Source organism: Quercus suber, unplaced genomic scaffold (genome assembly GCF_002906115.3).
Source record: "Quercus suber isolate HL8 unplaced genomic scaffold, Cork oak 2.0 scaffold_7, whole genome shotgun sequence".
Taxonomy (NCBI): domain Eukaryota; kingdom Viridiplantae; phylum Streptophyta; class Magnoliopsida; order Fagales; family Fagaceae; genus Quercus; species Quercus suber.
In genome coordinates, this window is record NW_027069473.1 from 1,749,359 (window position 1) to 1,819,969 (window position 70,611).

General features: G+C 37.0%; 6 protein-coding genes, 1 long non-coding RNA gene and 1 other non-coding gene across 13 annotated transcripts; 5 read left to right on the plus strand and 3 right to left on the minus strand.

Annotated features, from left to right (window-relative positions):
• The first annotated feature begins 10,536 nt into the window (after positions 1–10,536).
• On the plus strand, positions 10,537–13,305 carry LOC111984653 (uncharacterized). Its single transcript, XR_010629647.1, has 6 exons — positions 10,537–10,622; positions 10,741–10,876; positions 11,443–11,896; positions 12,032–12,181; positions 12,340–12,502; positions 12,896–13,305. It is a non-coding gene; the product is annotated as an uncharacterized LOC111984653 (long non-coding RNA).
• Positions 13,306–13,456: 151 nt separating this feature from the next.
• LOC111984676 (uncharacterized) lies at positions 13,457–14,709 on the plus strand. Its single transcript, XR_010629648.1, has 3 exons — positions 13,457–13,859; positions 13,942–14,020; positions 14,480–14,709. It is a non-coding gene; the product is annotated as an uncharacterized LOC111984676 (transcript).
• A 2,473-nt stretch (positions 14,710–17,182) lies between these two features.
• Positions 17,183–20,097, minus strand: LOC111984675 (uncharacterized). Its single transcript, XM_065774950.1, has 3 exons — positions 20,046–20,097; positions 18,647–19,409; positions 17,183–18,575 (listed from the first exon to the last, which is right to left on the minus strand). Exons 1-3 carry the CDS (start codon positions 20,095–20,097, stop codon positions 17,183–17,185), a joined length of 2,208 nt encoding a protein of 735 aa, XP_065631022.1.
• A 1,640-nt stretch (positions 20,098–21,737) lies between these two features.
• LOC136068174 (uncharacterized) lies at positions 21,738–24,155 on the plus strand. Its single transcript, XM_065774964.1, has 5 exons — positions 21,738–21,938; positions 22,371–23,216; positions 23,301–23,501; positions 23,580–23,678; positions 23,757–24,155. Exons 1-5 carry the CDS (start codon positions 21,738–21,740, stop codon positions 24,153–24,155), a joined length of 1,746 nt encoding a protein of 581 aa, XP_065631036.1.
• Positions 24,156–25,593: 1,438 nt separating this feature from the next.
• On the minus strand, positions 25,594–27,511 carry LOC136068176 (uncharacterized). The gene is made up of 3 exons (XM_065774969.1): positions 26,984–27,511; positions 26,159–26,805; positions 25,594–25,987 (listed from the first exon to the last, which is right to left on the minus strand). The coding sequence occupies exons 1-3, from the start codon at positions 27,509–27,511 to the stop codon at positions 25,594–25,596; spliced, it is 1,569 nt and encodes a 522-aa protein (XP_065631041.1).
• Positions 27,512–28,855: 1,344 nt separating this feature from the next.
• On the minus strand, positions 28,856–29,713 carry LOC136068177 (uncharacterized). The gene has a single exon (XM_065774975.1). The coding sequence runs from the start codon at positions 29,711–29,713 to the stop codon at positions 28,856–28,858; it is 858 nt and encodes a 285-aa protein (XP_065631047.1).
• A 4,428-nt stretch (positions 29,714–34,141) lies between these two features.
• LOC112026126 (uncharacterized) lies at positions 34,142–38,115 on the plus strand. The gene is made up of 4 exons (XM_065774305.1): positions 34,142–34,369; positions 34,996–36,652; positions 36,740–37,081; positions 37,176–38,115. The coding sequence occupies exons 2-4, from the start codon at positions 34,997–34,999 to the stop codon at positions 37,881–37,883; spliced, it is 2,706 nt and encodes a 901-aa protein (XP_065630377.1). The 5' UTR covers positions 34,142–34,369; position 34,996; the 3' UTR covers positions 37,884–38,115.
• Positions 38,116–40,257: 2,142 nt separating this feature from the next.
• LOC112031792 (nuclear pore complex protein NUP88) lies at positions 40,258–53,905 on the plus strand. 6 transcript variants are annotated; one of them, XM_065774321.1, is made up of 15 exons: positions 40,258–40,784; positions 42,173–42,324; positions 42,810–42,932; positions 44,294–44,438; positions 46,333–46,394; positions 46,895–47,111; positions 47,590–48,507; positions 49,902–50,180; positions 51,512–51,597; positions 51,689–52,214; positions 52,300–52,379; positions 52,466–52,563; positions 52,645–52,968; positions 53,519–53,710; positions 53,799–53,905. In XM_065774321.1, exons 1-10 carry the CDS (start codon positions 40,479–40,481, stop codon positions 52,017–52,019), a joined length of 2,619 nt encoding a protein of 872 aa, XP_065630393.1. In that variant the 5' UTR covers positions 40,258–40,478; the 3' UTR covers positions 52,020–52,214; positions 52,300–52,379; positions 52,466–52,563; positions 52,645–52,968; positions 53,519–53,710; positions 53,799–53,905. The 6 variants fall into 6 exon arrangements, with proteins under 6 accessions (XP_065630393.1, XP_023920263.1, XP_023920277.1 ...); XM_065774332.1 differs by lacking the exon at positions 53,799–53,905 and adding an exon at positions 41,892–42,048 and having other exon boundaries at positions 40,671–40,784; positions 44,314–44,438; positions 53,519–53,792; XM_024064495.2 differs by lacking the exon at positions 53,799–53,905 and having other exon boundaries at positions 53,519–53,792.
• Positions 53,906–70,611: the final 16,706 nt, after the last annotated feature.

Below are 70,611 nucleotides of genomic sequence, written 5' to 3' on the forward strand. Positions count from 1 at the left end.
AAATTTAGTCTTTTATGATATGGCCTCCCCATTGTTGGTGAATTTTGGCCTTTAATGGTATATCATCTCAAGATTTAGGATATGCAAGGTGGGCTGTAGATGCTCTTACATGTGTTTTGCTTGTGTGATGAAGCACATTAAAAAAAAAAAAAAATTATCTAGTGTGCTTGAGATTAGAAATTAAGGAAACTTGAAATTCAAAAAAAAAAAGTCTCAATAAATTTATATAATTAATATGACTTTATTTTCCAATAGGATAATGGAAAATTCAACTTAATTGAGTATTTTGTATTTTTTTTTTCAGAAACAAATACAAATATTTTAGAAATTAATATTTTTTTATGGAAATTTAGAAATTAATATTGATGATTGATTTAGTGTTACATAATATTATGTCTTACTTTTTATTTTTATTTCCAAGCTCAAAAAAAAAATTTAGTTCCTCAAACCAAAACCCCCCAATAAAAAGGATTTTTTTAGAAAATAACTACAAAATTCAAACTATTTTATTAGTTAACTAAGGTTTGAAACATATTGCATTTTTAACAAATCGACTTTAGAGGAGTCGACTTCTATCTTATAAAATCGAGAACATTGAACTCAACTTTCCTTTTTGACCGCAAGTGAGCTGGCTGAAAGGGTGGCCACGTGGACCATAAATCGACTCCAGCGGAGTCGTCTTATAGGCGAAGAAAACGACTCCAGTGGAGTCGTTTTCTTCGCTTATAAGACGACTCCGCTGGAGTTGTTTTCATAAGACAGGTTCCCATTTCATTTCCACGCGTCCCTCATCGCGCGCTACAAGAAAAACTGAAAGTTCAAAACATTTAAAACACTCAGTCTCTCAACACTCAGTCTCTCACACTCTCACTCTCGGTCTCTCTCTCACACTCACTCTCAGTCTCTCTCACACTCTCACTCTCGGTCTCTCTCTCACACTCACTCTCGGTCTCTCTCTCACTCTCTCTCACACTCTCACTCTCGGTCTCTCTCTCAGTCATCTCGCTCCGTCGCCGTCGGTGTCCCTCTCGCTCCGTCGCCGTCACTGCCTCTCGCTCTGTCGCCGTCACTGCCCCTCGCTTCCGTCGCTCCGTCTCCACCTCCGATTACCTCACAAAAGTAAGGACTCTCTTGTTTGTGCATTTTCTTTTCCTCTATTGTAAAAACTGAGATCAGTTTTTTTTTTTTTTTTTTTTTTTATAGGAACAAAGGCAAGGTGCATTTTATTTTCATGCTTATTTTTTATGATTTTCCGTTTTGTTCTTCATATATTGCTGATTCACCTTAATTGAGTTGATTTGTATTTATGATATACTATCAAGGTCGTGCTTGCTGTCAATATGCATGTATACTCAACTATGAAAAAACCAAGTTGTTTGTGTTGATTATCAACTTTTAGCACCTTTATTTATTAAGTGGTTGAAAATGGGACTGTGAATTTCATGTTTCTTTCTTGATAATGTTCTGTTTAACTTCATGTTTTCACAATTGTATTACAAATGTTCCTCATGATCTCCTTGGATTTATTAATACGTTTTTCTTAATCTGTCAATTGTGATCATAGTATGCTAAATCTTGTTAAGCTTCTCCTTGCCTAGTTGTAGTTGTTTATGTTAAACTCCTTTTGTGGCTACATCATTATTATGTTAGTATTTCTAGATGATATGCAATTTCGTTTCAACATGTACCGAAATGATTAAGCACTTGATTTTGTTTGGCATGCTTGCATTGTAATGAAGATGGTTGTCAACGCTGTTGCAAGTTTGTGTTTGATTTGGGGACATGGATATGCTGCCTAGTTGTGTTAAATTTCACCTTCCTCAGTCAACTAGAGAGCAGCTGTACTTGTACTTATATATTGGGTCTATAGGTATCAATCGAATACATCTAATATATCAGGAAGTTAAAAGGAGAGAAAGAGGGAAGGGGGGGGGTGGTTGGGTTAGAGAAAATCGCATGTTGCATATTACCATCTAATCCCTAAGTTAAATGTTTTTGACCATTTGACTAGAATGAAGTGTTTTTAAATGTTGCAATCCTAAATGTTGTTGGTGATGCAAACATTACTAGATAGGGTCATATCCTTGGAGGCCTTGTTTTAAGAGGAAAACTGCATAAAAGGTCTAGAGGGAAGGATTTCATTAAATTATGTGTTGGTTTTCTGTTAATATCAACAAACATGTGATTGAAAAACTATAATGATAGCAAAATTGCTCAATTTTGACCTTATTATACCAGCAATTTCATCACGTTATTAGCACTTTTGTTTCCCATTTCCTTTAAATTTTTCACATTTTGAGGTTGGCAATCCGTCAATACTGTATTAAATATTATTTTGATTAGGCAAAGAGAATGAAATATCTCAATACTAGTTAATACTTAAAATTCAAATATTTTATATGCCCAAATATTAGCGTAAGCATATTAATCCAATTTTATAACCATTTTTTTTCTAAATTATTTTTCTGGTACTGGCAGTAGGACCCAAAATCCCATGTTAGTCGCTATAGGTTAGTGCAGAATGGTATTTTATCGGTACATTTTAGAAAAGTATTGGTACAGTTCTTGGCCATTATGACCCATAGGGGATTTTTGTAGAAAATAACTATAAAACTCAAACTATTTTATTAGTTAACCAAGGTTTGAAACTAATTTGGTATCTAACAATTCGAGTCTTCTAAAGTCGATTTCACTGTAGCAAATCGAGTTTATGCCACTTGATTTCTGTTTTTAAATTTACTGTTCACCATCTTCTTCCTTCGTTTTTTTTTTTTTTTTTTTTTTTTTTCCTCCATTTCAGGTCCTGTTCACCATCTTCTTTTCTGGGTTTCTGCATTGGGGTTTTTTGGGGCTGCGTTGCTGTGTTTCTGTGTTGGTTTCTGGGCTAACATCATTACAAAGGACTTGAATGTGGCTAACACTGTCTCAAGATCACTCCGTGCCGGCACCATTTGGATCAATTGCTATTTTGCTTTCGGCCATGACAGCCCTTTTGGTGGGTATAAGATGAGTGGGTTAGGAAGAGATTCTGGACTTGAAGCCCTTCACAAGTATCTTCAAGTCAAGTCGGTTGTCACTCCCCTTTATAATCCTCCTTGGCTTTGAATTTAATATCCCTTCAGGCCTGGCAAAAGGAGAATTCACCATTTAGTATATAATAATGTGTGCAATAAAGTTCGTAGTTTCAACGCTATTGTTCTACCGTGTGTGACATACACCACAAATCTGTGTTCCAAAATATAATTTAGGATATCAATGAAGTTATAGATTCGTTTGTGAAAACTGGGGATTGTCTCACCTTATTACAGAGCGGAAAAGTGACATATCCACACCCAAAGCGTGGGGCCCAAGCAAGGTACAATGAAAGGAAATCATAGACTAGGAAAGCTATAGACATAATTTTAAAGAAAATGCTAGGATAGAAAGGATCTCACAAAGGGGCTAAGCCCCTGATCCACTAATCAATGCCTTTTTGCGCATTTAGAAGTTGCAGGCGTGCTCCGTCCATCACATGCAACAAACAAAGAAAGAAATCAGTAGACAAGCATAGGAGCAATAAACAAAGAAAGAAAGCACAAAACATGCAAATAAGGCAAACAAGCTAAGGAATGAAGCATGCTAACAATCAAACACTCAAAGGGGGCAAGCACACTAACAAACACACAAAGGGAGTAAAAACATCCACATTGGTGGAGCCATAAATTTAGCTATTTACTACCATAAAAAGTTACTTTATCTATTTTACTTTCTCACTTTACAAAGCACCCTACATCAATGGCTTTATTTGTTGGTGTGGGTGTGTGTTCCAAACACTTTTATTCTTATTTATTTTCTAGCTGAAAATTTATGAGTAAAATAACCATTAGGCAATTATGAGAAAAATAGCCGTTACATAATAATTGATAATATAGCTGTTGGGCTTTTAAGGGTTATTAGTAACCAATAACTATAGACTATTATCTTCATAAATAGCCTATATAATACTCATCATAACTTTTTTTTTTCTAAAGGGTCTTTATACTACTCTATGTTTTAGATATACACAATTCTACTATCTTTCTCTCCCACATATTTTTTTACAAGAATTTTTTTTTTTTTTTTTTTTTAAGGAAAGGCAATAGAAGGTTGTTCTTAAGCCTTTTATGAGTGAAAGTGCGTACATCACAAAGGTCGATGCTGTAGTCTAATCCTGGGGGTTGTTTGGCCAAGAGAACCAATCGCACCAAGTTTTACTTTGGGTGGCATAAATCAACCGTTAAGGACAACGCTTTCGCAGTGTGATTCTATAGCATTGTGAGATTGTTCTAAACTCTTTTTTATTTTATGTTCTTGCTAATTATTTGGGATATTGTTTGTTGTATCAAACTTGTTTATTCACTATTATTTTTCCAACATTATTTTAGCTTTCAACACAATAAAATAATATAGACAACACAATAAAATAATATATTTACTACAATAAACAACCATCACAATCACTATTGCAGTGGATTTGGCCTTCTATTTTTGTTCCAATTTGAACACACTAAAACACAATTTGCAAAAAAATAAATTAAAATAAAATAAAAATCACAAAATTCCAATTTGCAAAACCCATAAAAACAACCCAACATACCAAATCTAAAAACTGAAGAGAGCTGAAAGTCATTAATTGAAAATAGTGTGCATGGGAGAAAGAGGCAAAAAAAGAAGAAGAAGAAGAAGGAGAAGAAGAAGAAAAAGAAAGCAGTGTGCAAGGGAGAAAAAGTGTGTGGAAGTGTAATAAAATAAAATTTTTTGCTTTAGTTTTTTTGCTACAATGCATAGCTATAGATGGTTATGCACTATAGCAAGAAGCTAAAAAATTTTAGCTATGACACCACCATTACAACATGCTTTTTAGTATTGGTGGTGCTAAAAATAGCAATATGACTTTTTAGTACCACCAATACTAATGCTCTAAACATGCTAACAAATAAACAAAGAGAACATTTGAATAAACACAAAAGCAAAGGAAGCATGCTATCAATCAAAAAAACAAAGAGAATATGTGNATAGATTAACTCTTTTAATATAATTTTTGTATGTATGGGACAAGAGAGTCGAGCATAAAACATTTTGAAGAATTTACTTCTGAGATTATTATATTAACCACCACTTAGAAAATTGAAACAAAAGCTCTCAATCTAGCTGGCAACAATAAAACCAGCATTGAAAACCTTCCAAGTTCTAAGTTCTAACACTGACCAGTGATAATTAAGCATTCAAAACTCCATTAAGGCTGGCTATATGTGGTCAATTATTTTATTTTTGTTTTTTTTTTAGAGGAGAACAAAAATTATCATACAATTGTTTGTATGATATAAAATTGTAAGATAATAATTTCAAATGGGTCTTTTTATAATTAAATATTACATGAATAATATTTTGTTATTAATTATCAATTTAGTAAATGTTTGATAGCTCTGCACTGTGCACTAGCATTCTATCAAATATATCAAGTGCATTGCATCCTTCTATTTTGCTCCCGTTGTTGTTGTTGTTGTTTTTTTTTTTTTTTTTTTTTGGGGATGATATTTTAATTTCCCTTCATAACAACTTTATTTTTGTTTTTTGGGATCAATAGCTACAATTACATATACAAAGGTTATGGCATATTACATCTCATCACCATGGTTCTATCATGTGCAGGATCCGGGGGCACTGAAATGCCGTGGTCGTAATGACGAGCTCCGAAAATGACGCCCCATAGTGGTGAATGATCGCGTCATCGACATTGTCAAGAGAGTAGGATTAATTGGGCTGTATAGGACCCCATGTAGAGAGATTGATAATAATTTGATAACGGCCTTGGTTGAGCGATGGCGGCTTGAAACCCACACCTTCCACCTGCCATGTGGCGAGACAACAATCACATTGCAAGATGTGGAAGTTATTTTCGGGATTCCAATCGATGGTGAGGCAATTGTTGGAAGAACTGACTTGACATGGGAAGATGAATGTCAGAGTATGCTTGGAATTCCTCCTAATGGAAATGTGTTTAAAGGACAAAGGATCCTAATTAAGAAGCTACTAGAAAAAATTGACCACGGGTTGCCTAATGATGCAGCAGAGGTGGTTGTGCATCAATATGCACGGTGTTATATTCTAGCACTGCTGGCAGACACAATTTTCGCCGAAAAGTCTGGCGATAGGGTGCATATGATGTGGTTGCAGATGTTGAGGGACCTTCGCAATCCATGTCAGTACAGTTGGGGGAGCGCTTGTCTTGCATGGTTGTACAGAGAGTTATGCAGGGCAACCAACAGTGGTGCCAGTCAGAATGGTGGGCCCTTGCTACTGGTTCAGTATTGGGCATGGTTCAATCTCCCTTTTTTGTGCCCAAGGAAGGAGGACCTCCCACCAGATGATGCATATGGCCCACCATTTGCACCTTCTCCACTATCCATTAAGTAAGTCTCTTCCTTAATCGATTCTGAAAATTGGAAATAGATCCATAATTTTAAACGACATGACACATTGTTAGACATAGAAAATATAATTTTAACCTTGATATTCCTCAAATCTTGAAAATTAATAGGATTTTTATTAATTTTTATATATCGTTTTACAACCACTGAGGTCATATGTTATTATTGATATATAATACAAGTGTTATTAATTGCTAGCTCCACCACTAATCATATGTTTAGATAATCATTGTTTGGTATAAACTTAGTGGTATGTAATGTTAAATTTACGATTGCCCATCATTTATTGTTGTTGATTACTTCAAATTCTCAATTCCAAGTAACACCCTCTCTTTCTTAATTGTAGGACTGTGTGGGTCATGACCACGAAAAATAGCCCCCAAGAAATCTGTTTGGTTCGGTACCGTCAGCTATTAGATTGTATGCGTCCCAACCAGGTACCCAAATTGTGTTCTTTCTATTGTTTATGACTATTGTATTTACTGCTTGTAAAATAGCTCATAGTCGAAAATAATAGAACATTGCATAATGTGCTGCCCTTTTATTTGGCTATTTCAGGTGGTGTGGGAACCATATCAAGATGACTTAGCCCACCTGCCTCCGTTCTGTGTCGCAGGAAGGGATGTATGGACGGCGAGGGTGCCGCTTGTATGCTTTTGGCTTGTAGAAAAACATACACCGGATCGTGTTCTTCATCAGTTTGGGATGGTACAAGAAATCCCCCTATATGTTGATACTGACGACGTCCTTCATGACATAAACCTGAAGGGGAAGATAGAGGTGATTTGGGGAGACAAACATAATGGCCATATCCAAGTATGGAATAGTCGAGCACGATCTCTATGTCATGGAGCACGACTACAGGGTGCTATGTCGCCTGCTCATCCATACTTCGATTGGTATGATAGGGTGACTTGGAGGTTTGTCGACCACACTTCCGCTTCACTTCTTATTACGGTAATCGCTTCGACCTTTCTTTTCAATTTTTGTTGTGTATCACCATTTTTTTGTTAGATGTACTAATTGTATTTTTGTACTTGCAGGTTGCCAGTCACAAGCAGATGTTGACGCAGTATACAGTAGGCAGTCCCATGTACAAGCATATCTCAGCTTTACTTAAATATGTGGAACGTCTTCATCGTATAACTGCCAAACTTCCTTTGGAAAAGACCGATGGGGCAAATCCAGATGCGGCAGAAGATACTGGACAACCAAGCACAAGCTCAAATCATGCCAGCCATAGCCATGGTCACCGTGGTGCATCCCATCAGGTTGTCAGTAGGCCGGATCCCCCTCCACCCCCGCATGCATCTCCTGCGCCAGAATTCCCTCCACCCCCACATGCATCTCCTGCCCCAGAATTCCCTCCACCTCCACATGCATCACCTTCCCCAGAGATCCCTCCATGTACTGCTCATGCAGGTCCTGACCTAGAGATCCCTCTACCCACTGCTCATGCATCTTCTCACCCCGAGATCCCTTCACACACCTCACATACATTTTTTGACCCCACTCATCTTTCATTTACTCCGCCATCCTTTGATCTCGGCTATGATTTTAGTCAGACCCCTCCTGTCATGCACACTCAATCCCCCTCGTACAGCATTGGTCATATAGACCATGTACCACCCCATAGTCACTCCATGTCATTCATGCCCACTCCTGGACTGCGTATAGATCCCATGACTACGGGCGTCACTCACATTTCATCTGCTACACCATCCTCCCCCGCAGTTGTAGGATCTTCAGTTGTTGGGAGTCAAACAAAACAGCCAGATGTGCATGTTGAGAATGAGCAGGTAGTTGGGTTACAGTCACCCCCACAAGGTCGACCTAAACGCACAACAAAAGCACCTCCTTGTGGGATAGGTGGTCACAAAGCAGGACACAAGGCTGGCCCCACGGTATGACAAGTCATTTAATGTAATGATTATTGAGTAACTGTAGTTATCTATATTTTGGTATTAGAATTCATGTAATCCATTATTTGGTTGTAACTCTATCTTTGTAGCAACGCGAGGAGCCTCACCAAGGAGATGCAGTACCCCCTTCCCCACATACCAGGCACTACACGAGACAACATAAGCGTAAAATGCATTAGGATCAGCACCCCATCTGAATGTGTATGTGAATTTTGTTATTAATTTATATTACATGGAAATAATTATCCTAAAATCCTAGATTTAAATTTCTATTCACAAGTTACCTTTGCTAGTGTTATGTTAATGCAAATTCTTTATGTTATCTTGTAGGTACTAGTAATGACACGCCGGATATTTTTGGATGTCTTATGAAAGGCATTCTTGAGTCCAGAAGCAGTATGCTTAATGATAATTGATGAATGTCATTGTGCTATTGGTAACCATCCATATACAAAAATATATTTGGTGAATATCTATTACTTTCCATTTTCGTTGTTGTGCACCATCTTAATCTGATTTTTCATTCTTATTTTTTATGAACATTTTAAGAATGTATTCCCTATTTGTTCACAAGTAACAATAGAGAGTGAAAAGGATTTCTTGAAAATGCGTAATTGGATTTCTTGTTTGTGATTTTCATCTCTTATTAGTTATTTATAATTTATGGCATCTCCTTATACAGTGACCTGACCCTTAACTACCTTAGCGGCACAATCCCTCAACAATGGGGCTCCTTCACAAGGCTTCTCAACATGTACTATCTATCTCTCTCTGTCCCTGTGTGTGTGTGTGTGTGTGTGTGTGTGTGTGTGTGTGTGTTTTTTGTGTGACTTTCATATTGTTATTCATGGCTTCTCCTGTATTGCAGTTCTCTTCTTGGAAACCGGTTGACCGGCTTGATCCTGTTCGAATCAGGGATGCTAATGGGCGAAGGCCTGGTGATCCTCTTTACGATAGGAAGACACTTTATATACCACCAGATGCTTTGAAGAAAATGTCAGCATCTCAAAAACAATATTGGAGTGTCAAAAGTCAATATATGGATATTGCACTTTTCTTTAAAGTAATTAGAGATCAATAGTTATGTGTGTGTGTGTATGTGTGATAACAATTTTGCAAATATTGATGCTAAACTTGCAAGTTGCATGCTTTAGGAGGACGCTACAAGACAGCTCGAGATTCTATAGAAAGAAATTCAAGACTCAATGGATGAGCTTGACAAAATACATCCTTTTTATGAGAATCAAGTCATAAAGGAAAATGAGATAACAAAGGGGTATGTCTATGGCAGTTAGTTGTTACTGCAATGATTTCTATATACATGCTCTTCATAATGTATGCCAACTTTCTAATTTTTCAAAATTTTTTCTTAATTGAGAATTTTATCTGTTATTTCATTTCAATAGATGTATATATGTATCTATGGTACATATGTATATATTAAGGCAACGTTCCTTCTGTTTGCAAAAGTTGGTTTGTTTGGCTTGGCTAATACCTTATAGCTGAAATAAATCTGTTTAGTTGCACTTTTTTGTTTAAACCAACTGCAATTTTTTTAGATAGGGCTTGGTTAATGCATTTTAGTAGGCAAACAGTGGCCTTAGATTAGTTGTGCTTAAAAGTCAGTAAAAAATTTGACTTTGCCATTTCATCCCTTTTATTTTATGTGATTCTTCTTTCGGTTCCTATGCTGTACTTCCTTTTTATTCCTCTGAACTCTGGTGTGGAAGTAATGTATATACTGATGTATCTATGCTTGTATATTTTATCAAATGTGCTCGTTTAGCTAAAATGATTGAACTTATTTTGTGCTTTGGAGAAATTTCCTGTTGGTTGCTAAATCTTTTCCTAATCACTGTTTCTCATGTACGTAGAATAATGGAGCGTGAAAAGCAGCTTAGCATTCTTTATAAGAAACAAGGTCGTGCTACCCAGTTTTCGAGTAAAGCTAATCGTTGGCTGCAATTGTCTCCTTACGGGTTTCTGGCCGTATGGATGACCTTACAAAGCACATGGTTCATCACCACCTCTGCCAAGGTGTATAACTTTTTCTGTTGTACTACAACTTGAGGGTGATTATCAATTGTTTCAATGTGATTTTGTTCATTTTCCGCACTAACATTGTGTCAAACTCTTTATGTAAAATTGATCTCATATCCTACAGTAAAAAGCAAAAAGTATCTGGGGCCTTTGCAGATCAAAGCATTGAACAACTAAATGATGTCAGTGCTGTCAGTGGAGTTAATCTTAGGTATGTGATTCTCCCATTTTTAGTTCTGCCTATTGCAAAGTATAAGCTAATTAAGTTAAACAATTCACACTTAAAGTAGACAAGCTCAAAACTCTCCTGTCATTCTGCTCTTAAATAGGAAGAGGAAGAACAGCTATTTTCTGGGCCCAAGGAGGACAGTCGAGCTTTAGAAGCATCTCAAAGAGTTGTGCAAGAAGAAGAAGAAAGGCTGATTTTGCAGAAAGCTCCTCTCCAAAAAAAGCTGGCTGAGATCAGTTAATACATTAGTTGATACCTCTTTATAAAAGTGTTCTAATTGTACTTCTATTCACTTTGTGCTTAACTGTATGTCAACAAAAATAATAGAGCCTTGATATATGGTGCATGCTTGTGTTTGTTGGAATTTCGTTTATACTCACTGTGTCCTTTTTCTCACTTCCAGGATGATACTACATTTGAGAAGCAAAGTGCACTATTTGCTTTGGCAATTTCTGACATTGTACTGATAAACATGCAAGTAGTTTTTATTTTTTGGGATCATGATTATTATTACTGATTATATATATGTATATATTATGTTTAAGTCTTTAGAAAGAACTGTGCTTTTTGGAAAATAGAGGCTGTTCAATTAATGAGCCTCTGGTTTGGTGTTTCTTTGATTTGGATGAAAATATGAAGTTAACAGTGTTTTGTACACGTATACTTGCAACATTTATGCTAATTGATTAATGTATGCAAGTAACGAATAATCATTTTAGATTTGCATCTATGTGTTGTAATGCTTAATAGCATTAAATATTTGTTCTTTTATAGAGGCATTATGCGGGTTCTGAACGTGCAGGTTGAGGCTCCAAAGAAGAAGGTAAAGAAAACCAACCTCCCTGTAGCAGAGTTGGTGTATGGAGGAATGTTCCCAGCAGATGTGCAAAAGGCAGTGGAGAAGGAATTTGAAATGGCTTTGCAAGATAGAGTAATGGAAGAAACAAAAGACAGGAAGAATGTTGTTGAGGCCTATGTCTATGACATGAGAAACAAGGCAGTATTCTTCGTGACAAATATCTGGCTTTTAGTTTTGGACTTCTAAACTAATACTTATTGTGGTATTTAAAAGAAATCTAATACTTCTTGTTTGTTTCTCTGTTTCTCAGCTTAGTGATAAATATCAGGAATTTGTCACTAATTCGGAGAGGGAAGGGTTTAATACTAACTTCCAGGAGGTAGGAGATTGGTTGTACGAAGATGGTGAGGATGAAACCAAAGGCGTTTACATTGCCAAGCTGGAGGAGCTCAAAAAGGTAAGCGTGGTTTGATTTTCTAAATGGCTACTTTCCTTGCCCCCCACCCCCTTCTTTTTCCTTTCCCGGCCTTGTCATACAGCCACACATAGAAAGACAGTGATTACTGATTTTGATGTTTGTGTTACATTGCAGCAAGGTGATCCCATTGAGGAGCGTTACAAAGAGAGTGTTAACAGGGGAGCTGTAATTGATCAGCTTGTTCATTGCGTTAATAGCTACAGAGAAGCAGCAGTTTCAAATGATCCTAGATTTGATCACATTGACATCTCTGAAAAAGAGAAGGTAATATCCGAATTGATCTCGAATTCAAGAATTTCTTGCATTCCAAAACCTTTAATTCAAGAATTCATGCTGGTTTAACTTTCATTTTTTTTTTTAATTTTAATTTTAATCTTTGACAATTGAATTTATATTTGTCATGATCTTGTTTGATGTTCAAGGTTTGGTTAGGAAGAGCTTCTAAGGGCAACAGCTACGCACCCACCACCACCACCACCAGTGTATTACAGGCTATACAAAGATTACTTACAAAACCCAAAGTCAGCACTTGAGCCTCACCCTCCTATTGAAGGGACTTAGTTGTGTTTTGGAAGCAACTACACTGTGAGAATTCCCTTTTATTTATTTTTTTATTATTGTTTCTTGATTATGAACTTAAGTTGCTTCTCATTTCACATTGATTATGTGTTTGCTTCTTTGAAGTTGAATAGTTTGATTTTCATGACCTATGATTGAAAGTGTGAAATGTTAAGTTGTTAAAGAGTTGAAATTTTCATGACTTATTAGAAAGCTGAAGAGTTGTACTTTAGGGGATTGGATATATATATATTGTTTTTGGTTTTCCAGTCTATGTTAGTTGCTATTTCCTCTTTGTTTTGGCCAAGATTATGTGAACCCTTCCATTTAATTTTTTTCTTAACACTTCAGACATAATTCCATATTTACTAATGAATATGCATTTGGATATCTTACGCAATTGTTTGCATTTATTCCCAGCCAAATCTGTACACACTGGTTGTTGTCCTGAAAGATGCATCTGGCCGTGTAGTGGACTGCCAATCATCTCCCTTGTGGGCATAAGACAAGTATATAAAGCCCCTAAACAGTTACTTGTTAATGGGCATCCCATTCTAATAAGAGGTGTTAACAAGCATGAACATCACCCACGTCTGGGGAATCTACTTCAGATTTGTGTGTATGTATTTGTATATGACTTGTAATCCCATTATTTTTTTAGTTACAACACTTAATCTAGTTATGTAATCTAAAGTTACAAGTAGACTGAACAGAATAAATATTATGTTGTATTAATTGCAATATAACTTCTAAAGAAGGCCCACTATGAAGTTATACTTCTAGGAGACGTGTGTTAGGAGAATGGCCATACAACATCATATTATTTAAGTTCTTCAGTTTTTATGACAAGTCATTGTCAATGAACCAAGCATTAAGCATCAGGTTTGTTTTCATAACACCTTGTTTGGTTGCACTCCCCTTCTTTTCTTTTTGATTTATGTTCTAGTGAAATTCTTGTAATAGAAGTTTAATTAATAACATGCTTATATTTAAAGATTCCATTCTATATTGTTTAGGCAAAATGTATCTGCAAATGGAGCTGGCCCTAATCCTGAAGGTTCCTTTCACTATGGTCAAATTAATGTGACTTGGACCTATGTGATAAAGAATGTGCCACCAGAAATAATTAATGGGACGCTTCGAACCACACTTAACGGGATCTCATTTGTCAATCCTGACACACCAATCAGGCTTGCTGACAAGTATAATGTGATGGAAGCTTATAAGCTTGATTTTCCTGATCAGCCTCTTAACAGAACACCCCGGGTGGACAGATCTGTTATTAATGCTACATATAAGGGATTCATAGAAGCCATAAAGTATTTCAGAACGACACCATGGTGCAGAGTTTGCATGTAGATGGCTATTCATTTTTTATGGTTGGGTAAGAATCTTTCCTTTGTTTATACAATATCTCATTTGCCTTAAGGTATAAGCATTGTAAGAAATTGATTGATTGAGTGCAGGATGGGTACTGATGAGTGGACAGTAGACAGTAGAAGTAGATTATACAAGTGGGATGCAATTTCTCGCTCCACTACACAGGTTCGTTTTTCATGTAATACAAGGGAATCATGGAGCTAATGTGAATAAATTTCTTCAACGGCTAGATTCATAATTTTTATAATTTCTATAAGAAATTAAGGTTCTTAGAAGTGAAAAATGCTAGTCTACAAAGTTTGTCTTTTTGTGACATGTTGGAGCAGGTAGAACAATCTACAACTAATACTTGTAATTATATCTAAAAATTATGTGTCTTCCCTCGATCCCCTCAACAACAAGAGGGAGTGTGAACACTGTTATTTTTTCACATGCACTGATGCTTTGGCAAACACTAAACAATTAAGCATGCTCTTTTTATTATTGTCAAGCACTTTCATCTATTATTTATTTATTTGTATCTCAGATTGATTTAGTTTTTATCTTTTTGTATTACTTCCCTGACCACTGTAAAGCTATTGGCATAATGGTTTATCTTTTCAACCCAATACTAATTTGTTGCAGGGAGTAATTTAAATCAGATGGCTGATAGCTGGGATGGGAGTTCTGAAAATGGCAGCCAGTCAGATGAGAGCTTTCATTTTGAAAGAGTGCACCTTGAGCCTATATATGATGCATTTGTCTGCCCATTGACAAAGCAAGTTATGCATTATGTATTTTTTTTTTTTTTGGTTAAAAGGATCTGTGAAAGGGTTTCTTATTTTTTATTTTCCCTTTCCGAAAGGGGTGTGTTTTATGTGTTTGTCAAAATGCTTGTTGTTCTTGTAATTTCATTTTTAGTAGCTTATTTTGCTCCTTTTTTTTTTTTTTTTTTTTTTTATTGTAAACAAAAAAATTGATCTCCATGTAAAGAAATCACACATTCAAATCGTAGTTACTTTGTAGTAAAAATAATATCTCATCGAAGTTACTGTGTAGTAAAATAATATCCCCTTTGGTCTATTGATCTTTCATTACGGAAAATATTCTTGATAAATTGGTTTTCTTATTATTATAAATGTTTAGTAACATTTTTTTTTTTATTAGTTCTAATCACACGGGATATTCAGTAAATGTAGGCACTTTGGACCATCTCTAGACTTTACGGAAATTTGAAAAAGAACTTGACTAATATTGCTACTGGGTGAAATTTGGTTTAATATATACCTGCTTGATCTTAATCATCATACTGTGATGCCAACTTGTTTTTATAATTATTTCTGATAAGTTATTGCAAGTTTATCCATTACCAAATGGCAAAATTTATCCATCAAATTCTAATCTCATTAACAAAAAATTGTCTAATTGTCTAATGTAACAATAATTTTTTTTAATCTCAAATTATATATATATATATATACACACATACACATACATATACATTTTTTTTTCATCCTAAAACAATTTCTAATAACTTAACAACTAAACTTATTATGAAATTATTGTAAAACATTGTAAAGGTAACATTTATTATATAAAATATTAACTCAACAAAAATTTTTTTAAAAAAAAAATTCTTTTTCTTGTCATTTATTTTTCTCTTAATTCACCTGTCAACTGTCACTCTCATGTCTCATCTCATCCCACTTTAAAAATATAATGCTTCATTGTCCAAACCTTAAAAAAATCTCCCCTCCATAATAATATAATATACTTCTTCTCTCCTTTTTCATTCTTCTTCTTCAGTTATTACTATTTAAGCGTAAGTTGAAAAAGAGTAAGTTGCATGAAATGCACCTATTACTATTTAAGCGTGGTTGGTTACGTAGGAAAAGCTCTTGTTTATGTTGCCTTAGAAAGTAGCCTTAGAAAGAATCGTTGTTTTATTTCTAAAATTGTGTTGCTTGAACAAGTCCTCTAATAACATATTGGCTAAAGTATTTGGGAGTATTCAAATCAGCTGCTACACACACACACACACACACACACACACACACACACACACACATATATATATATATAGATCTGCTTGTTGATGGTTCATTCTATACCAGTACGTAAATTTGCATTGCTTATTTCTCTTGTCTTCTTTGGTGTAGGTTCAATAGTTCAAGCCTTTTGAATCTGGTTCTTAATATAAGATCAAAGGGTATCGGGTGTTGCTATAATAAACACATTTTTTAACATATGATCCTGCAATCCTAAATCTTTTTAGCTCAGGAAAAATACATCCACCCAAAGGAAAGACTTTCGATTTCTAACAGCATGAATAAAGTAACACCTGCTCGCTGAAATCTCCCTCCATAGCTGATTGTATCACTATATTCACCAAAGCCCCTTCTACCAGTGGCAAAAACATTGCCCACAATCAAATCATTGAGACAAAATGACAAATTCAATTCCTCAACATAATTTTAAGTCTCTTTCACACAAAATAGGAAAAACAAGTTCATTAAATTATCCAATGATAATTCATTGGATATAGAATACTTCGATTACAAGTTCATTCAATGATAAACAAAATAATAATTGTCCGCATACAACATAGTAGTAATAATTGTCCGCATACAACCTAGTAGTAAGTTCAAATACACAATAAAGAGAACCCCAATTTACATCTACAATGCCATTCCAAAATCGAGTATTTGCATGCCTGAAAAAATTTCAAATATTGTCGTTAGATACCAAAAGCCAAAACATACACACTAATCTATGCAACTTGGCTAATTGATACAATCATGGCATTTTATATAAAAGCATCCCTAGACTACCTGTTATGTTTTGTCTTAATTTTTAATAGTCAGTGAGTTTCTTGCTCTGTTGATACCTGTTTCCTGATTTTTGTGGTATAAATATGCTCAGCAATCAATGTACTACATTACAATGCCTTCTACTCTGAACAATATAAATTTATGGCACTTTTGGCAATTCCTCCAGTTCTATACAACAAATTTGGCATGGATCATGGAAGATACTTCATTGTTGTTTGAAAGTACAATGAAGAACTGGATTTTTGCAGGTATTTTTATTTTGGGTTCTTTCTTTTGGTGGTGGGTGGAATAGGTTGAAGTGGATTAGATATGAAAGAAATTTGTCGAAATTCTACTAGTGCATTTTTTATACACAATTCTGCATTCCAATGGCTAAGCTAAATGCAATTAATATAAACTAGATTATAGACAAAAGCAATGGTGTACACAATAGTTGTTCTAACTAATAGTTGCACTAATCTATGCAACTTGGCTAATTGATACAATCATGGCATTTTATATAAAAAGCATTACTTACCTAGTTTGGATCGTTACTGCTTGTCGAAGACCCATGGGAAAGCGGACATCTTCTACGGTTATGCCCAAGTTGATGACACAGTCCACAACTCTGCTTCTGTTGAATCTCCCTCAAGTCAGAATCTGGCCTCCGGCTTCCTCGTTCTTGCCGAACCCCATCCATCTCATTCCGTATCCTAGATGCCACAGGTCGACCTTTGCCCCGCAACAAGTTTGGGTTAGGCACCCACTTTGGACTGTTCACATCCCTCCACAATGTCTCTAACATTGGCACCACAAATGCATGTGAGTAGGTGCGAATGGCGTTTGGCAGACTATAACAGGGGTCAATATATGTAGTCACATCTTGCCCCAAGTGCTGAATAGCTTTAATTGCATGTGAACAAGGGATCTTTCGATTTTGCCACTTTCCACAATGACATGTTTTGGCTATTAGGTTTACTTCATGACTATGGTGTCCCCCTCTAGAGTTATAGATATTGTATGCAGTAATTACTTGATATATATCATTCTGATTATTAAACGCTGCTATTTGGTGTGAAATAGATTTTTGCAGGTTTTTTCCATAGATTTCTAAGGCATATGTACTCCATACCTTGTCATTTGAGAGATCATGAGTAATTTGTTTGTGTCGATCATGGAAATACGCAACAAGTTTGCTGTGTGTGAATTCAACCATTGCAGCAATGGGTAGGCCATGGGCACCTTTGAGTACTCCATTAAAGCACTCCGAGACATTGGTTGTCATAGCCCCATAACGGTATCCACCATCATATAGCTGGGTCCACATTTGTAAATCCTCTTTCATTAGATATGTGTATGGCATGATGGATGAGTCGGGTTCACTTTCCTGCTGCTCGGTTCTCTGTTTCTTCCTAAGGGCCTCGAGCTCGGCTTCCTTGATAGGTTGCATGTACAACTCAAATTTAGTTTCCTGAGTAGCATACCCCGCTTTCAAGGCCAATGACTTTAAAGTGGCGTCCTGAAAATGCGTGTTGAAGTTGCTAGCAACATGTCGAAGGCAATATCTGTGAACTACTCGTACTCGTCCATCATCATCTCTAAGCCAATTTGCAATTGCGTTTTGAATACCCATATGTCGGTCAGAAATTACACAGATGTCCTTATTTGCTATCACATCCCCCAGTGCAGTCCGGAGGCATTCTAAAAACCACCTCCAACTAGGTCCTGACTCTTTGTCCACAACGGTAAAGGCGAGAGGCAAAACCTTGTTGTTGGCATCAGTGGATATTACAATCAATAACACCCCTCGATATTTACCATACAAATGGGTCCCATCTATACTGATCACTGGCTTACAATATCTAAATCCTTCGATGCATGGAGCAAAAGCCCAAAATATATAGCGCAATATTGTATCACCAAACTCGTCCCTGGTATGGTGTGACACCAGAACCGGGTGCTAGGTTCTTGATCCAAGTATGCCAACAATAAATTTCTCAACCTTTGGTAAGACTCTTCCCAATCCCTAAATATTTTTGCAATAGCTCGTTGTTTCGCATCCCATATCTTATAGTAAGAGAGCTTATACCCATAATACTTCCCTTTAATGAAATCTCTGAGGTGATAAATTGTTGCCATGTGTTTTTCTTGCAACAATGGAACAAATTCTGCTGCAAAAAAATTACAGTTCATCATTCTACCATCAAGGGCCGTGGCAAGGGGTATACAACTGTGAGGACCCCTATAAGATGTGACCATCCATAGACCATGTTCACGCTTCTCGACTGCCCCAACGTACCATATGCATGACTCATCGATGCAGTTCACAGACAGTCTACTTTTGGTCGACCTACTAGTGATAATGTTTCTGTTATGCTTTGCGGCGTAAATTGTTAATGCACGTTTCACCGCCTCTTTATTCGCAAAAATCAACCCTTTCACAAAATTCATGTCCGCATTCCAAGAAGAACCAAATGCATGCTGAACAACTTCAAGATCAACCATATTTTCCCAAGTATTTTCATAAAATGATGAGGCAGGAGGTTCATAAACAAGGGTCGTATTTGTAACATGTTGAACTCTGACATTAGCGTCCGCATCATCTTCATCACATTCAGGCATATCATCAACATCAGGAATTAGAGAAATTTCATGATCATCAAGACCCCTGTCAAAGTCGCCATTATCAATCCTCTCTTCGTACTTATCTCTATCATCAGGATCTTCCCCAAAACAGTCTTCATCTTCATCTTCAACTACTAGAACTGTAGAGGATTCACCTCAATGTGTACAAAATTGATCTTCGTAGCTATTTCCAAGTTCGCTCTCAATTGTTGCTAGTGTCTCTTGAAAAGGGGGTGTATAGCCTCCCAATGTGGTGCATCGATTATCTAGGACTGCAAATTGTAGACATGTAGTTGTTTGTACAATTTCTTCCTCTACGCCGACTTCCGCACGCGACTCCAAAGTGACGTACAACTCAAAATCTATTGTTTGCTCCTATTTCTGCATCTTACTAAACATGAATTTCACATGTTTGTCCTCTGTTATCTCTATATATCTATAATTAATGCATTGATTGAGGACTTCATATGGAGAACGGAAAGTAATATGTATGTCATGCAAAGCAGTGTTCACTTGCAACTCTTCCATAATTTTTACTTTCAGCTCATTCAAGATCTTTAGCTTATGGCGTATTATCATATAGTAGCACTGCATACCCGGACCTTGAAATGAGGATCCGTCATAAGGGTTGGTATTGGTAAGGGGTCCACCGTAGTATATATTTATAAGGATCATTGTCAACCTATAGATCATCAAGTGCAATTGTGTTATAAATTTATAACGCTCAATCAACATCAATCACAAAACTTTGTGTATGAAATGCCAACAATACTAACCGCAACCAAATTTGCATATACTCACCTTTAGTAATCTTACAAACATAGTCATTACCAAATTCATATTCTTTAAATATTCCAAATCATTCTAGGGGCATGACTTTCAAAACCCATTCAAATAAGTTATGATGAACAAAAATATTATATACCAACTAGTTATCCATTGAAATCTCTGTTACAAATACTATCTTAGGTATCAACTTATAATCCATTTCATATCCATGATAAAGATCTAAAAGTACTAAATATTCCTAACAATTGATCACAATATTTAGTACTAAATATTCCCAATAATAATCACAATAGTAATTGTGGGGACTCAACTTGGATTGGACCCTGAGTATGCATGGGTTTTCAGCCCAACAAGCCCAAACAATAAATTTTTAGAGCATGGGTACAAGAACTAGTACTGTTCGACAGGAAAGGTTATATTCGCTGAGTAATAAGGGATATGTCAGGCTGATTGTATGAGAAAAATTCTCCTCGGCTAGGTTTTAGTGAGCCTCTCTTATGCATGGAATATCTGTTCTTCCTTTCTCCCTCCTTTTTCCTCCTCATTTCCCGTGTCGACTTAATGCCATCCGTTTCCATGTTATATACTACGTTCTTTCCTCCATTTCCATTGTACACGTGTAGTTCTTATTTTGGAAACTCCTTTCTGTCTCATCCAGCACCTACCGGAACCTTTGCTCAGTAGCCATAAAGCTGCTTAGTTACTGTTCAGGTATCACCTCCACATTAATGCGGCCAAAGGGTTAGTTGGAAAGCATTTAATGGAGAGGTGATAGCCTTGGAAGATATTTGCTACCTTCCCCGACTCCTCCTTAGGTTTATATTCAATTTTCAGTTCAGATACAACTTTGCGAAGTTTCCTGAATAAAATGAAAGTTACGTTTACCTCGGACTTTAGTGTCCTCGGACGTGCGTCATGCCACTATACACGATATCCATCCCTTTCTCCTATATTATCCCTTCAATAATTTTTTTACACTATCCTCGGATAACTAAGCGTCCTCGGATTGGGCCGTTGGGCCCTAAGCCCACTTCTGAGGATTCCTATATCTTTTTAAATAACAGACCCCACAATAGCCCCTCAAAATCTCACTTTTTGTCACCTCGGGAAAAAGGGAGATTTTGATGTCCTACCCTCATTTATTTCGTAGACTTCCCTTGCTTTCAGAATGTCCTTTTGCTTGTCCAAGGCATGCTCCTGACGTTTCGGCGTCAAGAGCACGCCATTATTAAATGATGACCGCTTTGTTGTCCCACACGTTCAACGACCTGATGCAAATCTAACGGTGGGGGATCCTTTGCATTTATGGGCGGGATTTTTCCCGCTCCCAATTTCTGTGCCCTTATAAAGTGTCTTTCAAATCAAATCTCTCTTCAGTTACAAATTACACCGTCTCAGCACATATTCATTGAATCTGTCTCTCTCTCATTACTCCACGCTCTCATAAATACTAGGAGCCCGTCCGAGGAGCTTACTTTCCAAACCTGTAAGTTTCCTTAACCCTCCCTAGTTTTCCATCTTCTGCGTCAGTTTTTCTTTACTACTGTTAGAAAATGGGTAAATTTAAGTATCTAGTTGATTCTGAGGAGCAAATAGAATCATTTAGGGCTAAGTATAAGATTCCCCTAACAGTGGGTATGAGATACGCTTCCCCACAAACTTGGTTACACGATAGAAAAATGGGGGAAGTAGTCATCCCTATGATAGCTTTTATCGAGGGAGGGATGACTATCCCAATGGGTAGTCTGACTAGAAGTTACCTCAGGTTCTTCAGATTATCTCCCACACAGTGCACCTCGAATATGTTCAGGGTGCTTGGGAGTATAGAGGCTCTAAATGCCTTGTACAATTTAGGTCTGACCCATCACGATGTGAACTGGGTATATAACCTCAATCACTTGAAGGATCAGGGATATTACCTTAAGTTTAGGTTCCCTGCAGTAAGATTGATCCAGTGCCTCCCTACCTCAAACAAGGGTTTAAAAGACGATTTCCTTATTTTCTCTGGGGAGTGGCATGATGGTTTGCCCTGTCTGACAAAAGAGGGACAACCAGATAGGGTTCTTAGGATATATGCCCCTTATAAGTCAGATTAAATTTTTAATTGAAGCTATTTTTATTTCTGACGAAAATTTCCTCCCATGTTTTAATGACTTTGCAGACAAGTGCGCCACTAGACGTAATTTCAGGTTGATCAATAGGGAGAGCTTAGACAAATCCTACGATCCGAGGTGTATGTGAATCCCTCCGACGACCAATTAAGAGCAGCACATTTAATACTCAAGTACGACCCCATTTCAAAAGCCTTTTAGGTTCCCAAGTACGTGATAAAGGCAAAAGATCCTCGGCTTCACCGTATCAGTGTAGCCTTTGAGGGATTCATCGTTCCTGAGGGCACTCCCATTCCTGAAGGTGTACCCTTCACTGAACCATCGCCTAAGGCCATTCCCTCTACAGGAACTTCATCATCACGCTCCGTTCCCCAAAAAGTGAGAGAGGGAAAAGAAGAAAGAGAAAAAGAGGCAGAAGAAGGGGAAGAAGAAGAAGAAGAAGAAGAAACTTCGGGAGGACTTGTAGAGTTGTCTGATTCTGCCAACGAATTCGAAGTTTTCAACCAACCCCAATCTCCCGAGGTGACCTCTGAGAAAATGGGTATCCAAAGGAGAAGCCAGAGGAGCTTGAAAGACGTAATCGAGGGCCAGCCTGGTAGGGTGGTGGAAAAACAAGTTCAGCCCAACCCCCCACCTCTTCCTCCTCTACATCCTGGGTCACCCCAACCGATTGTGACCGAGCCCAACGATCCAAAGAGGAGGAAAGAACCAAAGGGTAAAGAAGTGATGGACGCAGAGAGGCCTCACACTACCCGTGAAGATGAGGACCAAAGAGCTACTAAGCAACAGAAAACAAGCCACGAGTCACAGCGAGGGGTGGATAAGACGACCACTCAGTCCTCGGAACCTGGGGCCTGGCTCCCAGCCCCTATGCTCGATGAGAAGCCTCTGAGGGAGGATGCTTCAATCAGGAACTTCAGTGACGGACTTGGGTGCCGAGTCGCCTCAGCATTAGAGGAGACATTTCTTCTTCCCAAGGACATGGCTGAGCTGAGAGCAATCAAGAGAAACGAGGTCTTTCAAAATACCAAAAGATATTTGGGCATGGTATGACGCTTTTACCATTATATTTCTATTGTCTTTTATCATACACATTTTTCTGTTATGTATTTTTAATTCCTTTTACTTTAGGCCGTTCAAGCCACCTTCAGGCTGGAGGAGATAACTGAATCCTACCACCAGCAAATAGACGAGGAGAGGAAGGAAAGGATATTAGCTGTGCGCACACTCAATGCTTCTGAGCAAAACATCATGCAGCTGAAGAAGAGGTTAACTGCCGAAGAAAGTGCTCGGAAGAGTGCTGACTCAGCTCTGGAGGGGGCCCAAAGACAGGCCAAGGACCAAAGGCTGCTTTTGCGTGACGCCAATGCCCAGCTAGCAACCTCTAAGGAATAGGTGCTAACTCTGCAGAAACAACTGGAAGAAGTCCAGAAGCTCAGAGATCAGGCTGAAAAAGCCAAAGCTGAGGCTGAAAAAGAAAGAGACGTCACTGAGCAGCATGGTTACAATGTGGGCGTCGCTGAGACAGAGGACACTTTCTGAGCTGAGGTGCCCGTTGTGTGCCGAGAGTACTGTTCCTTGACCTAGCAAGAAGCACTCAACCGAGCTGGGGTTGAATCCTCATCAGAGTTAAGGAAACCTGAAAATGTTTACCTCCCCCCAGCTATTCGGGCCTCCACTCCCTCTACTCCACAAGGGGAGGCATCCTCTACAGCTGCTGAGCCACCTAAGGAAGTTCAAACTCAGGCTCCTCTCTCGCTCAATCAACAAGAGCAGCCACAAATGCCTGAGAAAGCAAAGGATCTATCCTCGGCCAAAGAAGTAGAAGGGCCCAAAAACGGAGCGGCTTCTCAAACTTTTGAACAGGCCTTAGCCTCAACCACCCTGCCTGTTGGAGAAGCTCCTAAGGCGCAGGAAAAGGACGTTCCTCTTGAGGCAGCTGGCAAGGCCCCTCCACCTAAGCTCCAAATAAAGTTAACCAAATAATTACTTGTAGTCAAATTCCTTTTAGTGTCCTTTTCATTTCATTTTTCCTTTCTTTTTTTTTTTTTAAATCCTTTTAAGGATGTTCCTGGTTGCAATGTGTACTTCTTTTTGAAAACTTATAAGAGATATTGGGGTTTCGTTTATCACTTATATAATTTCCTGTATGAATGCTCTTCATTACTTACGTTTATTTATCTACTTTTCTTATGATCTTGGACTGTAAAAGAATGAAAGTTGACATTATAGGGAAGAATCATAACTTTATACACGATCATTGAGAACTCAAAACAGGCTGTAATAGTGACCTTCACGGCCTTATAAAGGCTCCCTGTAGTATTCATTAAAAAGTATACGTATCTAGGATAACACTTTTACATTTCATCCAGAGAGGTATTGACCCCCTTGAAATGCTTTAAGTGATGCTCATAGCATCTACTTTGATATGTATCTCTAGTCACACGAACCCCTTTTAGAGACATAGATTCCAACTGAGTTTGATGTCTAAATAGTTTGTTATACCTTAACCCAAAAGTAATACCGAGGACCTAATATAGCTTAGTTTCGGTTTAACACTTCCATTTATAGTGTACTAATTTCCACTAAGTTGTGGTCCGAGGACCTAACATGACTTAGCTTCTGTTTAATACTTCCGTTGATAGTGTACTAATTTCCACTAAGTTGTGGTTCGAGGACTTGACATGACTTAACTTCTGTTTAATACTTCCGTTGATAGTGTACTAATTTCCACTAAGTTATGATCCGAGGACCTAACATGACTTAGCTTCTGTTTAATACTTCCATTTATAGTGTACTAATTTTCACTAAGTTGTGGTCTGAGGACCTGACATGACTTAGCTTCTGTTTAATACTTCCATTCATAGTGTACTAATTCCCACTAAGTTGTGGTCCGAGGACCTGACATGACTTAGCTTCTATTTAATACTTCCATTCATAGTGTACTAATTTCCACTAAGTTGTGGTCCGAGGACCTGACATGACTTAGCTTCTGTTTAATACTTCCATTTATAGTGTACTAATTTTCACTAAGTTGTGGTCCGAAGGACCTGACATGACTTAGCTTCTGTTTAATACTTCCATTCATAGTGTACTAATTTCCACTAAGTTGTGGTCCGAAGACTTGACATGACTTAGCTTCTGTTTAATACTTCCATTTATAGTGTACTAATTTCCACTAAGTTGTGGTCCGAGGACCTGACATGACTTAGCTTTTGTAAAATACTTCCGTTGATAGTGTACTAATTTTCACTAAGTTGTGGTCCAAGGACCTGACATGACTTAGCTTCTGTTTAATACTTCTATTCATTTTAGAAGCACATATTGCAGGAGCAAGATAAATTATAAAGGAAAGTAAAGCACAACTTGTTAATAATAATACCTTTTCAGGTTGCTTACATTCCAGGGATGGAGTATAGTTTTTTCATCTAAATCTTCTAAATAGTAAGCCCCTTATCCCTGCTACAGATGTAATACGATATGGCTCTTCCCAATTGGACCCCAACTTTCCCCAGGCTGGGTTCTTGGTATTTCCTAAGACCTTCCTCAACACCAAGTCTCCTGGAGCTAATGGCCTTAGTTTGACATTTGCATCATAGCCCTGCTTCAGCTTGTGCTGGTAGCACGCTAATTGAACCATAGCTTTCTCTCGTCGCTCATCTATCAAGTCTAGACTTTTCCTCAACAGCTCGTCATTTCTATCTAGGGTGAAATTACTAGTTCTCAGTGTTGGAAAGCCCGTTTCAATAGGGATCACGGCCTCAGCTCCATACGTCATTGAGAATGGGGTTTCCCCTGTTGATCGTCGGGGTGTTGTTCTATACGCCCAGAGAACATGCAGAAGTTCTTCCACCCATCTTCCCTTTGCATCATCCAGCCTTTTCTTAAGTCCACCCACTATGACTTTGTTGACAGCCTCGGCCTATCCATTTCCCTGTGGATAGGCTGGGGTGGAATACCTATTTTTTATCCCCAAGTCGGAATAATACCTTCTAAAAGCCTTGCTGTCAAATTGTAGACTGTTGTCCGAGATGAGAGTTTGAGGAACCCCAAATCGAGTAATGATATTCCTTAATAGAAATCTTTTGACGTCAACATCCCTGATGTTAGCTAGAGGCTCAGCTTCAACCCACTTTGTGAAATAGTCCATGCCAACTAGCAGGTACTTCTTATTTCCTACTGCTCTAGGGAAAGGGCCAAAGATATCCAAGTCCCACTGAGCGAAAGGCCAAGGACTAGAAAGAGGATTGAGAACTCCTCCAGGCTGATGAATATTTGGCGCGAACCTTTGGCATTGATCACATTTCCTTACATACTCCAGCGCTTTCTTTTGCATGCCTGGCCACCAGTACCCTTGGGTAATCGTCCTGTGAGACAAAGACCTTCCTCCAGTATGACTACCACAAATTCCTTCATGTAGCTCTTCTAGAAGATCCTCCGATGCTTCAGGGCGTACACAGAGCAGATAAAGCCCAGAGTAAGAGCGTTTGTACAACTTCTTATCCTCGGATGGCCAAAAACAGGGAGCCTTCCTTCGTATCTTTTTTGCCTTTGACTTGTCCTCGGGCAGTATATCCTTCTCAAGGAATATTATTATAGGATCCATCCAACTACGCGCTGAACTGATTTGGTTGACCTGTAGCGTTTCCGTTGTTACTAAATAGAAATCTTTTGAAGTCCTCGACCATGACCATCCGAGGTAAATTTTGAGCCGAGGAGGTGGCAAGAGTAGCTAAAGAGTCTACATGGGCATTTCCACTCCTAGGGACATGGGTTATTTTAAAGAATTCAAAATTGGCTTGCATACGCCTAACCTGGCTCAAGTATTCCTGCATTCTTGTATCTCGAGCCTTCAGTTCTCCTCTGACCTGGCCCACAACAAGCCCTGAGTCCGAGAAGATTTCCATAGTTTTTTCGCCTAACTTATTGACTATTGCCATCCCCATTAGTAAAGCTTCATATTCCGCCTCGTTATTAGTAGCTGAAAATCCCAACCTTAGAGACTTCTCAATGATGACTTCCTCAGGAGATATCAGTACAAGTCCCACTCTAGACCCCCGCTGATTTGCTGCCCCATCCACATACACCGTCCAAGATGAAATAGGTTGCGCGGAGATGAGGCCAACTGATTTTTCATCCATGCCATCCTGGCTTGTCTCTATTTCTTCAGGACCTTTAGCAAACTCGGCCACTAGATCGGCGAGCACTTGACCCTTCACGGAAGTACGGGGCATATACTTGACATCAAAAGCCCCTAAAATTGTGCCCCACTTGGCAACCCTACCAGTATAGTCTGCACTTCGAAGTACTGCTTTGATCGGATATTGAGTCAGGACAACCATTGTATGCGCCTGAAAATAATGGGGAAGTTTTCTGGTAGCGTGCACCACTGCTAAAATGGCCTTTTCCAATGGCAGGTAGCGTATTTTGGCCTCGTGAAGAGACTTACTCACATAGTAGACTGGCCGCTATACTCCATTGTCCACTCATATCAGAACAAAACTAATCGCATAAGTGGTGATCGCTAGGTAGGAAAAAAGAACCTCGTCTACCTCGGGGCTAGACATGATGGGTGGCCGAGATAGATACTCCTTCAGCTGCTGAAATGCTAAGGCACACTCCTCAGTCCATTTGTATCCTTTCCACTTGTGGAGCAGCAAGAAAAAAGGCCTGCACCTATCCGCCGACCTAGATATGAATCTATTCAATGCGGCGGTCATCCCGATCAGCCTCTGGACCTCCTTGGGATTCCGAGGTGGTTACAAGTTAGCTATGGCTCTAATTTGATCAGGGTTGACCTCAATTCCCCTATGAGTCACCATGTAACCTATGATCTTACCTAAACTTACTCCAAATGAGCATTTGGATGCGTTCAGCCGCAATTTATGCCTTCTTAAAATCTCAAAAGTGTGGTTAAGGTCCATCACGTGCTCGGCCACTACCTTACTCTTTACGACCATATCATCAATATAAATCTCAATGTTTCTGCCCAACTGCGGCTCAAACATTTTCATCATCATTCTCTGGTAGGTAGACCCTGCGTTCTTCAGACCAAAGGGCATTACCTTGTAGTGATAATTTCCAGTGGGAGTGAGAAAAGCGGTCTTCTCCTGGTCGCCCAATGCCAGTGGGATTTGATGGTAGCCTTGAAAGGCGTCTAGAAAACTCATCCGAGGATGGCCCATTGTTGCATCCACCAACTGATCTATACGGGGCATAGGAAAAGGGTCCTTTGGGCACGCTCTGTTGAGGTTCGTAAAATCAACACACACACGCCATTTTCCATTTTTCTTTTTCACTACGACTGTATTGACCAACCACTGAGGGTAAAATACCTCCTTGATAGCCCCAGCCTGCTTTAACTTGGTCACCTCATCTTTAATAGCCTCGACGTGTACCCTGGACGGACACCGAGGTGGTTGTTTCTTTGGAATAGACGAGGGATTGACGTTCAGATGATGACAAATGAACTTCGGATCCATTCCCGGGGCTTCATAGGCACTCCATGCAAATACATCAACGTTTTTCCTAAGAACCTCAACCAACTACTCTTTCTCTGACAAAGGCAACTGAGCCCCAACCTGAAAGTACTTCTCTGGATCATCACCAACGCTCACCCTTTCCAAATCTTCACACCTCATTTCCTTTGCGGAAGCGCCGAACTGGGCTCCCTGAATCCTTGATTGCTATAAATCACCCTCGGCTGCGGCCGAAGTACTTGTCTCTAGCCGATGTTGAATGGCCATTATCATGCATTGCCTAGCCATGGTCTGATTTCCCAAAATTTCTGAAACCTCGCCTTCCGAGGGATACTTCACTTTCTGATGAAGAGTGGAAGAAACAGCCCCCAAAGCATGCAACCAAGGTCTACCCAAAATAGCCGTATACGGAGAAAAAACATCCACTACAATAAAATCCACCTCCATCATATTTGAACCAGTCTGCACAAGTAATCTAATCATCCCCAACGAAGCGACCGATTTGCCCTCGAAGCCCACCAGCGGGGAACTATATGTTGTCAGATCTTCAGGTTTCAAATTTAGCCCCCTGAATAAATCAGGGTACATCACCTCGGCGGCACTTCCATTATCAACCATCACTCTTCTCACGTCATACCCTCCGATCCTAATCGTAACCACCAAAGCATCATCATGCGGTTGTATGGTTCCTCTCTTATCCTCTTCTGAGAAGCCTAACACCAGCGAGGTGCCCGCTCTGGCTCTCTTCGGCCTCGAATTGGAGCCCTCCTCCGAGCACTGAGACACAGACATTACCCTGGAAGGGCAAGACCCAGTTCTTCCCGGGGCAGCAAATATAACGTTTATCGTGCCCAAAGGGGGTCCCCTCGAAGCATCCCCCTGAAACGCCGAGCCTACGTGGCCTCCTTGGCCGCCGGAGTGATGCAGAAGTTGGGTCAACTTCCCCTCTTGCACCAACTGTTCTAAGTGGTCCCACAGATTTTTACAATCTTCGGTGATATGTCCATGGTCTTGATGGTACTGGCAATAAAGGTTCCGATTACGCTTCGCAGGATCCCCCGCCATCCTATTGGGCCACCTAAAGAACGGCTCGTCCTTTATCTTCTCCAGAACTTGCTGTACTAGTTCTCGGAACATGGCACTAACCACCTAGGAGTTGGCAGGTCCTGACTGCCCCCCAAAGTCCCTCCAAGGTCGGTTGTTATTATACCGGTCCGGCCTGAAATCCCTCCTCTCTTGAGTTACTGCCTTAGACTTTCCTCTGCCCTGCATCTGATCCTCCTCTACTCTTCTATATTTGTCTATCCGATCCATAAGCTGACGTACACTAGTAACAGGCTTGCCAGTCAGAGACTTCCTAAGACCGTGCTCGGTTGGAAGACCTTCCTTAAAAGTGTTCATAGCCACATCATCATGAGCTCCATCTACCTCGTTGAACATTTCCAATATCTGTATGGGTTGTTCGTGTACTTCCCTCAAGATCCCCCCTGTGTTCGTGGGCTACCAATGGACTACTGTGCTAAGAGCCCCTAGACTCTGCCTGGTGCTGATTAGCATCCACCTGTTGCGGGCCTGTCAATGGTTGCTGCGGTGCTCCTTCTTCCATCGCGAGTATCACACTTGCCTTTCCTTCTCAACAGATCAAGTTCTTCCCATAAACGGCGCCAATTGTGGGGACTCAACTTGGATTGGACCCTGAGTATGTATGAGTTTTCAGCCTAACAAGCCTAAACAATAAATTTTTAGAGCATGTGTACAAGAACTAGTATTGTTCGACAGGAAAGGTTATATTTGCTGAGTAATAAGGGATATGTCAGGCTGATTGTATGAGAAAAATTCTCCTCGGCTAGGTTTTAGTGAGCCTCTCTTATGCATGGAATATCTGTTCTTCCTTTCTCCCTCCTTTCTCCTCCTCATTTCCCGTGTCGACTTAATGTCATCCGTTTCCATGTTATATACTACGTTCTTTCCTCCATTTCCATCGTACACGTGTAGTTCTTATTTTGGAAACTCCTTTTCTGTCCCATCCAGCACCTATCGGAACCTTTGCTCAGTAGCCATAAAGCTGCTTAGTTACTGTTCAGGTATCACCTCCACATTAATGTGGCCAGAGGGTTAGCTGGAAAGCATTTAATGGGGAGGTGATAGCCTTGGAAGATATTTGCTACCTTCCCCGACTCCTTAGGTTTATATTCAATTTCCAGTTCAGATACAACTTTGCGAAGTCTCCTGAATAAAATAAAAGTTACGTTCATCTCGGACTTTGGTGTCCTCGGACGTGCGTCATGCCACTATACACGATATCCATCCCTTTCTCCTATATTATCCCCTCAATAATTTTTTTACACTATCCTCGGATAACTAAGCGTCCTCGGATTGGGCCGTTGGGCCCTGAGCCCACTTCTAAGGATTCCTATATCTTTTTAAATAACAGACCCCACAGTAATTTAAAAAAAAAAAACTTAGCACATTATCATAATATTTACACTAACAAACAAAACAAATATTCCCATATGTTGTAATAACATAATTAATCACAATATTTTGTACTAAATAATCACAATATTAATTTAAAAAAAAAAAACTTAGCAAATAATTTAATCACAATATTTACACTAACAATAACAAATTCCCAATATGTTGTAATTTAATCACAATATAGTTCTAAATATTCCCCATAATCATCATAATATTACTACTAGTCATTATAGATATTTTTTCTTCAAGTATTCATGATGTTATAAAATGTGTATATAATGTGTCCAAAAAAAACTAGCAAATACTCACAATATATTAACAAATAAATTAATCACAATATTTACAGTAACAAATAACAAAAACAAAACTTTTCCTAATATGTTCTAAATTTTTCTTCAAAAAAAAAAACTAGCAAATAACAATGTTGTAAACACATTACCTGAGATGATGAGTGTTGTGTGAGACGAGTGTTGTGTGAGTGCAAAGTGAGAGTAGGAAAGTGATTATGAAGAGGAGTTGTTGCTTGTTTTATGAAGAAGAGTTTTATGAAGAGCTGAGTTTTTGATATGTTCAATAGTTTTTGATATGTTCAAAAAAGAGCTGAAGGTGTGACCGAGTAAGAAGAAAATAGGTCCCAATTGGGGACCATGGCGACACGTGGAGGGATGGGACTATTCTTGCTCAGTGCACATGGGGTGTCTGCCATGGATGAGACTGGGGATGAGACATTGCTGAGCAGATGAGACGGGAGTAACAGGAAATCGAGTTCAGAATAGATGAATTCAATGTATAGAAATCGATTCCTCTGGTCTCGGTTTCTATACATAGAAATCGAGGAAAGAGGAGACGATTTCTATGCATTGAAACCGAGTCCTCTGGACTCAATTTCTATGTATTGAAAACGTCTCCACTGGACTCGTTTTCTGGCCTCCGTGTCATACTTCGTCCACCTCAGCTGCTGGCAAAACAGGGAATGCTACAGTGAAATCGACTTCAAAATACTCGAATTGTTAGAAATGAAATTAGTTTGAAAGTTTGCCTAACTAATGATATTGTTTGGGTTTGATGGTTATTTTCTTAAAAACCCCCCCAAGTCATCATTGTTTGACTCGAATTTTTGTTTACATGCAAAATAATAAAACAAAAATAAAAATTATTCCTTTTTTTTTTTTTAATACCAACTGAAACATTCATTAAACTAAAAAGAGCTATACAAAAGATAAGCCTTATATTGGGATCGGGTTCATGTAACAAAATTGCCAGGACAATTAGCAGCTCTAGTAGCTAGATTAAGTACATGGGATATAACAAGTCCCGGAACAAAAATGACATATATAATTAGACTCTGCTGTTGTAACTGATATAGGTCTGATAGGAGAGCTTGATCCTGCCAAGAGGGATTGCTGGACTGGTTGCAGGTTTGCACTAGTCTCTTGTTGCTGCATAATACCAAGATTCTGCAGAATCCTAGGTTTTTGGCTTTCAGAATTGATTCCACCAATGCTTCCTGAGTTTCCATGTAAACAGATTGCCTACCACTATTGGCTCCACCTTTGAATAGAGTACTTCCATCCAGAGTAGTGGCTTCAAAAGCAAAACTATATCTCCTAGCCTTTCTATTTTTGTTTGCTGCCACTTTGATGAGGACCTGCTAGCTCTGGTGAGGGATGCTTTTGGTTTGCTTTGGATTTGCTCTGATTTTCTACACTTGGCTTTGGTTGAAAGCTTTTTAATACCTACAAATAAGAGATTGAGAAATTAGAATAACTTCAAAAGGGTTAGGAATCTGCCCTTGATGCAAAACCATATTCCTATGGTTCCAATTTGACCAAAGGATGGTAAAAAGAGTTTGTAAGTAATTCATTCTGTTGTGCTCCAAAGCTTTGCTTGAGATTATGCACTGACTTAGCCACTGTTCTGTAGAATTGCACTGAAGCTCAGAAGTTCTCAGTCCCAGAGTTGAGCCATGCCAAATAGGTCTTGCACAGGGGCAGTTCAAGAATAGATGTAATGTTGTTTTTTCCTCTTCATCACACATCAAGCATCAATTTGTAACATGGATACCTCTTTTCCTCATATTTTCAAAAGTAGGCAAGCTATTGTGCAGGAATTTCCATATAAATAGAAGTATTTTCGAGGGTAATTTTAAATTATACTTGATAACAATGTATTTGTCTTCTTTGTAACATAAATAAGAGAAAAGCAAAACAAAAACATTCTATAATAAGTTAAATAATTCATAAATACTTAAGCTTACACATAGTATAAACTTCATTAAACTGAAACTTTTAATCGGATAATCCTCAACTTTGTTAAGAAATTTTTTTAGTGTTTTTTGGGAAATTAAAATCTTAGAAAAGAAAGGAAATAGAGAAAGGAACAATAAGTGAAGTGTGAAACATGTTTAACTATTGTTACGAAGCCAAAACAAGTATTTTTTTTTTTTTTTTAAATCCTTTTAAAAAAGGTCAACCAATGTGGCCTGCGGATTGGCCTACCTCACTCACTCGACATTTCAACAGGTCAAGTGGTCAAGTTTGGATCAACTTATTTTCACAGGTTAAAAAAAAAAAAAAAATCCTCTCTCCATAGTTTTCCTTCGGGTCTAGGTGAATTATCAGATCCGACATCCGAGCCCATTTTTGCAAGATCTCCTTATTATAAGAACGGAGAACGGCAAGTCGTGTATACTTGATGAGTTTTATTCTCTGTTTTTTTTTTCAAAATTATTATTTTTAATAGAAGGCGAAAAGCACATTTTCGTCCCTACATTTTCACACGATTTCCGTTTTGGTCCCTAAGTTTTATTTTTACCGCTTTTAGTCCCTATCCTGAAAAACGGTTCCATTTTTGTCCCTCCCGTTATATCGTAAACGGATTTTGCTGACGTAGCAAACGGAATTGATACAAAATGATAAAATAATAGCTACAGTGAATGTTGGTGATCACGGTTAGTTATTCCCGCCTTAGAAGTCACGTGTCCCTCACGTGACCATACCTTTTTTTTGTTTTTGATCAGAACGTAACCCTCCCTAACCCAAATAAAACCCAAAATGACGCTATTCACACCTGAACACACATGACGGCAAGACCCATAGATTTGTGCAATCCCTAATCTCTTACCTTACCCGTTGCTCATCACAAACCATAGATTTGTACAAAAAACCCACAAGCAAGCTCAAAAAATCTCAAATCGGCAAGCATAATCACAGAGCTTCAGAGTGTTTGTGCTGAGCTGCGAAGGTATTATTTCTCTCCAACTCTCTCTCTCTCTCTCTCTCGTTATGTGTCTCTCTCTCTGTGTTATGAATGCCATCTGAATCTCAGCTGTTGGGTTTTGAGAATTTGGGTATTTTGAAATGTTGTGTTTTGTTATTGCTCTGGAATTTCAATCTCTCTGATTTATCTCTCTCGTTGTGTCTCACTCTCTCTCTTCCTCTCTCCCTTTATAGCTTTTGTAGTGGACATAATACTGTCTGTGATAGTGGAATATTTTTGGGATTTGCATTGTTTGGCTGTTGTGTGTTGCTTTTGGTATTTGCAGCTCTGTTTGTTTACTTTTTGTTTTACTTTTGTTTATCAGGGACCACAATACTGACTGTATTTTTGTTGGCATTTGTGGTTGTTTGTCTGTATTGTGTGTCACTATTGTTTATTAGGGACCACTATATTGACCTTGATATCTTTGTGTTGGTATTTGCATTGATTGTCTGTATCGTGTCTTGCTTTTCAATAAGTGGCTGGGTCCATGTGAATGGGTTGTCGGTATTGTATGCTTTTTTATTTGTTTATTAGCCTAACAAAGTATTATTAATTTCAAATAGTGGATATCTTTTTCATTCTGTTTTCTGCCCGTAACTTGCATGCAGGATGGATGAGTTTTTTAATCTGCATGTCCACCATGGTGGGCATTTCATGTGGAACCCTCAAGTGTATGTGGGAGGGACAATTGATATAGTGTATAATTGTGACCCAGATAAGTGGTCAAAAGTAGAAATGGAGAGTATTTGTAGGGAGTTTGGCTACACTGAAGTAGATAAGTTATGGTATAAAATGCCTGGTGTGAACCCAGAGCACGCAAATTTCCATCAGGTGGTTGATGATGATGCTGCTATGTTCATGACTGATTTGGTAAAGGGATATGAGGAGATTCATGTGTTTGTGGAGCATCCAGTGCATGAACCAGTTGAAGTACCTGATAGTGAACTAGAAGGTGTAGGTGTAGATGCTGAGTACAGACCTGATTTTTCACAATTTGGAGGTTATGATAATGCTGAATTTGTTGATGATGAAGTTGAGGAGGTTTGTGCTGAGCAGGTTTGTGCTAGGAGGGCTGGCAAAGCACCAGTTGTTGATGATCAAGTTGAGGAGAGTAGTGAGGGTAGTGAGGGTAGTGAGGATGAGAGGAGTGACTTAGAAGAAGAGCCAGAAATTCAACCAGTAAATATTGGTGAAGATAGTACTGATAGTTGGGACAATCAAGCTGAAGATGATGAGGTTGAACCAGGACAAATGGGTGGTGGTGTCATGAATTCTGACTATGAGAGTGAGGAGCTGCTTAGCCTTGACGAATCATCATCAAGCAGTGAGGATGGTGATGATTCAAGTGATGATGACATTCAAGAAGCAGAGGTTGACAATTCTATTAGGAAAAGCAAATACCCAATCTTTAGGCCAGTACCCAAAGCTGAGCACCTTAGGTTTGAGAAGGATATGTTGTTCATCTCAACTAAACAATTTAAAGATGCTATAACTGATTATGCAGTTGCTGGTGGTTGGGGTATAAAATTTGTGAAAAATGACTTGGTGAGAGTGAGAGCCCGATGCCAGCCAGGGTGCAACTTTGTTGCCTACCTTGCAAAGGTGCCAAGGGAGAAAAGTTTTAGATTGAAAACATTGAACATGGAACACACATGCAGCAGAAGTTATAAAAATCCAAGGTGCACAGCATCATACATTGGGAAAAAGTTAGCGAAGAGGGTTAGGAGACAACCTGACATAAAGCTTAAGGACATTCAGGATGCTGTGCATGAGAAGTATGTGGTAAACATAAGTGCAGGCAAGGCAAGTAGGGCTAGAGAAAAAGCTCAAGATGCTGTTGATGGGGCCCACACTGCACAGTTCAACCAACTATGGGAGTATTGTGATGAGTTGAGAAGATGTAGTCCTGGGAGCACAGTATTGATGAAGGTGCATACTTTTAATGATGGTGATTTGGCAGCCGAGCATGGATTGGCAATTGGGCTACCATATTTTGAAAGAATCTACATCTGCCTGGAAGGTTGCAAGAAAGGCTTCTTGGCAGGGTGCAGGCCAATCATTGGTCTAGATGCATGCCATTTGAAGACCAAGGCAGGTGGTCAGCTGATGTGTGCTGTTGGCAGAGATCCCAATGATGAATACTTTCCCTTAGCATATGCAGTAGTTGAGGCTGAAACAAAGGACACTTGGACTTGGTTTCTTAATTTATTGCTTGCTGACATAGGAGATGACAAGAAATGGGTGTTCATATCTGACCAGCAGAAGGTATGATGGTAGATTTATTGCTTGTTGAATTAATTGTAGTTGATGGTAGCTTCATTGCTTGCTGAATTAAATGATTGTGCTTTGCAGGGGTTGGTGAACACCTTTGTTGACAATTGGCCACAGTACGAGCACAGGATCTGTTGCAGACATTTATACAATAATTTGAGGAAACATCATCCTGGTGTCCTTATTAGAGACCTGTTTTGGAAAGCAGCCAAGGCTACCTATCAGCAAGCATTTGAGAGGGCAATGAATGAGCTAAAGGAGGTGGATGAAGATGCATTCAAATGGCTGCAGTCTCACTCAACAACTATCTGGGCTAGGCACATGTTCACAAGTGATGGCCAGAGTGACACCATCCTGAACAACATGTGTGAAAGCTTCAACAGCATGTTAGTTAAGTTCAGGAGCAAACCTATAATTACCATGGTATGCATAATTCTCCCTTTCATCTGCATTATGATCCATAGACCTGTGTAATTCATGAATGATTAATTCTCTATTTCTCTCTATGTGCTTGCAGCTTGAATGTATTAGGTTATATCTGATGACTAGATTTCAAGCAAACAGAGAAATGATTATGAAGGTGGAATCTGAGTTGTGTCCTAAAATAAGGAAGAGGCTGTACAAGGAGAAGTTGGCATGCAGCAAGTGGATAGCATGTTGGGCTGGTCGTACGAAGTTTGAAGTGAAGAATGGGCTGGAGAGTTTCATTGTGGACTTGGAAGAGAAGAAGTGTAGCTGTAGGAAGTGGGACATACTTGGCATGCCATGTTGCCATGCCATTTCTTGTATATTTTTCAGCAGAGAAGATGCTGAAAAGTATGTCAACGCTTGCTACAAAAGGACTACTTACATTGATTGCTATGAACCCATTATAGAGCCCATCAATGGCCAGAATATGTGGAGACCTAGTGGACTACCACCTGTGCAACCCCCTATCAAGAGGAGACCTCCTGGTAGGCCTAAGAAGAAGAGGGCACTAGAGCCTGATGAACCTAGAAGTCACAGAAAAAATAGAGGTCTAGGCATCTCAAAACAATGCAAGAGCTGTGGGAAATTAGGACACAACAAGAGGAGCTGCAAGGGAGAAGTAGGAGGGAACTCTTCCTTGCCTGGGAGTGCATCCCAAGCCAGTAGGACCACAAGTGCACCTCCACCCCCCACTGATAACCAATCCAATCCAAGACCAACAAGACAGAGGAAGAGAGGTGCAGTCACTAAAAGATAGCAAGCTGAAGCAGGACCTTTTTTTTGTTGTGCTATATGTTGAAAGCACTCTTCATATGTTTATGTAACTGCTAGAACAATTGGCATTTTGGTATACTTATATGATGGCTGACTAAGTCTTTTTTTTGTATGAATGTGCTTGGTAGACTTTGTCCTACATTTTGTAATTATTGTGGTACACCCAAAACAGTCATTGGTGTTAAATATTTTGTAATTATTTTGATTATTGGTAATATTGTGATGATTCAGCTTCCATTATTCAGATTTGCTGGTTTTTAGCTTTAATTTTTAAAAGGGTTAAACTCATGTCTTTTGGATGAAGCTTGAGTGTATTACGTAGTCTATGCAGGTAATATTCAGTTTAATGTGCTGGAAAGTTTGGTGATTATGCAGGTGTGGTGAGCATTGGAGTTTAATGTGCTGGGCAGTAGCCAGTTTTAGAGGTTAATGATGTTAAATGATGTTTTATGCAGTGTGCTGGGCAGTTGCCAGTGTATTATGCAGGCTATGTATGTTTTATGCAGTGTGCTGGGCAGTGACCAATGTATTACATAGTCTATGTATGTTTTATGCAGTTTAATGTGTAATGAATGTAGTTTTATGCAGTTTTATGATGTATGTTTTATGCAGTTTAATGATGTATGGATTAATGAATGTAAATTATGCAGTATAATAAATGTAAGTCAATCAATGTGGGCATTGGAGTTCCAGTTTATGTAGTTTAGTAATTTATGTGATGAATTATGCAGTTTAGTTTTGAGAGATGCTAAATATTTTGCATAACCCTTTGAAGGCACTGTTCAAATTATGCAGTTTATGCCATCTGATGTTTCTGCAGTTTAGTATATTATGTAGTTTATGCCATCTGATGTTTGTGCAGTCAGCTCCATTTTCTTGCTTGGCAGACTCAAATTGCAGTGTCAAATTTATGGTAACACTTCACAACAATGTAACCCTTTTAAGGCACTATTCAAACTGCACAAACACTTCACAACAATGTAATAGATTTGTACACAAATCACAGATTAATTAAAACTACCATATTCCATTGCAAAAGTCTTGGATTACAAAGATAATTACACCAAAAATTAGGCCTTCTACCACTAGTACATACCAACACAAATTATGGCATTTTTTCACTAATACATGCCAACACCAAAATTCAGGCCTTTTTCCACTAATACCTACCCACCTAATGACCCATTCCCCCCCCCCCCCACCTATTTAGCCAACCAAAAGAAGCACCATACAGAGTAGCATCCCACTTATCACCAGAGACAGCCCCAGGCAAATGAGCAGCCTCTTCTCTCTCTTCCTGTAGCCTACAATGGCAGCTTCAAGGGTCAAAATCCGTTGCCTCTGCTCCGGAATCAGCACCTTGCCACGCTCGCAGATTTCATCATCACGCCACTGAAAAAATTTACACTTGCGTCCAACCTGACACCCAAGGGGCAGATAAAACCCATCATATCTTCAACCAAAATCATGAAAAACAAGAACAAATAGAATTAGCAAATAGTATTAGCACAATATTCCAACACTTGTATTAGCAAAATACAAGAAAACCAAATTTATATTGTCAGCTGAGAAAACCAATTTTTAATTTTTTTTTAATTTTTTATTTATTTAAGAAAATAAGAAATTTAAAAACCCATAAACTATATAGAAATTTAAAAACATTACACAAAACGACCTTACCCAGAAAAAATATTAAAACCCAGAAAAAATTTTAAAACCCACACAAAATCACTATCTTACCCAGTAATTTGGACACCCGTAGAACCTTCTTCCAGGGTTATCAGGTGTCCACGAAACGACCAAAACGGGTTTCTCCGAGCAGAAGCATCGGGTTGGGCCCCTTTTCCTCAAGCTTCCACTCGACGACATCGAGCTTGAATCCATGGAAAGCAGTTGATTTGAAGATGGTTTTCTACTGTGTGGTGAGCGAGGAGCTGATGAGCAAGGACCGAGGAGCTGAGGAACTTCAATCTGTGTTGTGACTGATGATCGAGGAGCTAAGGAAATTTGGGGGTTAGGGATTTCTATTTGGTATTGGCGTGATTTGGGGTTTTATTTGGGTTAGGGAGGTTAGTGATGGTCACGTGAGGGACACGTGACTTCTAAGGCGGGAATAACTAACCGTGATCACCAACATTCACTGTAACTATTATTTTATCATTTTGTATCAATTCCGTTTGCTATGTCAGCAAAATCCGTTTACGATGTAACGGGAGGGACAAAAATGGAACCGTTTTTCAGGATAGGGACTAAAAGTGATAAAAATAAAACTTAGGGACCAAAACAAAAATCGTGTGAAAATGTAAGGACGAAAATGTACTTTTCGCCTTAATAGAAAAAGCAACAGCGTCGTTTCCTAGTGCGAACTCATTCTCTTTCTTCTACTGCGGTTTCGTTCGCACTGACACAGTACAGCAGAAAAGAGAAACGTAGAATATACACTGCTACTACTAGTTTCTTTAATACCTACCTTACAATCCTCACCTTCTTTTCTGCTGGTAGTTTCTTTAAAACCTACTTCACATTCTGTGGGCTGAAGAAAAAAAGTTAAAAGTAAAAAAATAAAAAAATAAAAAAAATGAAGTTCAACTTCGACTTGCAGGATCCGAATTTAACACAAAGGCGTTCCGTCACGCCCAAAGACGAAGTAGAATGGGTACCCCTTCAGAACCACCCAATCTTCTGCTCCACCACCACCACCACCACCACCACCACCGAAGACCACGTCTCCACCTCAGCCACGTCATCGCCGCGAAACCTAATAGCCTGGGACGGAGCCACCAGGCTCTACTTCTGGGACTCCAACAAACACTGCCTCCATCGCATCTCTATTCGACTCGGCGAACCCCAACCTACTTCCGTCCTCGCCTCTTCGTCCTCTAAGGTCCTCTCTCTCTCTCTAATTAATTTTTACAATATTTGTGTTTTTCGTTTTAATCTTTTCAGCATTATAGAGCAATTTGTGAGTTTAGATTATTAGAGTTAAAAAAAAAAAAAAAAAAACTAGAAAGTGTGGAAAATCTTAATACAATCGAAATTCGAAGTTAAAAGTTATTTTAGAGACGTTTTTACAGCAATCAAAAGTGGAGTTTTAGGGCTTGAACTCGGCAGCTGTTGATAACACTTTATGTGATGAGCAATGGAAACATATCACATCAGTTGAATTGTTTGGAATTGAAAACAATTCACACCGTCATGATATTGTATAATGTAGCAAAGAATCATCTTAAAAAGAAGAAAAAAAAAAATAGATATAAAAAATTGTGCTCATTTAATGAAACTTGTTGTGGGATCTTCATTATGTTTGGAATTAATTGTGGTGAGGAATTTAATTGCGGGAATGCTTCCTCGTTATGGTATGGTATAGTGCGGGGGATTATGAAATTTGTTGAAGAACTGAACTCGTTTTCATTTATTTTTAGCTAAAGGTCTAGTGTGGGTTTACTGAATTTTGTCAAATGTGAGTAAATATTGATTTTTTTTGTGATCACATGAATGGATAATCTTTGTAACTTCCATTTTTTTTTTTTATTCAAACTAACGTTTTATGAGATCATTGTGGGGCTAGGCGGGCTTTTTGGTATAGAATACTAGGAAGTCAAGATATGGAATTAGCAATATTAGTGCCGTTAAAACAAGACATGAGAGGGATTGTGCAACAAAGTAAGGTAAAGCGATTGTTGGGGTGGCATCCGTGAAGGAGGGGATAGGCTAATAATTAAACCATTACAAGGTAGTAGGAATCATTAAAATGAAATATGTGTTCTTGTTTTGTTTTCCATTTTTAATATAAAAGTAATCCCATTTTTGGTTTCTGTAAGATGCTGAAAGTATTGAAATCTGCAAAAGAAAATGAAAAGGGGGGTGGAGGGGGAGGGGTGACAACCAAGTAGCTGAGCATGTAGAAGCATAGAAGACTAAACATACTAGATAGTTCCATCTTGTTCAATATGCATAAACTATAGGGAATGATGTATCTGATTTCATGCAGTCGTGACTTGACATAGAGTGGAGTAGTGATGTAGAATTCATGCAGCCCAACCTGAGTGGCAGGTAACTTAGGATAAAGTCTTAAAGAGTTGAGTTGAGCAGTATTGTTGATTTGGAACAATTGTTTAAGCTAAGCACAGTGGCTGTGAAAATTCTTGGTAGGTGTCTTTTTTAAATTCCCATTATTTTTTCCTCACATGCTTGGATACCTATGTTGATTTTTTTTTTGTTTTTTTGCATTTATCTTGCAGTGCTTTGTTATTAATATCTGTAATTTAATAGGTATTGCAAGCAGATGTGCAGCTCAACTTTGTGGTTCATAAAATCTCCATCAATAGGAATAGATCTGCGATATTACTTGCTGGTTCAGATGGTTTATGTGTCATGTATCTTTATGGGCGTAATTCTACCGAAGAGAATGCCATTTTTTGCAGGTACTAGCAATATGCTGGCATTTGTTTTCCGTCTTATGCATATGGGCTTGGGTTGTTTCTGGAAGCAACACTTAGCGAAATGAATGCGACTTACACCAGCACCTAGATTGTATTTTGAAATATTATTCGGGGAACATTTTGTTTGTTGCAAGACATTTTGCAACTCCTGTCATTAGCTATCAAAGGAAAGTAATATTTATGGGGTCTTAATTACAGTCTATAAAAATAAAATAAAAATGTAGGATTTTCTGATCTGATTTGTGATTCTAGATATTTAAAATGATTAGTTTATTCCTTTGATTAGGTCGAACAGTTAATTCAAGAGAATCATATTCTAATAGGAAAAATTAACTTCATACAATGCGCATATTGATGTGATATATTCTGTGTGTTCTAGGATATTATAGAACTATTACTATTTTTTAAAATAATTTTTTCGTCTTAAAGATTCTTATCTTACCTTTTTGTTGCTAACTAATCTACAGGACTGTTACTGTTGGTTCACAAATCTATTCCAATGGCTCCAATGCCATACGTATGCTACAAGTCTCATGGCACCCATATAGTGACACCCATATGGGAATTCTTTCTTCAGATTCAGCTTTCAGGTATTATTTCTTATTATTTTTTAAAGATTTATGATGATTCACATTCTAGCATAGGCATCAGCATGCATGTTACAACAATAACAATGCCATAGTCCCAAAATTTTTGGGGTCGGTTATGGATCATCATCTAGATTAATTTGGGTCGGCCACGTGTATTCTTTTCTGTCATTCTATTCTATCCGAAATCATAGCGTCTGTTTAGTTACTAAATTGATACATCCATTTTAACTACTTCTTACTAATGTTATTTTTGGTCTCGCTCTACCTTTTCGTTCCCTTCAATTGAATCAACTCACTATCTCTTACCAGTGAATTAATCACTCTCCTCCGCACATGACTAAACATTACAAGTAACTTTCCCTCATCCTTTCATCAGTAGGGGTCACCCCTATCTATAAGCGGATTTCCTCATTTCAAATACAATCTTTCAATGTATTTTCATTTATCCATCTTAACATTCTTGTTTTAGCTACGCTCATTTACAAATATGTTGCTTCTTATTAGCCCAACATTTAGTGCCATAGAGTATAGCTAGTCTTATAGCGGTCTTATAAAATTTTTCCTTTAACTTAATAGGTATTCTACGATTATACAATAATCTTGATGCGCTTCTCCATTTCATTAACCCTACTCATATCCTACGATTAACATCCTCTTCAATCTCTCCATCTTTATAGATTGTTGATCCAAGATATCGAAAGGTCTTGGTCTTTTGTATCTCTTGACCATCGAGTCTTACCGCCCCTTCATCTATGTTTCTACTTTTACTAAACTTTCCATGTACACCCTTTTAGTCCACTTAATCAAAAGGCTTTAGATTTTATAGCGTCTCGCCAAATTTCAAAATTAGACTACATATTGTGAGGTCAATAATTGTATATACTGTAAAAATTTATATAAAGTTAAACAAATAATGTCATATAATAATCTGGCATATGAACTATGGTTAATAATTGGAGATATTGTAAAAATTGTTTATTGTATTGAAACTTATAAATGATAGCCATGATCAGAAGAAGTAATTGTATTCATGGTTCAAAGTGGGTTTGCTTATCTTTTTGGCTGATATGGGATTTGTTTGGATGACTAAGGCCTGATTCATCTCTTTTAAGCTTGCTTTACATTGTTACTCTTAAATCAATTGGTATAAGTTTATACCATTATGGGAGTTTCCAAAACAGGTTTTGGTCATATATTACTTTTGTTTATGTCAGCTTATGCTCGTGGCTTTCTCACCTTGCACATACTTTTTATAAACATGGCATTGTTTTATTAAGACCAATCCTTTTAAAAACAATTATCTCTGGGTTTGATTGAGACTTATGTTGTATTTACATTTTTTTTTCTTCATTTTCTTTTAGACTGTTTGATTTGTCGTCAGATCTGCTGCTACCAGAGCAAGAATATTATCTACAGCCTGTGGAACCTGGTAGATCCAGGAATGTCACATCAATCTTTCCTGTTGATTTTTCTTTTGGGGGTGACCACTTATGGGACAAGTTTAGCGTAAGTTCAGTTGAAACTCATAATGACATTTGATTCCTGGGGTCTATTTGAGATCCGTTTATTTTGTTGAAACTGAAATTTTTTTGCTAAAAGTAATGTAGATAAAGATAAAAGTTAGCTGAAATAGTACAGTGGGACTCATGAATAGTATTAAAAAGTGCAGTGAGACCTATGAATAGTAGCAAAAATAAGCTAAATAGTAAAATAAGTTGGCAAAAATAATTTTTGCCAAACACGCACTTCGTATATTCTTCGTAATGTATAAATCTCCATCCTCTCTCAAAGAAAGGGGGGAAAATAAAGAAAGAGATGTCACTGATGCTAATAGTACATAGGTGCTCCCTTTGCCTCGATTTGTCTTATTCTCTATGTTTAATACTTTAATGTATGAGTTCATTTTCATTATGCTTCCACCCAATACAAAAGGCTGTAGGTTCGAGTCAAGGAATCAACCTCTCCAAATGAATTTGGGGATAAGGCTGCCTACTAATCACCTGATCACCTCTCCCAAACCCCCTATAAAGTAGGAGCTTTCTCCACTGGGTACAACCTTTTTTTTTTTTTGGTCCATATCACTGAAAACACTTCGGATTCCACCCATAGTTTACTTGAAATTGCTTCTTGACATAGATTGCAATTGATATTCCTGCTTAACTAAATCATCTGTTCGTCTTTTGTTTCAACTAATGCTTTCTTGAAATCAATGATCACATGTCATGTTCAAATGTGTTGCCTGTTGTTCTTGACTTTGTATGTTTTGGTTTGAACTATTCTTACTATGGGAAAAACTTAGATACAATACCTTAGCCTTAGGTACTGTTCTTTAGGTACCCCTTTTAAAATTTTGCCACCTGTCCAGCCACTTAAGTTTGCAAACGGCGTTAACCTACTGTATCTCTCTCTTTTTCTTTTTCTTTTTTTCTCTTCTCCTGTGAAAACCATTTAGAATTCCAGAAAACTCCAAACCACAACTTCTCACACCCAATCTATAAGATTGGGATAAAAGTCATCGTACAATGCTAGAGCATCCAAAACCATTCAAAAAAAACCCAAAATTTTTAGTCTACATTTTGTTTATTCTGTTCTTGTAAGACCACTGTTTTGGGGTTTCATCTTTTTTGGGTTGGACGTTGTTGCTAAGTCCAGGGACCCATTGTATACTACTTTTCTATTTATAATACAAAATTCTCTCTTTTTTCTTTTTAAAAAAAAAACATAAATCCCACAATTCCAATTCACAAATTCCAAATCCAAAATCAACCCAGACTTCAGCGAAACCAAGTCTAAAAGCTCAAAATTCGACTTAGATCTACTGGGTATGAACCGATCTGAATAGATCGTTCTTGACAGCTTCGTGTGTTAGTTCATGTCTAAGAGATGCTCTACGTGTTGTGCTGCTGCTTCAGCTGCAAAGATGAAGATGAAGACAAAGAGGAAGAGGAAGATAGTGGGGTTAGGGTTTTCAAAGCTGATTGGATGGGTGACATTTGAATAGGTGGAATCTTCCATAGAGGATTTCTTTTAGCGAAACTTTTCTTTTTCTCTGGAGAGAGAAATTTGAGGTTTTTCTTGTTTCTTACGTGGTAGGTTGGGTTTCAACAAGCAAAACAAGAAAAGTAAAAAGAAAGATACGGATGGTTAACTAAACGCCGTTTGCAAACTTAAGTGGCTAGACAGGTGGCAGAATTTTAAAAGGGATACCTAAGTAACAATATTTAAGATACTGTATCTAAGTTTTGCCCTCTTACTATTTTCCTTTAACTAATCTTGTTTATGGTTGTGTAGCCTGCTCATATTTTGTTATGTTGCTAGTTCCTTGCGCTTAGTTATAAAGAGTAGTGTTTTAATTTGTAACTACTAATTTAATTGGTTATCACTTTTACGCCATGCACAGGTTTTTGTGTTATACACTGATGGTTCACTTTACATCCTCTGCCCAGTTGTTCCATTTGGGAGGTACATGATTCCTTATGGTTTACTTGTTTTTTTTTTTTTTTTCTCTATTAATATATGTCAGATGTGCAAGGCTTACAGTTTTTTTCTAGAGACAGTTATAGATGTTTACTAAAACATTCAAGAGATTTAAGATTCTTGAGATTGAGGGTTATATTTTGCCTATTACTATGTGAGACACAGTAAAGTTGGAGGCATCTTTTATGATCCATCCAGGAGCTTCCTTATTTGAAATTTTTTTATTATATTGGTTACTCTATTTATGCTCATATTATATATTGCATGGAATTATGTGACAGATTACTTATTCCCCTTGCATATTTGTGCCTCAGTGCTATCTATGAGACTCTGATACCCTGATACTTTTCTGAAAGCTTGTACACTAAATTTGTTCCAGTAGATCTGCTGGCTGACTATACATACATATATATATATATATATATGTATGTATGTATGTATGTATGTAAATCTGAGTATTGATTAAATGCTTTATTTTGCAACAGTTTCTACAAATGGGAATATATACTAGAGATATACAGTGATGCTCATGCATTTGGACTGAAATCAGCCAATTCAACAGCTGTTAGTAATTCTAATCTGGCAATCTCTTGGTTGGAAGCAACGTTTCCTGAGTTAGCAAACCAAGAAGCTGAAGGGGGAGATCTGTCTATGCTTAGAGCTCATCCTTATGCTCTATGTGATGCATCAATTTCCTTGCAGGTACCTATATTTTCCCGCCAATGTTTCATGATGCTCCAAAATCTATTAATTACTTATGCCAAACAGGGTATGGGATAGATGTGATGGACCTGTACCTAATGGATCGGTCCCAGAAGAGGAAGATTTGAAAAAAATTCTAGAAATTATTTTGTGGGCTAGTTTTTCACCCATTCTTTTGTTGCATGAATATTTAAAAAGGTGAGATGCTATCAGACTTAGAACTCAGTATTGCTCTGTTTTAACATTGGAAAATTTTGAGAATTTCGATGGGTCAAGTGGATCTATGTCTACACACATTCACCTTAAATGTGCTGAGTTCTATCTAAATTTATGCTTTCATTCAAGTATAGCTGAATCATGTACAAATGAGTAACTGACATTGGAAATGATATCTTATTGAGTTCTACTTTAAAACTTGGCCTTGGTTATTACAATTTTTCCACGAAGCCAATTGAGTTTCATAATTGTAATTTTATAGGGGCCTCTGCGGAAGGTATGTCATGGTGGAGATGAAAATTTTGCAGTTCAGGGTGCTGAATGTAAAGGCCGTGCTGTCAGTTTTCTTTATAATTTAGTTAGCAATTACTCAATTCTGGTGACTGCCTGGAGCGGTGGGCAATTGCAAATAGATGCCCTGGCTGATGAAATACAGCCAGTTTGGAATCTTGACAGTCCACCTCGTCTTCGTGTTGATCCAAATGACCAAGTTCTTGGTCTTGCTATGATTTGTGAATCAATTGAAGGGGAGCTTCCTATTGTGAAGCTTGATCAACTACTTGACCATACTTCTTGGTTGGGCCATCCAGCCCCTCTGTTGAGACTGGCTATAGTGGATTTAGCTCTGCCTAGAGAAACATGTAGTGGTTCTCTTATCATGATGTTTGCCGATCCCCTTTTGCCAGAAAGATTATTTTCTCTTCATGACGGAGGGATAGATTCAATAGTGTTGCATTTTCTACCATTTACCAATCAGACTGGAGGCAAGGATGAGACCATGAGAACACCCTCAGTGCATCCTATTCTAAGTACATGTCAAGGAGAAAACCCTGTGCAGTCTCCGCTCTGTGGTTTTGTGTCTTTATCGGATTCTTTTGGATATTCATGGATTGTGGGAGTTACTGTTTGTCAAGAATGTGTTGTGCTAGAAATGAAAACTTGGAACCCTTTGCTGCCTATGCGTGTTGATATGGACAAGTCCATTAGTTTGCATGAACAGAAAGAGAGAGATATACCAGATATTATAAGCAAAGAACTCCTTCTTGGACCTAAGGCTATTCTTCTTCCACAAGCCCAACCAAATTTACGTTCTGTTGCTGCTGACTCTATTGAAGGACGACAAATTCTTCATCAGTACTTCAAGCCTTTCCATGAGAATTATGTGGAGTATGCAGATATGGTAAGAACTTACCAACCGAAAAGCATGCAATAACCACTTTTTCCTCTGACAACCCTATACCTTTACAATAGGAACTCATCAAAATATTTGGTCCCTCATCTCGATCTTAGGGCATAATTAGGTTTCAAGATCTTACTTCATTTTTAAACTGCTGTTGTGTATTCTGTGAGGTTCTACATTTAAAACATGGAGAAGAATTTTTCCATTAATGACGCAAAAAACATCAACATAAGGTTGTTAGCTTATGAACTACCCAGTGACTATAATGTCCCAAAACTTAGGTGAGCTACAGCTAAGACTAAACACTTCTTGGAGATGAATAAAATAGTTATTAATAATCACTAAAGCAATCCATCTTTTTAGCAAGACTGCTTTTAGGATGGCCTAAAAGATGGCATTGCATTGGTAACTGTGGTTCTAGGAAGCATGAACACTTCAAAGATCCCTCCTAGAGTTGCTTTCTTCTCGTGGACTGCTGCTTTAGGTAAGATTGACTCTTGATAGATTATGGAATGCGGGTGTCCTTGTCATGGATTGGTGTTATGTGTAAAAGGAGTGGGGAATCGGTAAACCATCTTCTTCTTCATTGTCCCATTGCTTTCTAGCTGTGGTCTATGGTGTGGGTCCATTTTGGTGTGATTTGGGTTATGCTTCAAAGTGTTACAGATTTATTTGCTGCTTGGCAAGGCCCTTTTGGTAGACATCGCAACATAGACTTGTGGAAGGCTGTCCTGCATTGTGTTTTATGGTATCTTTGGCGAGAAAGGAACACTAGATGCTTTAAGGGAAAGGAACAGTCGATTCTCGAGATTAAATCTTTCTTCCTCCCCTCTTTGTTTGATTGGAGTTCTATTTTTACTTCTTTTTCTTGTTCTAATCTTATTGTTATGCTTGATCTTTGTAATTTACGATCTTGATGTACTCCTATCCATGTACACTTCCGGTGTATTTGGGCATTTTGCTTAATGAACTTTCGTTATTTATCAAAAAAAAAAAATTTAAATCATAGACCTTAGGGGAAATTACATTTTGTACACCTGTGGTTTGCCCAAAAAACACTTTGTCTACCCGTGGTTTAAAAATTGGCACTTTACCCACCTAAAGTTAGCTCCATTTGTCTCTCGTTACCCACCTCCGTTAAAAATTGGGGTAAATTTGTATTTTTGTTACCCTTTTATGTCTCTCTCCTCTCAAAACATAAAAAACTAAAAAATCAAGGGAAAAGAAGATCTAAAAGCTAGGTTTTGTAAAAATTAAAACCTAACTTTTACATTTTCTTTTCATGTATCAACTTTTAGATCTTCTATTTTAACACATCAGTGCTGGAATCATTTATCTGGTTAATCTCCTTTTTAAATATTGTTGCGTCCTGGTAATTTTAATCTTTTGTGCAGACTGGTATGGAGAAGGATTTGTTTGGAAGTCATCCCTATTCATTGGCAGCGACCAAATCCCATGGTCCTCCTCCTGCATTTGCATCAGATCCTCTAATTGCAGTACCTTCTCTTGGAGGCATGGACAACAATGCAAGTTCACCCTTAGTAGCACAAGATGAAATAAATGTTATTGCAGGATACTCGGCTGCTGCTGGAGCAGGATCTTCCAAAGTTCCAGATATTCTGGAGGTAGATGGTCCTAGTATGGCTGGGAATTTTATGAAAGGCTCAAGCCCGGTAGGTGTAAAAGGGTTTTATGGTCACCTTTTGCTTCTGAAGTTGTGATTAAAGGCTCTGTTTTGTTCGATTTTTAGCTTTTCAAAATGTAACTTTTTTAGAATTTAACATTTTTGCCATGAATTAGTATTAAAGCAAAACTATGCTGATAACTCTGGTACATATGACAGGAAACTGTCTTAAACATCATATGTAAAATGTTCAAGATAGGCTAATACAAATGATGCCTTAGCTAAAAGCTGAGAAATACCTTATAGATCCTAACCAATGGCAGACTTTGTGAATACGTTCTGTGTTTCCATTTGCAATTTAGCATGGGTTTGCATGTGTTGGATGTCTGTATGATGTGTATTTTAATTTCTGTACAATAATTGAAATGAAAGGCATAAAAGTTGATACATGATAAGAAGATGTAAAGGATAGGTTTTAATATTTACAAAACCTAGCTTTTAGATCTTCTTTTCCCTTGATTTTTTAGATTTTTATGTTTTGAGAGGAGTGAAACATAAAAGGGTAACAAAAAATACAAATTTACCCCTGTTTTTAACAGAGGTGGGTAATAGGAGATAAACGGAGCTAACCTAGTTAAGTAAAGTGCTAACTTTTAAAATATAGGTAGGCAAAATGTTTTTTAGGCAAACCACAGGTTGGTAAGGTGTAATTTCCCTTAGACCTTAAGATGATGGGGTTAAGGTTTTCTACTCTCTTCACAAGACTACATATGTTATTTTCTAACCACATCCACTAAATATGTTATTCTGTTTGAAAATCTTTTTTATTCGCACCAAATCTTGAAAAAACAAAGTATTTCTGTCACCCCAATTTATCTGTATATTGCATCTTGAGCCCACTTAATGTGCCCTTGGTCTATCAATTCTTCAAGCTTAAACATAAGCTTCCTTTCCTTCTCAACATCTTCCAAAGAGTGTAAGCTTTGCTTAAACTATTTCAAGTTTCTTTTTGACTTGACTGATCCATTACTCCACTCAACCAAAATCAGTTTGTCTCCAAGCGTATAACTCTTTCTTTGTATCCTTGTGCTTCACACCAGTCTATAACTATCCGTGCCCTCTCACAAATCACATCTGCCTTCCAAACTACTTAGACAACACTGCTATAATTGGGATGGGTTAACCACATGACCCCAAAAATCACTACACTCCAAAATCTACCTGTCCATTAAAACTCCAAGAGTTCCCACCAGATAACCAATATTGATATGGACTCTAGAAAATGAAAGACAGGAGAAGTTAAATGTTACTTATTTCAATCCTTCTAATTTTATATGATCTTTGTGGTAACTTACTTTACTTATCTTTTAACTTGCGCAGCAAATCAAAAGTCCCAAGATTGCGATAATTGATTCCGGTATAGATGACGATTTTCTTTTGTTCGCACGTAATGTGGAAGAAGACTGGTAAGACTTAATTACTCAAATTATACTTCTTAATTGATTTTTTGTTCCGAAGATTTTATTCAGATATTAATTTCACTTAATTTTAATTCAGCATCGTTGCAAAATCTAGACTTTTTTATAGAAGTGGAGGTAGAGAACGGGATGAGAAAGATAGGACAGACCTTGATATTCATGGTCATGGCACCAAAGTTGCTGCAATAGCTGCTGGCAGAAAAATTGAAGCAAAACTATATAAAACCTTTCCGATAACGATTGAAGGGTCAGCTTCTTTTGCTGATCTATATATCTATAAAACCGTGTGGAAAGAGAAGGGAACGAATAGGAAAATTATCAATCCCAACTCCATTTCAGACGCATTTGAGGCTGCCATAGAAGATGAAGTTGATGTCATCTGTTTAGCCATTGCAAGAGCAATACGCTGATGTCATGAGGATGTCATATCTGTGGCTTCATTCTTTGCAATGAGAGCAAATATTTTGACCGTAGCAGCTTGTTCCAATGATGGTCCTAGTTTTGGATCTGTTAGAAACAGTGCACCCTGGTTACTAACAGTTGGGGCATCCAAATCAGACAAAAGCTTTGTCACTACTGTGAAAATAGGCCATGAAGAGTTTAAGGTAACATCTGCCTCCTTGATTGTTTCTTTTTTATTTACTTTTATATTTTTAAACTACTGATTTTTTCATGAAATCTGACATGCAGGGGTCTTCTCTCACCTTGTTAGAGACTGAATGGCTTCCACTAATAGAATTTCCCTCCCTTAGTGTGGAAATAGCTTTAAGGTAACATCTGCCTCCTTGATTGTTTCTTTTTTATTTACTTTTATATTTTTAAACTACCTGATTTTTTCATGAAATCTGACATGCAGGGGTCTTCTCTCACCTTGTTAGAGACTGAATGGCTTCCACTAATAGAATTTCCCTCCCTTAGTGTGGAAATAGCTGCAGTTTCAGAGAACAGAAAAAAGTATTTATATATTCAAAATTTTCAATCTTTCATAATAAAGTATATAGAATAAATTATGATTGAAGATTTATTATTGTGCAGGCTTGAAGAATTGGAAGGAAAGATTGTTTTATGTGAAGATGGGGACAAAGTGAATTTCGCAAGAAGTTATGCCAAAGGAATTTTATATAAAACAGGAGATCTTGAACCATACGCCAAAGTTGGTAACCAAGTTTGGTTCAAAAAGGAGGAATTTAAAAAAATTCAAGATAGTTTTGCCAAAATGGGAGATGGTATCATTGCTTCCGGAAGGACACTCCAATTCTAGCCAAAATTTGTAGAAGTGAAAGGATCGACAATTCAGACATGCTTATAGTTCCTGATTTTTCAGGGAGAGGACCCAATTTGATTATGGACATTCTTAAGGTAATATACTAAATGTTGAGTTTTTTTTTTTTTTTTTTGCTGAATTTGATTGGATTTTTATATGGGTATTAGAATTGATTGGGTGTGGTTGTGCTTGTTCTTAAATATGTGATAAGAAATTGTGGCATGTTGGGATTGGAGGGTGTAAAAATTGAGTTTTACGCCACATCCTTATAGAATTTCATCTTTTTATAGAATATCATGGGTTATTATGGTTTTATAAACCATGGGTTACTGTGGTTTTAGGGGTATCATACTAGGCCTAATGTATTTTTATCTACATTGGTTCATTATAACACACAATTCAATGTAACAAAGATAGTCTCTCAGGCCTTCCACTATGGTCGTAGGTCATCTAGTTAAACCACATTAATTTTCTTTATTTTACACTCTTTTTCTCTACATTATTTTACTTTTATTATTTCTATTTTAACATTGTATTAGATCTAGGTACTATATGTTGAGTTAGTGGAGGTTCTGGTACTAAATTGTAACTGAACACGTGAAAAATGGTAAATACTATATTGATTTATTTGTCTTCCCTCTTCAGCCTGATTTGTGTGCCCCTGGGGTTGAGATACCTGTGCCTTGTATCCGTGATGGCCTCACAATCTGCACAGGAACATCATTCGCATGTCCACTTGTAGCAGGCAAAGCTGCAATTATCAAGCATGAATTTGAGAAAAAAGGGATATAAAACTTTCTCCAGCTTCGATCAAATCAGCTCTAATGACAACAACTGGTAATAGGAATTTTTAGTTTTTTCTTTTCTTTTTTCTTTCTTTCTTTTGAAAATATGATTCTTACACAACTGCTTTACTATTTTTCAGTCCAGGAATTAAAAAATCCTCAAGAGGTGAATGGTCCATTTTCTTTTGATAGACTGAAGAGTGCATTTGCTAGGGGGGCGGGATTCATGGACTTCATTAGGGCAAAAGATCCCGGCCTTGTCTATGACTGTGGAGAGGATGCTTTTGCAAGCTCATTGTTAGGGCAAGGGTATGATAAGGAGGTTAGATGCCCGCGTATATCAACTCAAAGATAAGGCATGGGACATCTAACCTCCTTATCATACTCTTGCCCTAACAATGAGCTTGCAAAAGCATCCTCTCCACAGTCATAGACAAGGCCGGGATCTTTTGCCCTAATGAAGTCTATGAATCCCGCCCCCCTAGCAAATGCACTCTTCAGTCTATCAAAAGAAAATGGACCATTCACCTCTTGAGGATTTTTTAATTCCTGGACTGAAAAATAGTAAAGCAGTTGTGTAAGAATCATATTTTCAAAAGAAAGAAAGAAAAAAGAAAAGAAAAAACTAAAAATTCCTATTACCAGTTGTTGTCATTAGAGCTGATTTGATCGAAGCTGGAGAAAGTTTTATCCCTTTTTTCTCAAATTCATGCTTGATAATTGCAGCTTTGCCTGCTACAAGTGGACATGATTTAAACAGATTTGCCTTGCGTGTCAGTCGTACCCTCAAGAATGTCGACACTTCAAACTGTGATTATGAAGGAAAAATTGAAGAACAGGCACTTGGTGTTGAAATTGAGATAGAACCAAGCAAGTTGCATTTCGAAGGTTTGAATTCTGAGCAACAGTTCACTCTCATTTTTAGAATTGATACAAAACTTTGGAAACTTAGGCCGTCTTTTGTTACTTACTTGGCGTGGACAAATAAGGATCATAGTGTAAGAAGCTTAATTGTAATTGTCAAACAAGAAACCTTGGATTATTTAGTGGACGAGGATAGTGCTGATGCAACTATCTCTCTAAACTAACTATGGTTAAGAACAGATGCAGAAGTAAGAAAATGGGAAAGGACTACTTTTTTGTTATTATTTTTTAGTATTTACCGCAGGACATGGATATAATTTTATTCTATTTCAGTTCTCAGAAAATGAGAAGAGGACTACTTTTTTGTTATTATTTTTTAGTATTTACCGCAAGACATGGATATAATATTATTCTATTTCAGTTGTTGGGGACCTGAGGTGTGTAAAATGACGTGAGTAATAAACAGTTAAACACTACACTCCTATTTTAGAGGGGGTTTTTTCCATTTGGGCACCTATAGGTTATTGCGCTGTTTACCAATCCTATTGGGAAATAAACAGATGTGGAAAAATCTAAGTTCACCATTGGCAAGGGTGACATTGATGGGAAGTAAGTCGATAACCACTACTGATTAGCAATAAAAAACCTATAATAACCACTACAAACTCAATAAACTAAACACGTCCACCAAAAAACAAACTGTAGAACGACATCCAAATTAAAAATTCTCTCAATTGGGGGAAATATTTTGCAAGTCTGAGTAAAATGGCATATTAAACTTAAAAATTCTCCAAAAAACAAATCATTTCTAAAGTAAACCATCAAGATCTTGGTTGGCAAAATCAACCTAAACTCATTTGCCCACTTAAACTATCTACTTAAATAAGACCCAAACTCACTCAATTATTAATTGGCTCAAATGGGTATTAACCTAATTAAACTCAATTGACAAATGTTAATTAGGTTTTAACTGGGTATCCAATTAGACCCAAGTATGACTCAAGTATCATTTCTACAAAGAGAGATGCTACATCCACAACATTTTAACAACATTTTTACAACAAAGCATAGGTGGTTGGTTGTTATTGATTCAAATTTAAACCTTACACTAAGATTACTTTTTTGCCAAAACAATAACAACTTGTAACAATTTGCCACCTAAGATTTGTTGTAAAAATGTTGTGAAAGTGTTGTGGATATATCATTTCTCTTAATCACCCAACTCTAAAATAACCCTAAAGCTACTAAAAAGACCAAAATACCTCGAAACAACCAAAATAATTAAAATACACCCTATATAATAAAAAATATCATAAAACTTCTAAAATGACCAAAATACTCCCGAAATCTCTAAAATTGCCAAATATGCTCAAAACCCACTAAAATAACCAAAATATCTTCAAAATCTCTAAAATGAGCAAAATACCTATGAAACCTCTAAATCGACCAAAATACCCCCGATATCTCTAAAATCACAAAATATACTAAAAAAACCACTAAAATGACCAAAACATCCCCCAAAAATCTCTAAAATTACCAAAATACTCCCTAAACCTACAAAATGACACAAATACCCCCCTGAATCCAAAAAATGACAGAAATACACCCTAAGCCTAAAAAAATGATTGAAATACCCCTAAAATCTAAAAAATGACCCCAAAAATCCCAAAACCTGAAAATTACCAAATTACCCATTGTAAGGGGGTGGGCCTGACTTGGGGTATTAGGCAAGCTCCTGCCGCACTAGGCCCGGGTAGTTTCTGGGTGAGGAGTTGGGACTGGCCCAATTGGAGCACACCTTGGCCCAGCTTATGCACAATCTTTGCCACATCTGCCAAAATCCATTTAACAGCTCACAGCAGGCATAGTTATTATTGACAAGTTATGGCAGGCAGACATAAAATAGAAAACGTAAAGAAAAATGCATTCACTGTTTCTTCCGCAACGATCAAGATAAATGATTTAAAGGGCCTTGCTTTTAAATAAAAATGCTTAAACAAAATATTAGAGGAAAATTAGTGGAGTAAAATAACAAGTTTGCCATATTTAGTATTGCCGCAGGATTCCAACCACGGAAGGGAAAACTACTCCCTCAACGCAAGTAACTTCACTTGGTGAAATTAATTGCTTTGAGAGGACAGCCCCAAATGGTATATGCCCAAGTATAGATTTTGTATTGCCTTTTGAGGACAAGGCTATTGAGGGAGAGAGAGAGAGGGGGGGGGGGTTAACCCATTTAGGTGCATGCCTGCCATAAGCGCTCTGTTTTTTTTTTTCTTTCTTAAATTCCCTTCTCTCTGTTTTCTTTCTTCCGATTCTTTTCTCTCTGTTTTCTCCCTTTCAATTCTTTTCTCTCTTTCAATTCTTTTCTCCCTGTTTCTCTGATCCCCTCCCGTTGCCTCCATTCACACAGCCACGGGTCCCTTATATAGGCTTGCCGTGGCCGATTTTACTGTTCTAGCTTTCTATGGCCCTATTCTGCTATCGTAGCCTTTTGCCATCCACTTACCAAGTCAAATGGTTCTGATCCACCATTGACCCGTGGCTTTCAGACAACGAAGCTTCCTTTTCTACTTCGTCCAGTGTATCCTCTCTCTCTCAGTCTCTCATGGCATGCACCCAGCGGTTTTTACCCACCCTTGCCTCTTTTGGGTGGCATGTCATCCCAGCAGGACTGTGCCCATCGAAAGAGTCTGGGCAAGAAACGCAAAATGGGTCCCCGCTCTTCTCCCCACCGCCAGACCATGCCCTCACCCATGATGTCACCCTTTCCCATAATGGCTGGGTATAGGCTGATGATGCCTGGGTCGTTCACATGCGTTACCTTATTGATGTTTCATTCATTTGCTGAGGTCTGAAAATGGGCGCGCATATCCTGCCGTGCGCTTTTTGGCATTTTCTGATGTGGATTATTTTTCCGGTAGGCCAACGCCCATGTGTTGTCTCTTTCTTTGGAGGGTTGAGCTCTGTAGTGGGCTTCCCTTTAGTTTGGGCGTTTTGCTTTGTGGCTTTGTGCCTCCTGCCGTGCCAGGTTTGCTATTCCTGTTGCTCAACTCAATCCTGCTGGGCCCTTTCGAACCTGCCGTGTACTTTCCTTCTCAGTAGCCCAGTATGCTTGCTGGGCTTCTTTTTCATTTCTTGCGGGCTCCAATGTCCCTTGTTTTTCTTATGGGCATCCCTGGCCCATTGGTTTTGTTTCACTCATGGATTTTTGCTAACTCACTTCGGGCTTTCTTGGCCCAGTTTTCTCTATAAACTTTATTCCTTTGGGCTTATGGGTTCCCCATTTGCCTGTTACTCTTTTTTTTTTTCTTATTACAGTGGGCCTGCTGTGGCCCATTCTTCCTTTTCCCTCATCCTTTCCACGAATCTGTTTCTTTTCTCTTTCCGGGCCTATTCAAGCCCATTTGCTTCTTCTGGACCCATCTCATGGACCCTTGAATCATTCATATGCCTTCTTTTTCTTTTTGCTGTTTCTTTCAATTTGCCCGCAACTCTAGGCCTTGGGCTTGCTGGGCTTCATAAAAAAATGAGCCTCAACACCCATAAACTTGAAAATGACTAAAATACCCCCGAAAAATAAAAAATAACCGAAATACCCCTTTGAACTAAAAAAATGACCAAAATACTCTCAAAACCTAAAAAATGATTGAAATAACCCCTAAACCTAAAAAGATCGAAATACACCCCCCCCCCAAAAAAAACCTAAAAATGACCGAAATACCCCTGAAACCTAAAAATGACCAAAATTACCACCTAAAACTAAAAACTGACCAAAAAACCCCCTAAACCTAAAAAATGGTCAAAATACCCCCAAAATCTATAAAATGACCGAAATACCCTTAAACCTATAAAATGATGAAAATACCCCTAAACCTTTAAAATGACCAAAATACACTCAAACCCTCTAGAATGATCACAAATAACCCAAAACCTCTAAAATTACCAAAAATGCTATGAAACCTCTAAAATAACCAAAATAGCTCTAAACCTCTAAAACAACAAAATATCCCCTCAAAATATATAAAATAACCAAAATACCCCTAAACCTCTAAAATGACCAAAATACACCCAAAACCTCTAAAATTACCAAAATAGAGGCTTGGGTATTTTGGATTTTTCGAGAGTATTTTCATCAAATTAAAGGATCTAAGATAATTTTGGTCATTTCATAGGTTTCAAGGGAATTTCGGCATTTTTTTTAGGTTTCAGGGGTGTTTCATTAATTTTTAGATTTTCAAGCTATTTCAGTAATTTTTTAGGTATCGGAGGTATTTGGATCATTTTTTAGGTTTTGAGGGTATTTCAGTCATTTTTTAGGTTTGGGTTATATTGGTCATTTTTTATGTTTCAGTGGTATTTCGGTCATTTTTAAGTTTTGATTGTATTTCAATCATTTTTTAAGTTTCGGGGTCTTTTGGTCATTTTTTAGGTTTCGAGGGTAATTTAGTAAAGTTTTTTAGTTTTAGGGTGTATTTTTATTATTGTATAGATTTTAGGGGCATTTTTGTCATTTTATAGGTTTTGGTGGTATTTTGGTCAATTTTTAGGTTTTGGGAGGTGTTTTGATCATTTTTTAGTTTTGACTTACATAAAATCAATTAAATTCATAAAAATACCTTAGCAAATTAATTCTTGAGTTCTTATAGTTAAAACATCCAACTAAGATTATCCTTCGTATGAATTTAAGTTGGGTTATAAAATAAAAATTGCTAAGACTACCAATACATATGTTGTGTGTAAATCACTAAACTTTAGAGTTTTAAAATATTGTTGTTTCCCTTAATTTAAAATTTTTTTTTCAGCCCAATCATAATTTATTTATTGTTTTAATTTTATTTTCTTTTATGGTTTGCTAATTAACTCCCTTTCCCTATGGATCCAACCTCGAACTCATTGTGATATTACTTTGCGTAATTTTCTCTCTTATTTAATTTATTTATTTTTAAATTCAAAGTTTTCACTCTAAATGTGAACTAAACCTGTTAAATGCAAATTTTAAAAGGGATTAAGCCCCACTTACAACTTTCGGCTATATTTATGTACTCCATCTAAAAGAATCAATGGATAAAAAGGGGAAAATATCAAAATAATACTAGAGAAGAACAATATCTGAGTGCAAAAGAGTTAAAGAGGTCACATCCTGCATGACTCAAGACTCAAGAGTGACCTAATGGGATTCTCAAAAAAAAAAAAGTTAAAAAAAGAAAAAGAAAAAAAGAAGTATGATCTAATAGATTGTACATAATGTATCATATTCAATTGGATCATATCCATACTGGAAAGACTTACGTATGACATATGCTTTTCCATTAAAAAACTAAAATGTGTGTTATATGCCACCTCCCTATTGCTTTCTAGATAGCCAAACCCAATCCTATTCTTATGCCCTATTATTTCCGCGTATGGATGGTGTACGCGTTTGTAATTGTACCTTTAATGCAAGGCCATCCTTTCCTTTCCTTTCCTTTCTCTTTGTTTTTTTTTTTTTTGATTGTAAACCTGACTGGATTTCATTGATTCGGACCAATGTCCATTGAAATTACACCTTTCAAGATTTGAGTTTCAATAATGGGAGGAGTGTCCTCCACCCATATTACACAATCAGATACATTCCTAGCAGATTTAGCTAGTAGGTGAGCGGCTACATTGTTAATTCTTCTTGTGTGCGCAACTGTCCAGGAGCTGAAATTCCTAAGGTACCTCTTCACTCCTTCAACAATCTTCAAAATAGGTAAGGCAGGTGGTATTGAGCCCTTAAGTGCTTGAGCAACCAGCAGAGAGTTCCCCTTCCACCTCTATGTCCTTCAAACCCAAATCCCAAGCCAGACAAACTCCCATCTCAGCTGCTTTAGCTTCTGCCTCTATAGCCCCCCACGGGAATTCAACCCGTTTGCTCATGGCACCCATCAGTTGCCCTTTATCATTCCTAATTACAACACCAACCCCACAGCAGCCTTGTTCCTTAAACACGCAGCATCTATGTTAACTTTGTACTTACCAGGGAGGGGAGGATCCCAACACACAGTTCGAGAGGTAATTGGAGCAGCTTTGCCTTGGATTGGTAGGGAGTCATGCACCTTTGTCTCATATTTTCTAGCTTCCCAAGCAATGGCCTTCCCACTTTTGCAGCTGCCTCCGTGCCTTACACAATTCCTATTATTCCACAAAAGCCAAGCCATGATAGCAAATTCAAACAAAAGGAATTTTATTTAATATTTTGGTAGTTAAATAACTCAGAAGTCAGAACTCATTAAATTAAAGATAATCATTAAACGACCATCGTTATCACAGGTCCAAATCTTCTGTCCCACTTTTCCTGCTCCATTCTATACTCTACCAATAAATACTTGCCACGTGTTCACCTAATTAATTAAATACTACTATTAATTAATGTTAACACACAGCTGCCTTGTTCCTTAAACACGCAGCATCTATGTTAACTTTGTACTTACCAGGGAGGGGAGGATCCCAACACATAGTTCGAGAGGTAATTGGAGCAGCTTTGCCTTGTATTGGTAGGGAGTCATGCACCTTTGTCTCATATTTTCTAGCTTCCCAAGCAATGGCCTTCCCACTTTTGCAGCTGCCTCCGTGCCTTACACAATTCCTATTATTCCACAAAAGCCAAGCCATGATAGCAAATTCAAACAAAAGGAATTTTATTTAATATTTTGGTAGTTAAATAACTCAGAAGTCAGAACTCATTAAATTAAAGATAATCATTAAACGACCATCGTTATCACGGGTCCAAATCTTCTGTCCCACTTTTCCTGCTCCATTCTATACTCTACCAATAAATACTTGTCACGTGTTCACCTAATTAATTAAATACTACTATTAATTAATGGGACAAACTAACGATTGCCCTTAGGACACTAATTAATAATCCATTTAAAGAAAGTCCTTATGGGAAATGAAAAAAAAAAAAAAGTAATTAATATTTTAACAGCTTTTTTCATTTCCCATAAAAGTGATATTAAAACTTTCCTAAATTGGATTATTAATAAGTCAATAATAATAGTATTTAATTAATTAAGTGAACACGTAACAAATATTTATTGATAGAGTATAGAATGGAGCAGGAAAAGTGGGTCAAAAGATTTGGACTCTGTTATCACTTATCAGCTACCTCTGCGAAACTACAACAAGCCTGTTTAAAAAAATCTATCATCGTTTTCAATTCTCTACTCATAACTATATACGATGCCCTGATTATATAGGTGTTTTTTTTTCATAAAATTATCACTGCCTATTAATGAGCTTAAGCCTTAAGGTGATTTTGTTAAAAAAATTATGAGTGGTTTGGAGTTGATAAATTGAACATGGAGAGTATTTTGTTGGAGCACAAGAAATATTTGATTTCAAATAAAGACATAAAATCCTTGAAATTGGTGGGATGTTCCCCAGAATTACTTGTCAACTGTACATTTTAATATGATGCTACATATTTGGGAGGGTAGGGGGGTGGAGGTGGGGGATGTTATTATAGGAAAATGTTTTGTTTGTACCTTACTTCACCAAATAAATTCAATCAAGACCAATTCAATACAACCATGTAACTTATTACCTAATGCACTTCCTTGTATAGTTACAACTTCCAAGGTTAGATGGTTGAATCCAATTGGAAAACCTAAAGTACAGTATCTAAGGAAATGTACTTAAACTTTACCTATTTTATAAATTATTTTCATGCCAACCCTAGCTGAAAAATCACTTTAGCCATGTTATTTCCTTGAATGACTTGGTTGGGACTCCTTCAAGAAAGAAGGTGCAAAACCTTGGTTCTTCTTCTCTCTTCTCAATTTTTCTGAAGAAGTCATGTTATCCTAAATGATATATAGTTTATAACTTATATATATGTTGGTACAAGTACCTGAGTATTTTAATGACTACGCATTTACTTTGTTTTCTTTGCAGACAACTCACATCCACTTTACAGGCACAACAACAAACTGGTACCCTATAAGGACCCTCTTTGTAAATCCTTGCGCCCACCTGGGGAACAAAAATGTCAAATACCAGAGCAATGTGACCACGAGGTTCAGTATGTAGATAGCAGTTCGTCTACTGGTGTCCTTGCCAAGGATGCTTTTTTTATTCAACTTTACATATGGATAACAACTTAAACCTCCTATAGCACTTGAGTTGGTGACTTTGCTTGCTTCCTTGATCTAAATTACTTGTACAAACCCTTAATTTTCAATTTCTTAATTGATTTGAAAACAATTCAAGATTAATTAAGCTATACTTATAAAGTAGCATTATTTTTTGTCAGTCCTATTTGACTTAAGATATCTTTTCACGAGTTGAAAGGGGAGCTCGTTCGTTTCAGAATTGGAATAAGTTGGTTAAAGTTTCAAATTCAGATAAGAACTGCATGCTCCTTTTATGTTATGTCATGCTAAACTGCTTTAAGATGATTCCTTTATAAGCGGTTTGTTCAGTTTGTTTCTTACCTGATTCATCTATTTTTTTGATTCCCTATATAGCCACATCTTGGTCAATTAACCTTTTTCCCTTTTTTACCTGCCCATGTATTGTAGGAAACTTTAAGCTTGTATCAGGACAAACTTGAAAGGTTCATAGACTTGAAATGTTTTGGATGCTTGGTATACTATCATATATATTGGTTGAATTGTTTCCTACGGCTACAAACATTATTCTACCGATAAAGATACACAAAATAAATCAAGTCCTAGATACTCTAACCCACTAACACACATACTTGCAGGTTCTCTTTCCCTCAAACAAAATAAAATCTTAAGTTTTTGCACTTCGACCATGCATTCTAGGATTTATGTTTAAAATAATTCAATTTAATTTTTGGATGGCGTTTTTTTTAAGGGGACATCCATAGAATTGATAATAATGGGTGAAGATGGGAATGTATAGTCCTGTATGCGAGCAGCCTGTACTTGGCACAAATGGAAATGATGGATTTACAATTAGTAAAGAGCCATACTCTAGTACTAGAAGTGTTGGTTGGTCTTCTTGGCATATGAAGAAAATCACATCTTTGTATTTGTGCATTTGAATGAAAGTAAGAAAAGCATCAAGAAGACAAGTTGCTTTTCAACCCAATTTTGATCAGGGTCATAAGGTTTGGACAATTTGTCAAGCCCAGTAAAAAAAAAAAAAAAACTTTCTTTACGCTCATTATTCAATAAATGAATGTGATTTATAATTTTATACAATAGGGCTTAATATTTCAACTGTCAATCATCATAATAATTAAGGATCATAATTAAGGCTCTATTTGATTAAGCATTTTGGGAGTGCTTAAAAGAGTGTTTTTAAAACTCAAAATTTTGTTTCACATTAGCAACTCCTTGTAACTCTTTTACAAACATTCATTTTAAACTCAAAATACCGTTTTACATCAACTTATACAAACAAACTTTAAGTTTGTATTTAGCATTGGCTTAAAAAGCCAACTTTTTTTAATATTTAGGGTCCGTTTGGATAGCACTTATTGTTGCTGAAAGTTGATAAAAACTGATTGTTGCTGAAAACACTGTAGCAAAATAATTTTTAAATGTGTGAATAGTATTGTGGGACCCACTTTTAATATTTTTTATACATAAACAGTGCATGAACAGTGCGTGAACAGTGCATGCACTGTTCATGCACAGTAAATTTTGTCTCCCCGTCAACAAATGCGGCAAAAAAAAAAAAAAAAAAAAAAAAAAATTTTGTCTCCCCGTCAACAAATGCGGCAAAAAAAAAAAAAAAAAAAAAAAAGGAGCAAAACGCAACTTTGAGCAACAAACCCTCCAATCCAAACGCAGTCTTAACTTATTTTTACTACTATTCATGGGTTTTATTGCACTTCTTAATATTATTTATAGATCTCATTGTACTATTTTAGCTACTTTTTAGGTACTTTGACTCATTCAGTAAAAAGTTTTCAGTTTCAGCTAAATAAGCTTTCCCAAACGAACACTTAAGTATTAGAATGTCTAATTAAATCAAACTAACATATATATTAAAGCTTCAAACAAACTAATTACAGAAAATTCAGTGTCCACAAACATAGTTGAATGTAGTCAAGGCCGTAGTTGAATGTAGTCAAGGCTGGCCCAAGGCCTAGGCCTAAGGCCCCACCAAAAAAACAAAATTTTCCTTAGAAAAGAAGGCCCCACTTTCCATAGTTAAAGGCCTAAATTTTTATAAAATTATATATATATATATATTCTAAAGGTTGTACATTTTTTATTATTATTAATGATGTTAAGAATACTACAAATTTTACTATTGGCTTACAAATTGCCATATTATTAATCACAAAAAAGTAATATAAACATTCATTAGTTAAATTAATGAAGTTCATCAATGAGAGACAATGTCACATTATATTTTGAACATTTTATAATACTTTTAATTAGCGTATTTTTCTTTTTCATTTCTATTAAGACTCTCAAAGTAGGAAACCAATAGAACCTTAACTCAATTGAAACCCTAAAATATTTCAAAAAGATGTTGCAAATGTGTTAAATCATCAATTATAGATTAATCTCCTCCAATAGTGTGAGACTTTGATTTTTGTAAACTAATATCCTACAAATCCACACAACAAATAATATCTATCTCTCTCTCTTAAAATCAAAATATAAAATTAAAAATTAGATTACAACTTTATTTAACTATGCATCGTCTTATATCCAAAATAAAGTATCTTTTTTAATCGCAATAGATTTTTATTTATTTTTACTTATATTTATAGTTCTATTCAATTTTCTATATGAAATTAACATTAGTCTAATTGGTATTATTTATATATTTAATGTATCAAATTAACCTTAATTTGATTAGTATTAAATGATTTTGTTTAATTAATATTTATATATTTAAGACCCTGCATCAATTTTTCCCCCAGGCCCAAATTATGTTGGTCCGCCCCTAGACTATGTAGTACAAGAACAACTTCACAAACAGCTCAAAAAAAAAAAAAAAAAAAACATTACGTCGGCAACTTTGACTAGACAAAACAAAAAGATAAAACGAAAGATAAAAAAACTAGAAGCAGCGGCCAAAACGCAAAGAATAAGAGAAGAGAGAAGAAAAAGAAGAAAAGAGAGAAGAGAGGAAGGTAAACCCTAAGCCGCCGCCGTTTAATCCTAGAACCTGACTCTACTACTATTGTACTTTCTTTCCAGACGACGAAGATCCGCGGTCCATCCGTGGGTGAGATGGCGAACAGTGAGGTAAATTTTAATTTTTGTTTGACTTGCTTGTTTGACCAAGTATTCGTTTGGATTCAGATTGACAAATGAACACAGTAATCCGAAACAATTTTTTTTATTGTTTTCCGTCTTTAGTTTTCACCAAATAAACAGTATCTAAACAAGCCTCAAAACTCGGTTTATATTCTCTTAAATTACAGATTTTTTTTTCAAAATAACACATTTTCAAAACCATTTTTTTAGTTAACAACATTTTCAAACTATTTAGCAACAAACGTCTCGACTGTGAGACTCGATTTGCCTCATCCACACCCCAGAGACCCACAACGAACAACAAACCCATTTCAACTTCAAGCAAAGCCAGAGACCTAGCAAACCCAGAGACCCACAATGAACAACAAACCCATTTCAACTTCAACAACAAAGTAAATGCACACAGAGAGACAGAGAGCCACGATGCACCTGATCGAAGCCATGATTGCGGCTCGGATCTCTTGCGGCGTGGTGGTTCATCTACGCCGGGATCTCTTACTTCCTTGTCCTCTTCGTTGGAGTGTATTTTTTTGATTTTTGGGTTTGCTTTTCCGATTCGATCAGTTTTTGTTTTGAATTTTGTTATTGGGTTTTTGGGGCTTTGGAAGTTTGAGAAAGGAGAGAGGGAGAAGAAGAGGACGAGAGGAAGATAGGGAAAGAGTGACTTTCGTTTTTTTGGTTGAAGAATAAGGAGAAGGACATTACTGGTCTGGGTACCAGTGCCACTCCGACCAGAAGCAGAAGGAAAATACCGCTTTTTCGTTAAAAATTAAATATTTATTACTATAAATATTGTATCAAAATAATTTTTAGGAGAAATTACTCTGTCCACATATAGTTTGTCAAAGAAACACTTTACTTTTCTGAAATTAAAAAAATTGCACTTTATTCACCGGTCTAATTCATGAGTAAAACGTTACCCACCTCTAATTCTGCCGTTATTTTTAACACCAATTCACTCAAAAAAAACAAATCAAAACTCTTTCCTTTGAAAAAAAACTTCCCACATGTACACTCCCTATTCCAGATTGTGATCCACTCCATCAAGATAAAAACTTAAAACTCTCAGCATCAAGAGAAGTTGGCAGCCCGATCATAATCAATGTGAAGGATCTTGAAGATTTTCTCCCTTGATCTAAACCTCAGATACGTTTTTGATAATTAGGGTTCTTGATTTCTTTTTCAAAAATTGGTGGTAGACTTTTTTTTTAATTGCTGGCAGATTTCTACTGCAATTTTGATTTATTTTAAGTTTTTTTTTTGAAGATTTGCAGTTTATTGCTGGCAGATTACGTTTTTGAAGATTTTTTTTTCTTGCTGGCGGATTACGTTGTTAATTTGTCTTGGTATTTGCTGGTTGATTTTTTTTTTTTTAAATTGCTGGTAGATTACTTAATGTGTAGCGTGTTAATGAGAAATTGGGTTTGTGCTATACATTTTCTGCCAAGAACGAAAAAAGAACTATTGCTGTTATCTGTGCTATACATTTTCTTGGTACAACGTCTGTGTGTGTGTAAAGGTTGGTTTGGAAATTGCAAGATATGCTCTGTTATGAAATTGCAAGTCATGCTCTGTTATGGTTTCTCAAAGGAAAGAGTTTTGATTTAATTGCTATTGTTTTTTTAAGGGAATTGGTGTTAGTAACAGTAGGGTTAGAGGTGGATAACGTTTTGCTAACGGATTAGAACACAGGTGGGCAAAGCGTCATTTTTTAAACTACAGGCGGATAAAGTGTTCTTTAGACAAACCATAAATGGGTAAATTGTAATTTTTCGTAATTTTTAAATATAAATAGTGCCGTGTGAGACCCAATTTTAATGATTTTTTTTGCTGAATTTCATTGCGAACTCGAGTGTAAAAGATTCGAGATTTTAGCTTGCTAAATAGTTTGAATATATTGTTAACTAACAAATATGTTTCCAAAATTATGTTATCTTGAAAAACATTTCCTTAAATTACAAATTTTTTTTTTTTTGAGAAAGCTCTTAAATAATATATATATATATATATATATATCTTTAAATAAATTTTTTTTTTTGAGGTGGGTAGATATCTTTAAAGAAAATTGTGCCTTTGTGTAAAAACTAAGAACCATTTCCCTTTTCCTTGTATATGTTTATTTCTCCCCAAAAAAAAAATCATTTAACTTTTTCAAAAATTTCTAAATTTTTAGTCTTTTCAAATATCCTTCACAAGTGTCACATCATGATGTTGAGCGCTTCGAAACTTTAGGGCCATTTGGTAACGTTATTCTAATAACGTTGTTTGTATTTTTTGGAAATACTTGTGGGTGAAAAAGTGCGTAAAAACACGTTTAATGTTGTTTAAAAACCAAAAATATGTGTTTAAACATATGTCCCAAACGGGCCTTAACGGGCAAAAATCTTTTATCAATTGGGCAATTATTATTTATTTTTTAAAAGCAATGTTAGATCTTGAACTTATTACCCTCCCATCAACTTTGTTTTTCTTTGGTAAGACTGGGTGGTATGTGGAGCCTATAATTTTCTGTGAATTGTTCCATTTGTCACAATTTCTGTTTTCTTTGTACACACAATGATCATATATTACCTATTTATATATATATATATATATATATATAGAAAAAGAATAATTAATTATTATATCTTTTGGGTTTTTATTTTTATTTTTATTTTTTATTCATATTTAGAGTCAAACTTAGTTACAGTACATTAGATTTTCTAACTAAATTCATACACATCATTGTATTAACCAATGAAATAGATGTTTAATTTGTCATGTTTGAAATAGATGCTTGATCCATCCTCTACTTGAAATTATAAGTGGGGTCTAATAAATAAAGCCCTAATCTATATGATTTAACAACCAAAGAAAGAAACATAATACAAAAATGTTGTTACACACACACACACACACACACAAAAGGTTGAAGGGCCTCTCCCAAGCTAGAATACTACCAAAAAGTAAAGCCCATGGAATTTAGACGACAGAGCCCATTTACACAAAGCTTGGCCCCTAAGATTTGGTTATTACATCGTCGGAAAAAAATAGCTTTTTGGACACTTTATTCGACTTCAGTATAGAACATAGCTTTTTTTTATTTTATTATTAATCTGTGCTGCACACAACATGATACAAATTTTACTTACTTTCACATATTCAAGTTATCGAAGTATCAAAGCTTCAAACCACATCTATGAAAGAAAAGCATGTACATCTTTTTCTTTTAAATTGAAATTGGCTATAAATTTAATTGTCTAATTGCAACTTTATGGCTAATACATTTATCTATAATTATATCTTGGACATGGGAGTAAAATATCAAAATTTATCTAATTTCAGGTTTGAAAACCGTTGAAATAGTAAAAGCCTTATATACCTAAGAAGAGTTCCAAAGCATACCTTTGAAGTGATCCAAACCACATCTTCAGGATGTCTGAGAAAGAGCAGGTATATGTACAAACTTAATTATTAGTCCTTTATGCCCCTATATGAGTTCATATATTAGCTTAGGCTTAGGTCTTCTCTATGTCACATGCCAGATCCACCCCAATCCCCATCCCGCATTGCACACATAAATCCGGTTCAGTAATGTTTTAGTCAATTTATCTTTCTTCTCTTTCCAAAGTTTGGCTTTTTTAGATCTTTATATGTAGTCATGATGCATGGTTTCTTTATTCTTGTTTACATTTAATTTTTTCATCTTTTTTGTTCTTTTATTTATTTATTTTTAACTTTACCGTTGATCTCAAATTAAACAACTGATGATTTTAGTTTCTAGTATAACTACTAGTAATTGTATCTTGGACTTGGGAGTGTAATGTCAGAATTTATCAATAGTTGCTATTTTTTTAGTATTGCTTATCCTAGAAACCAGAAAATTACAAAATTTCCCTGCCACTTAGAATAAAATAAAAATACATTGGCATATCACTGCCTGCTAGGAAACCATTAAGGAGCAACTGCTAGGAAACCATGCTAATACACTATTCAATTAAACCAATCAAGTGTGAATTGAAATTCATCTTCTGAAACACATTATGTATGGATTTGCAACATAAGCCTATCATAGGCTTTATTCATATCAATTTTCAAAAGCGCATACTAAGTTCTTCTTCATAGTGTCTTCCTAATCTTCTCAAAAAATTCATGGTAAAAGTTTATATAAATTAACATTCCTTAAATAAAAGCATTTTGAAGAGGAGTTAGAAGGGATTCCAACGGAGGCTCAAGCCAATTGACAGGCACCTTTGATATAATTTTATAATTGACATAGCACATATTAATTGGCCTGAAGTCATTTACTGGTTTCAGCCTAGGCACTTTTGGTACCAACAGAATAAAGGTTCTATGAAGCTCCCTTAAGAGATTCCTTGAATTTATAAAAGAAAGTACAGCTCTTGTAACAAAAGTACCTGGTATATTCTAGAATTTTGAAAAAAAAAAAAAAAAAAGGCTGGAACATGGACTGCCCCTGGTGCTTCCCGTGGATCCATTTGAAAGATAATCTCCTTCACCTCTCGTTCAGTAAAGGTTCTGTGCACTTGCATCTTCTGCTCATCTGATAACCTACGAACTCAATTACTCTGAAGAAGTTGCAATATATCAGCAATATTTCAGGGCTTGGTTTCCCATAAATACTCATCAATGCTCAAAGAACTATTCCTGAATCTCCTAGGCGTCTTCTAATCAAATCCCTTCAAAGACTTAATACATATTATTCTGTTTGAAGATCTTCTCGTTCAGACTAAAGCTTGAAAAAAGAATATTTCTGTCACCCCCATTCTGTATCTTTCATCTTGAGCCCACCTAATATGCTCTTGGTCTAACAATTCTTCAAGCTTAAACCTAAGCTTCCTTTCCTTATCAACATCTTCCATAAAGTGTA

Bases quoted from the DNA above. Each gene is read 5' to 3' on its own strand.
- LOC111984675 (XM_065774950.1), bottom strand. From the start codon at position 20,097: ATGACTATGTTTGTAAGATTACTAAAGGTGAGTATATGCAAATTTGGT. The intron at 19,410-20,045 runs GTTAGTATTGTT...AATCCTCTACAG, and splicing joins TATATGCAAATTTGGTTGCG to TTCTAGTAGTTGAAGATGAA. The intron at 18,576-18,646 runs GTTGAGAAATTT...ACACCATACCAG, and splicing joins TGGGAAGAGTCTTACCAAAG to GGACGAGTTTGGTGATACAA.
- LOC136068174 (XM_065774964.1), top strand. From the start codon at position 21,738: ATGGGGGAAGTAGTCATCCCTATGATAGCTTTTATCGAGGGAGGGATG. The intron at 21,939-22,370 runs GTATATAACCTC...AAAGCCTTTTAG, and splicing joins CCCATCACGATGTGAACTGG to GTTCCCAAGTACGTGATAAA. The intron at 23,502-23,579 runs GCCAAGGACCAA...CTAACTCTGCAG, and splicing joins TGGAGGGGGCCCAAAGACAG to AAACAACTGGAAGAAGTCCA.
- LOC136068176 (XM_065774969.1), bottom strand. From the start codon at position 27,511: ATGGTTGTCCTGACTCAATATCCGATCAAAGCAGTACTTCGAAGTGCA. The intron at 26,806-26,983 runs GTTAGGCGTATG...GAAACGCTACAG, and splicing joins TGCAGGAATACTTGAGCCAG to GTCAACCAAATCAGTTCAGC. The intron at 25,988-26,158 runs GTATTATTCCGA...CTGGGCGTATAG, and splicing joins GACAGCAAGGCTTTTAGAAG to AACAACACCCCGACGATCAA.
- LOC136068177 (XM_065774975.1), bottom strand. From the start codon at position 29,713: ATGGCGGGGGATCCTGCGAAGCGTAATCGGAACCTTTATTGCCAGTAC.
- LOC112026126 (XM_065774305.1), top strand. From the start codon at position 34,997: ATGGATGAGTTTTTTAATCTGCATGTCCACCATGGTGGGCATTTCATG. The intron at 36,653-36,739 runs GTATGATGGTAG...TGTGCTTTGCAG, and splicing joins TCATATCTGACCAGCAGAAG to GGGTTGGTGAACACCTTTGT. The intron at 37,082-37,175 runs GTATGCATAATT...ATGTGCTTGCAG, and splicing joins GCAAACCTATAATTACCATG to CTTGAATGTATTAGGTTATA.
- LOC112031792 (XM_065774321.1), top strand. From the start codon at position 40,479: ATGAAGTTCAACTTCGACTTGCAGGATCCGAATTTAACACAAAGGCGT. The intron at 44,439-46,332 runs GTAAGTTCAGTT...CGCCATGCACAG, and splicing joins ACTTATGGGACAAGTTTAGC to GTTTTTGTGTTATACACTGA. The intron at 50,181-51,511 runs GTAGGTGTAAAA...TAACTTGCGCAG, and splicing joins TTATGAAAGGCTCAAGCCCG to CAAATCAAAAGTCCCAAGAT.